Source organism: Schistosoma haematobium, chromosome 1 (genome assembly GCF_000699445.3).
Source record: "Schistosoma haematobium chromosome 1, whole genome shotgun sequence".
NCBI lineage: Eukaryota > Metazoa > Platyhelminthes > Trematoda > Strigeidida > Schistosomatidae > Schistosoma > Schistosoma haematobium.
This window is the reverse complement of record NC_067196.1, coordinates 12,775,046-12,847,134: the sequence shown is the minus strand read 5'-3', so window position 1 is coordinate 12,847,134 and position 72,089 is coordinate 12,775,046. Positions and strand designations below refer to the sequence as shown.

The 72,089-nt window shown below is 33.6% G+C and overlaps 1 protein-coding gene across 1 annotated transcript; it reads right to left on the bottom strand.

The window, feature by feature from the left end:
• Nucleotides 1–52,604: 52,604 nt before the first annotated feature.
• On the bottom strand, nt 52,605–71,867 carry MS3_00002832 (uncharacterized protein; the record flags this gene model as incomplete). The annotated part of the gene is made up of 8 exons (XM_012937169.3): nt 52,605–53,093; nt 54,656–54,790; nt 56,369–56,461; nt 59,875–59,961; nt 61,936–62,078; nt 68,031–68,156; nt 71,500–71,641; nt 71,682–71,867. The coding sequence occupies 7 exons, from the start codon at nt 71,865–71,867 to the stop codon at nt 54,692–54,694; spliced, it is 876 nt and encodes a 291-aa protein (XP_012792623.2). The 3' UTR covers nt 52,605–53,093; nt 54,656–54,691.
• Between the last annotated feature and the right edge of the window lie 222 nt (nt 71,868–72,089).

The window sequence follows — 72,089 nt, the reverse complement described above, 5'->3', positions numbered from 1 at the left end:
CAACTCTTATTTATCTTAATCTAAACTAATTTATAACAATTTCAATAGTTGAGATCTCGAGTGAATTGAAGCTAGACCACCATGGAAATCCTGGAAACACTGGACGGCCGTTTCGTCCTATTGGAGTCTAGCTTCAATTGACTTATGATCTCAACTATTGAAATTACTATAATATTTCACAAAAGCTCCTGATACTAATTTCCAACAGCTTTCAGCTATACGTCTGAAGCTTGTAAATATCTGCACTGAGACGTAGTTATTTTCATGTGTTATATAACTAAATGTTTATCTTAGACTTAATTAGTAAATAAAACTATGTTCCTGGTGTGGTGTGTGCTACTGATGTCGATAGATTTAAATAGTATGTTTCATCAATCGAAAGTGAAATGTCTGGAGGTAAAAGGTTAAGAAGATCAAAGAAAAAAGAGAACGAGAACAAAGAATGATTAGTGTGGAAACGAAAGAACAATGAATTCTGAGATGATTGACTGATATTTGCAAAAGGAACAGTCAAATTTGAGATAATTCATTAACATTTTGCAAATCAAGTATTTACTGTATGGTTCTCAAATTTTACTAAGACGTTCTGCAATTTTATATGGAAATACATGCGATTGTCTTCACCTATGTTCTCGTTCACTACACTGGAACTAATAATTCCTTCGAGACAGTTGGTCGTATGAAAGGATAGTTTAAGAATTAATGAATATATACATATATGTAAATATATTGACAGATAGATTAGAGAACAACGCTCTAAACTACTGCATTTAGATCTTTTAGTAAACCAATTTTGATAAGTCCATAGAACCAGTTATTGATTTGTTTAATTATAACATACTCCTGACCGACTCCCCACAATCTCGAATTTTATATAGTTTTACAACACTAAAAACTTCATTTATGGACAGAACTATGAAATATATTTTCCTGAAAGAATGAACTTCAAATAAGGTTTAGTCAATTACAGTAGACTTAGTAAGTTTAAATTAAATGAAAAAGCTATTCATATTTTTTATTTACTATTATTTCTAAACATTTTAAAGGGTATACAGACAGTTTAGAATATTTCTGATTGACTCACCTTTCACTAATATGTATGTTGATTATAAGAGATACCTATCAAACATCAGGATCAAAAACCTGGTTATTAGTAAATTACTTCAGTGATATATATATAACCTTAAAGTGTGATGTTGCACGTAAGATTTTTAGTGGAGTTCAGATAAAAGTATAATTCCATACTTTTTGAAGGTTATCTATATACTACTTAAGTAGCAGTATTTAAATTGATTATTGAAAAATGATGTAATAATTTAGGTTTAAGTGAAGGTTTTCCATAGGCTTGATTGTACTTATTTTTATAAAAAGCAATTCTACCATTCATAAGATTATTCATTTAGCGTAAGAATAACAAATTTAACCGATTCGATAATAATATTATTATTATCATTACTGTTATGATCATTATACTCTGTACTCTGTACAAAATGCATGGAGATTTACGGACATGATAACTCAGGTAAAGTATAAAGGTTACATTATACGAGGTGTAGTTTACAAATTGTGTCAAAACTGCACTTGTCACGAGGATTATGGCAGTTTGAGGGGGCAGTTATGAACTATCAGTTGTTAGCAGAGCGACAAAAATATTTTGTAAATGTACGAATATTTTGTTAAAAATCGTTCCCAGTGTCATGACAAGGAAAGAAAATGGAGTCAGAAAGCACGGAATAACAACAGTAAATATTATTATGATGGATATTCTGTTTTATGATACACTGATTTAAACAGATATTATTTAAAATAATTAAATCAGCCACCATTATTGTAAGTGATAAACTTTGTAAATATGACTGACTGACTGCTTGAATATCTGGGCTACCTGTTCCTGCCATCTAGATATTTCAACAACTTTGCCTGTTTTCGTTAGTTTTAACACATCATTATGTTTATTAATCGCATAACCTATCCAGGCGTGTTTATGAAACGTTTACGACCTTTCGAACTTACAAAAAAGTATAATGAGAAACAACGTGGTAACTGGCAATATGAATTAAAAAGAATGAACATTATTCAGATGTATACTCTTAAACTTCCAACATCTAACTGGCAATCACCAAATGGATTGTTTTCAATTCCTTCTAAATCTGAACATGTATTATAATTGTGGTATAATTATAATTGAAGAATGGTGGTTAAAATGATTTACAAGACGATTACTCAATATCACTACAATATTTCAATATTCATCATCAGAATCAATCAACCAATTAGAAAAGGAAACTTGTTGAAATACTTTGTTCTGGGAATTTTGTATTGTACCTTTTGTAACTTTAAGCCCGGCTTTTTATCATGTGATTTATTCGAAATACGACTTATTCAATCTTGTACTTTGCTAAACCAAAAACATTCAACCTGTATGAACAGCCTAGCGTCCTTATAGGTCCTTTGTTCGCCTAGTCCGTCCAGTTGAGTCCAGAACACCAATAACAGCTTCTACTATACGAATCATTCATTTCAAACATACTTGGTTTATATACCAACCAAACAGACAGCATCACACCATAAAATAGGAAATAACATTTTTACGAAATCATACCAAAAAGTGGCTGTGAACGTGGGAGACAATAGTCGTCAATAAACAGAACATAATTTAGGAACAGTAGGTCGTATAATAATAATCTATAAATCAAAATGAAGCTTATAACAAGATGAATATAAATATACACAATCTAGTTACTGAATAGTTATACTACTAATAGTCTACTCATAGTTCTCTAAAGTTACTCATAATTTATTCTACGCTAAGATATAACAGTATCAAATATATATAATATTGAATAAAGCTATTAATAATAAAAAACTATCATCAAACATTTAATATCCCTATAATTGTCTATATGGATTGAGCTATAGTTACAAATATAAGCATTTATAAGAGTATCATTTTAAGAAGATGTGACCATCAATATCATAAACAAATGAGACGGTAATATTTTTTATTTCTCTGACAGACTATAATAAATAATTTTTGAAGTCTTTCTATTGAATAATCATTATTTTTTTAATAAAAAAATCAGATAATACCACTTATAACAAAAAAAATCAATTACAAATGGTTTAACTAAATATTCCTCTACAATGAATAAAAGCCATGGATACAAAATAATCATCTATCTTTCATTGATTATTAGTCATGAATATTATTCAATTAAGCGTTTAAAATGATTTCAATAAAATAAATTTTAAAAAGATTTTTTTATTTTATTAAAAGGTTTTGAGTAAAAAAAATTTGTTTCTATGGTTAGTAGAATTGATTTATCGAAAAATTTAAAAAATAAAAAAAAATAAAAAAATAAAAATTTTTTTTTGGAATTTTTATTCTTGATAATGATATATACATTTAGATATTAATTGAGAAAATGAATTTTTCAGTTTGGATAAATTAAAGTTCCGCTTAAATTTTTTTCTCTCATAGTATATTATATTGATAAAAATTAAAATGTGTAATATGTAAAATATTTAAAATTGGCTCATTTATTATTTTTTCGAGGGGGGGGGGTATGATTATTTTTTAATGTTTCATATCAGTAATTATATTTAACGTAATATTTAAGATTTCGTCTTAAATCAAAATCGTGTGTACTTTGTTGGAATGTAAGATAGATGTTGGAGAGAGTTAACAGGATATCCTGAACCTAGATTTTGTGTCATTTGTTATTACTTATCAATAAGGCATAACTGTAATCTTAAGAGAATCCTTGATTTCTGACGGGTTTAATATTGTACCAACCAGATTCATAGTCAAGGACATTGGTATGAAGAAGGATTAGATATTTATGATATTGATTATTTCTCAGTGACTATTCAGTTGTAACTACATCTCAGTTTTATAGGAGGTTAGTTGCTACTCATATAGCTAATTTGTAACGTTTGAGACTATCTAGTTGGGTACCATAACACTGAATTAATCAAGAAGCATGATTTTTTTCAAGTTTACAGATAACTCCTTCTGATGAGTCCTAAGTAGCATGAAGCATGTTTTCAGGGTTTTCTGAAGACTGTCTCCAAACAGCGCCGTAATTTGAGTATACACATCAAATATCATTCAACACTTATAGAATAGGCCGTAATGAAAAATATTATGATGAACTCATTTTAGCAGAACTTGATTCAGATGACAATCAATATTTCAAACGATCTAATTTGTAATGAAGGTCTCTGGCTTTACTTAACGTTGTGCTAGTCATTCTTGCTATAAATGTCAACAAGAATTTATTTAGGATAAATTTGATATATTAATCAATTAGGCATGTTATAATGAACTCATGTGTTTCATACATTAACAGATACAAATCTGAGACTAATATTATTCAAAGTAATTATTTCTATGTATATCAATTTTGTATATAATTACCTCTTATGAGATTGAGTACAACAAAATACCTAAATAAAATTGAGACACGCATAAAATTCATTGAAAATTAGTTTTATGCTGTTCTTCTAAGTCCAAAAAACCTTCTATAATAAAAGTATTTATAGGTGGCTACCTAACAAATGAAATTCTACATTCAAGTTCACACTACTAGTGTCTATGAAACGTGCAATTGACAGAAATCGAATTGATAAATTCTGCTATCATTATCTTGTCAGTAATGATACAATATCACTGACTAGCGCATATCAGTTAAAAAAGTATTGACAACCAATAGACTGAAGGATATGCTCCCTGGTATAGCCTTGATTTGTGTTGCGATAAAACTTTCCAATAGCTGTCAACGTATACTATGTTTGTAGTGTGTGCTACTGATGTCGACAGATATAAGTAGTATATATCACCAACCGAAATTGAAATGCCTTGTGGCAGAAGGTTAAGAAGACTAAAGTCTGAAACAATTGATTGATATTTGTAAATGAAGTATTTACTGTATGGTTCTCAGATTTTACGAAGATATTCTGTAATTTTGTATTCAAATACATCTGGTTGTCCCCGCCTATGTTCTCGTTCACAACACATTTATTGTCATCCAGTAAACGTAGCGATTATATTGCTTTGATGTTAATATATCTACTTATTAGGCCTACATTCCAAATTAAATAAAGACTTAAACAATCTTAGTAATATAATAAAAAATTAAGATTCTCTCTTACTTTAAATAACTCAAAGCAAAATACCATAAAATTAATTATCTGTAGATTTAAAAACATCTCAAGAAATTACGTCTTTGAACATTTTTAAGAACTGTAATGACAGCATAGAATTAATACCATTTGTTTTCACCATATTTTTTAAATACCACAAACTAACTGAATAGAAATATAAATTCAAACCTCTGTATAGTAAAATTTAAATAATTATGATATGAAGGGAATAAAAGTCAAAATTCGATTGATTTACTCATTATGTGTTTTGTCGACCAGATATAACAATTAGCGTTCAATCGTCAAGATATACCAGTGGTGCCAGGGATTTTAAGAAAAAATCGAGAAGACATATCAAATTAGTATTTCATCTTGCTTTAAGCTGTCTGAATATTACATCAAACTAAACATTTGCTGTTAACTACTATTGTTCAGCTTGTGTGGCGCATATATATTTGGCACACTCCTGTACCAATAAATATGTGTTGAAATAAATAATAAAAATTGTTCAGCTAAATAACGTTTTTTAAGTAAGGAGAACAATTATAAGCGGAGATGGATGATGGCTAGTAGTGGTATCTAGGACGCTCATTTCATCCTAATATGGACTTGTCAGCCTGATGTACTTGAATTTCAGAGTTGATGTTCATACCTGGACTCAAACCGAATACTGTTTGCTTTGAATTCCACCACGTTATCCACTAAGTTACTAAACAAAGATAGCCACTAGCTTGTGAAATGAAATGGAGTTTTATTTCGTATTGTATTACTTGTTAGAACCATCCGATTAATGTTTCGGACTGTAATTGATCAGTCTTTTATTGGCATATGTGCATATTGTACAGATTGCCTCGACATTGCCTCAAATAACAAGCATTATAAGCGGAAATGGATGATGGCTAACAGTCCTTAACATAAATGAGAACATTCAAACAACCAATACAAAATAAATTAAAGAGAACAATTTTCTTACGCACACAAAACTTTAAAGAAGATGACCTATTGAACTAACAATAGAGTGAATTTAACTACTAAACAAATTCTAGTTTAAGATAATTTGACTTAAGTATCATTTCATTATCAATTGATTTGAATTTCTTTAATTGTAGCATCTATTCAATTTGTCGTTCGATATAATCATTCATGAGATCAATTTGAACTCCGTCATTTCCAAATGATATAACACCCGGTAACAATATATATCCAAAGTAGTTGTTTGCTCAAGAAAACTATTTTTTTCTATATAATTTTTTAACAAGTATAAAGGTAAACTGACATTTGTATAACGAAAGTAAACATAATATTATTACTATTATTATTGTTCTATGTAAAGTACAAGTTTCCGGTACAATAAATTCAACTTCTCATTATGTAATGTAATGAAATAATCTATCAATCATTTAATTATTTATGTCAGTTTTTTTGTTTCCAGACAAAAATTGTTTCTGGTAAATTTGTGGAGAAATAATCAAATTTCATAATACTATTGAAAATGTCATTTTTTTTCTAATTTTTTGTGCGCATATTTTTAAACACTTAGAAAATTTCAATGGTTAAGATCATGAGTCGGTTGAAGCTAGAGCACCATGGAAAACCTGGAAGCACTGGATGGCCGTTTCGTCCTATTGTGGGACTCTTCAGCAGTGCGTATCCACGACCTCGCCCCCTGCGAAAATCGTATGCATTGGAATAGATAACAGTTATAACTGCTAGTATTTTTTTGAAAAATATCTTTAAATTACTTCATAATAATAATTGTGTACATTTTAGTGACCCTTCATTTAGATGTTATTGAGATCGGACGATGTTGTCGACGGGTTCGTCCGATTTCTAACTCCAGTTTGATCGTATGAATGATTGATGTTGAAATATACATCCTCATTAGTCTCATATGTCTTTATCGACTTAATCTACGTTAGTGAATAATAGAATTAAATAATTCAAATATGAGAATGGATTTTGAAAACATATTTTGTACAATCATAGATCCGAACAGTTAATTAGAGGAATGTAGCGAAGGAAGCGAAGAAGAGAGAGCGAAACGACGCGCGGTGGAGAAGACATGTGAGCCAACTCCATTTAACCAAGCGCTAATCAATATTTATAGCCACACAAAAATAAGCTACAGACTTGTAATGAATAGGATAAAAAATGTACACACACACATATGCGCTCATATAAAAACAATCAAGATTGATAAGCGAATAGTTAACAAGGTCAAAATGTGACTCAAGTAGAATGAATAGATTGGTCTGTTCAAAATCTAGAATAAGTTATATTGGCTTAACATAATAGCCAACACTACAAAATAGATATTAGCAATTATGTCATGACATTTACTAAAAGTGGATAATAGTCTGGAGGGAAATAACCGGCGAACGTTTCATCCTATTTACGATTCATCAAGAGAAAATATCTTTACTCCAGTGTTCATGTCCACGTTAGAAATCGACTTCAGTATCTTTCATTAGAAATATCAGAGTAATATCTATTGAGTTACTGAACACGGATAATCACTGACCTGTGGGAGGTACTTGAATTTTATATGTAAGTACTTGTACTCACCCAATGTTGACGTTGAGAACTGCAAGCACGACTTTGGAACTAGAATAGCAATTTCTTGTTGTAGAATAAATAAACAGATTAAAAATTTTTGTCGGTAGTAAATTATAACTAAATGCCTAAGATTTGTCATTTCTAATTGATTTTATTCGACATGAATTTTATGACATAATTTATATTCCATAATTCAAATGTGTACAAACCATTTTGGATGTCAGAATTCTCTTACAACTAGCTAAAAGCAAGGAGTTTCAATAAAACCATTCACAACACAATGATATTACAGCAATACAAATGTTTAGAGTTTTTGTAATCCATAATAAAAAGTCGTAAATGTATGTTCTACCCACCGCCTTGAACCCCTTACTAGCCAATCAGAACACAGGGTTCAGTTATGGGATAACTAACAATAAAAGTTACAGTGGAATAATATCTTTGATATCAATAATTAACTCTTTCATGTTATTCTTTACAGCAACCAAAATTTTTTAATTCGGGCTAGTGTTGTGAATTACAGTTATGATTGTATGTGGTTTTCGTGACCGATTGACATCACCTATAATGCAATAATGATTGGTCAACTTCAAGATACTTATGGTTAAGATTTTGTGTTAGGTATTAGAGTTTCAGGATGCTATCTAACCACACAAATACTATTTGCTATGCATTGAATCAAATCAAGCACTCTAATACACGATCTGCATTGGTAGCATTTATTTCACTCAATTTTCCTTAAGCATGATGCCATATTCACCATTTAGTTGCATATTAGACATCTTTTTATCTATTTCAACTATTTTAAGAACAAGACATTGAAAATTTCCACTTTGTTGATTATAACATACAAATCATCTATATGAGGATAACTATCAATTTTTTAATGTTCAGTAAAAGTGTTCTATTCAGCATTTTTTAGTTCACTCGATGGTTACGTGTCGTATTGAAGACCGTGATTTTCAGTAGGGATTTCATTTCAATCACTTAAAGCTATATACACACATTTTCTTTGAACGCATCACTATAACGCATTCCAACTTACCGGATGAGAGTAGCAGATGTAGAGAAAGTTCAAGCATAACATCACTCATTGAACGAAAGAAAAAAATATTAGATATTGCATATGTATTAAACAGTATGTAACAGATACGCTAAAAATTCAATATATATGAATAATTGTTCTAAAAGGTGATATGTTAAGCTTTATCATTTCAGTTGCTATCTTATAGTACACGTGAGTAGTTGATTTTCAAAATAGAGATGAAATGCATTGAGTATAATAAGTGTAAGCATTTAAATTATTGAACACGAATAAATTGTACAGTTATCAATAAACAAACATACTAAAAGATTAAAAAGATTATGTAGATTGGAATCTTTCTTCATCATGAATGGGTTGATTCAACAGATCACGAGCTCACAATCATGCTAGATTACAAGGGATGAATGTGTAGAGTGACAGATACAGACCTGCAAACAATCGTACACATAAGGGCATATGTAATATAATCAATAAAGTTAGAACCAAACATTTATAGGTCGAAAATAGTGTCACATGACCATTTGTATCTGCCGGCGTTCTAATACAGAAGTAACTGTTGATTTGAATAAGGGTTTATGATACATGTATATGAGTCACTACAAATTCATGTTATTTCTTAATTTCATATTATCTCACAATTTTTTTCGTATCGATAGATAGCGAAATATCAAATAATATGCATTAGAGATTGAGTACCTAAAGCGACAAGGGTTATTGATAGAAGTACATATCATAGAAAATTCTAATTCATTTCAAGATGGATGCGGAAATCAATTGAAAATTGACATTTATTCTAAATACGTAACCTATACAAAATATAAAGAGGAAATTTTAAAACTTTATTGCTTAAATGTCTTGTTCGAAGTTTGGCAGAACAGCATTTCATATATTACTGAAGTATCCCAAATCTGGGGATGTTTGAACTAGAACCACACGCAAAATAAGATATAAAGATTATAGTGTAAACAGTTCAGTTAGTGATGAATAATAAATTCAGCCCAGAATACAAAAATATTGAACTACTATTGGATGTCGGCTCAGTGGTCTATAGGTTAAGCGCTCACGTATGAGACCGATAGGTCCTGAGTTCGAATCCCACGGGGTGGAATCATGGATGCTCACTGCCGAGGAGTCCCACAGTACGCGAAACGGCCATCCAGTGCTCCCAGGTTCTCCATGGTGGTCTAACTTAGGTTGACTCGTGAACTCAACTAAACTATCTACAAAACACCTGATAAATATTGTTGTGACATGTGGTGTACGAAATCCGATGTTGATAAACGGTTTGTTATGTGCTAATCTCAACTCAACTGACTACTTGAGAGAGAATTCAAGAGCGAACGAAATAGTGTATTGAACTACCAAATGAAATGCACAAATACTCATTTATATATAAACCATTCTGTCCTTAAGAAATTGACCCATTGACTCAAATGAAATTCACTTGTCCTTTGTGTCACTTCTGATTCGTCATCAATTGATCTTCTGATTGACACTTTACATCAATTACTTACGAAATAATCGATTTATCAACCTACTCTAAAATAAGTTCACTTAATTCTTTATGGTTACTCCAAGCAACCGGACGACAACAGCATATCAAAATATGTATAACCCTACAGCGTAATAATTCAGTTTTATCCGAGGATCCCACAAAACGTAGGTCAGTTTACAGTAAAAAAGACACTATAATCAATCTATCTAAATAAAGCAGAAGACTTACGCCTAGAAAACACAGTATAGTTTGCACATAGTAACAACGACGGGAATTATACGACTAACATGACAAGTAATATATTGTACAAATCATGCATATAAATAATATAACCGATATAACTACATATTCATTGTTACAGAACTAATGCAAGATACATCGTTTTAGTAAGATTATGAAACTCAAGAGTAATTATCTGTCATTATATTATGAATGGAAATCTTGATTATTATCATAATGATCCATTTCTTTGTTGAATATTACATATTTTTTCCTTTTGTAATGTTTACTGAAGTAAATTCCAATTTAACGTAATTATCACAATCCTAAGATTCAAATGATATTTATACAATTTATCATATCCACAAAAAATGAAAATCAGTGCACTCCGCCATCAACTAGCATCAATAAAAAACATTGTAAATTTTTAATGAGAAGTTATGAACACATGACATGGAAATCAGCTGAAATATCTTGAGATTAACAGTCTTGTTTTTTATTATACATACTCTTATTTTAATTGGGTTTTTTTATTGGATTTTGAATCTTCTCATTACTGTAATCGATCAATCTCTTATTAGCATATGTACATCATGTCTGGATGGCTTCGACATTGACCTAAGTTATAAGCATTATAAGCAGAAATGGATGGTGGCCAGTAGTGGAATCCTGGACGTGCGTTTCGTCCTATTTGGGTCTCGTCAGCCTGATGTACATGAGTCTCAGAGTTGTTGTTCACCTCCGTACTCAAACACAGTACTGTTTGCTTCAAACTCCATCAAGTTATCCACTAAGGTACTGAGCAAAGATAGGATTAATATATGTATTTCTGTATAAAAATCAGGCTTAAACCACTGTGTCGCTGAAGACCCTGGAATGTAGTGACCAATATTGATTAGATGTTTACAGACTAAGCTGATGTTTGGCTTGGATTCTTCTCCTATTAATAATGTAGGATATATAAAGATGTGTTAAGAAAGCATCTCTATTATTCACAAAAACTTGGAATATTTTATATTTGGCAAAAATTTTTATCTGGTCGTGTTACTTCGTAGGAGTTTTACTAATTGATGGGTTCTGGAAAGTTATATCACTTCATCAATGTGAATTTTCACAGGTAAATAAGTAATTAGCATAATCAGAAACTAAATATATTTTTAAACTACCTACTATAAACCATACTTTCTGTAAGTCTCCATTACTTACTATTTTTTCTGACTACCTCATATGGTAATTCACCCAAAAAAATTATTATTCAGCAATTAGAATTAAATAAATTACTGGAACTGTTTGTTAGTGTGCATTGAATATTTTCGACTGCGCTATAATTTTCTAGGAAAGTTATCAACATATAAATATAATGGGACGTGCAGTGTGCAGGTTTAACTCGTAGGACTATTATTTGAAGGATTATTATTGACATTTTTGTTGCATAATTAGTAGTTCTATAATTTCCTGTTTCCGAGCCTTTGTTAGAACTATAAATCGTTGTCATATGTCTTTTTGTTCCAGATTTATCATTAATTAATTATTCATTTATTACACTGGTTTTGCATCATTTTCGCACGGTTATTGCCGGATTGCGTTGCCTTATTGTCAGATACCTATGGTATATCTCTGCATGAGTTTTGAGTCACGTTTGAATTGTCCAAGATAGAGAGCTGCTCTTCTGTCTCTCATCATCTTCTAATTAGTTACTGGATTAGAAGGGTTTTGGGGACCAATAAATGTTGAGGTTTGATAGTTGTTCATTCGTCGATATGTCGATTGTCAAACAGAAGGTTACGGAACCTGGCAGCATAGGTCAACTTATCAATAGTTGAACTAGAGCGAGAGAAACACGGATCATACAATTGTTCTCCCGTCATACAACCCAAGCGAACAGTCTTTTTCTCATGACATAACACATGAATGAGTGTGACATTTTCCTTATCCCATACATTTTTGTACTACCATAAGTAACCTGGACACACGAAAAAATAGCTCTTTCGTTCTATCATTGACAAAGCATAGAGAATATACACACTGTATTAAAAGCTTTTTATTTAATGTTGCATAAGTGATTTTAAATAATGCATATTAGTAGAGAAAGGAAAAGTTCTAAATAACTATTGTAATTATTTATCATCCGTTTATTTATCAACCATTGACAATGCACAATTTATGGATATGACATTTATACATGATTTTATAAACAATGAATAAAAACATACATTAAAACGTTTTTTTCTATTAAATGCATGCTATTATAAACATTATAGTCAGTGCAAGCTAATAACTAGCTTCGAAATGTAACTCCTAGAGTTCTAATGGGAAGCCGTAACTAGTAGAGTCCAACTCTGTCGGGTGTGAGACAGTTATACACCACAGACAATAAAAGATGGTCAAGCAATCTCGTGGATCAATTGAGGTATGACACTGACCTCGCTAGATGTTGACTCCGTGGTCTAGAAGCTAAGCGCACGAGACCTGGGTTCGATTCCCGTCCGTGGGATCGTGGATGAGCACTGCTGAGGAATCTCATAATAGGAAGAAGTAGCCGTCCAGTGCTTCCAGGTTCACTTTCGGACCGGAACCCAGCATTTTTTTTTACTTCAGACACACAATGTGATTTCTACCAAGCTACTGACATGAAATAGCCATTAGCTTGTGCAACGTGAATAATTTTTATTTCTTACAAGTGTATACAAAAAGTGGCATCTACAATCTAACTTTACTTGACAACTTGTAAAATAATGAAAATATCGAGGCAGTGCACTGAGGATGCACATATTCCATGAAAAATTGGTCAAAATTTAGAACTTAACATCACTAACAGGAAGGTTAAAACACAAATAAAAATTGTGTTATGAAGATTCTCAATAAACGCTAGAAAGACGAAAATTTCAAACATAATGAGTTCGTTTACAAAGTTGATTGTTATATATCGAATTCTCCGTGTAATCATTTGTAATATTTGTTTAAGAGTGAAACTTTATTTTCCCGCTTACAATATAATTTAATGTAATGTAACATAATAGTTATTGTGTTTTAGAGATGCCTCAGTTTGCATACAAACAGCACTGACAGATATGAACGATAGCTGCGAATTAAATGAAGTTTACGATGTAGATCTTTGGTTTGAATAAGATAAAGTCAGAGTTTACCCTAGAGACCAGTGATATAATTCCTGGGAAAACAAGAGTTTACTTACTTAGGAAGTAACAAAATCAAATAAAGTAACTGTTTAGTGCCTATTGATCTTCAAAATATGTCTTTGTTACTTTTAATACTTGGATTCATGAGTCAATTTAAGCTAGACCATCATTGAAAACCTAAAAACACTAACAATAATCATCATGTGCTCACTAGTGACTGGCTCCAAGATAATTTCTTTGAGTTCTAATGAGAAGCTGTAACTAGTGGAGTTCAATCCATGTCGGATAGAGATAGATATCTACCTCACACAATCGATGTGTGGCTGCGCAAGACCATGGATTGATTGAAGTTAGACATTAACACCATTGGATGCCAGCTCAGTAATCTAGAGGCTAGGTGTTTGCACGCGGAATCGAAGGCCCTAAGTTCAAGTTTCGTATGAGGGATCCATAGATGTGCACTGTTGTGTAGTCCTATACTAGGACAGAACGGTCGTTCAATGCTTCCAGGTTTTCGATGATGGTCTAGCTTGGATTGACTCATGAATTCAACTATCAAAAATTACTACAATCTCCATAAATCCCCATTCTCATTATCAGTCAGTCAGTCAGTCAGTAACAACGTAGGACTTCGTACGTACGTACATCAGTTCGAGTTGCCATACCACATTAGCACAGAGATGCGGATGTCGATTCAAATCCCGTAATGGTAGAGGTAGTAAGAGTATAAGCAGTAATCGGAAAGATTAGGGTTTGGAGATGTTATTTAAAGAGTATAATACAGTGAAATAAATTTAGGAAGAGAAAAAAGAGGAGGAATCAGGAGATTAAAATTTGGGAGAACACAAAGAGTGGATGCACCTGCGCCATTTCAAACGATTTTGAACCATGTCGTTCAGGGTCTCTAACCATCGGTTGTTATTATCTCGCGGTCCCCAACCAGGTAGTCTACACCTACCAACAAGACTCAGTGCACTTGTCGGTGACTTCATGGATTTGTGACATGTTTTGGTCTGGCCGCCTCTAACTTTCTTCTAACCTACTCCTACACCATAAAAAATTGAACGTCGAGGTAGTCGGTGGTTGGGCATACGTAACACGTGTCCCAGCCATCTCAACTGATGAAGTTTCACTACTTCATCAATTGATTTACCATTCTTAACTGGTACTCGGTTCCTAACAACTGCATTACTTACTCGATGGTCCTAGGATATACGAGCAATGTTTCGAAGACACCTGTGATCGAATCCTAGTAACCTACGAATATCCTCTACTCTTAGCGGCCATGTTTCACTGCCATAAAGTAGGACGGAACGGACTGCTGCACAGTAAACCCGTCCTTTGTTTGGTAGACGGATATCTCGCCTATGCCATTCTCATTATATCTTGAGTAATAACATGTCATTCATATATATGTAACGAAAGAAGTCCTTTAATATATTCTACAAACATAAAAGGACTTGAATTAGAATATTTATGTGGAAATAAAATTTCTTCCTTAGAATGAATGGTACTATTTCCTGTTTATAAAGAATTAAGTAAATTAAAAATCTATTCATTTGTAAACGAGACAAAATTGAATCGTTATAGTCTGTATACTTTTTTTCTTTCTATAGTAACTAAGTGTATTAAGCATACATTTAATCAAGTATTCAGTCATTTTAACTAAATATTGGACATTTAATTCGTTAAAATGAATACAATTCTAGGTTATTTTTCACTTCAATGCTCATCATTTTGTGTTTATATTATTTATTCAATAATAAAACAATTAGGTATTCGTTTCAAGAGTGAAATGAATAACAATATTAACAAATATAAAAAGGATAAAGCATAGAAAATACAATGAACATAGAAATTATACAATAGTCAAATAAGAAATTTGGCATGACTATAATTCATGAACAAACCAATTAGATTTATGAAAATAGGTCTTGGATTTTGTGATGTGAAATTTATTCATCCATTTAGCTAAATAGATTTTTTGGCATTTTACCTGATGATGTTAGTTCTTGATGAAAACCTCAAATCTAATTCTTAACTCTAACCATTCAATTTAAATCATAATCCTTATTCTTCATAATGGTTTAAAACAATCATTTAGCCATGGCATGTAGGTGGACATTCTCAAGGCCACTACAGCGTCACTTAAAGGTTGTTCATAAATTATGATCTCACCAGAAATTTTTATAAGGTAATTTTGGAACTCATGATCTAAGGAAAGATAAAGATTAATGAAACCTGTGCAAATGAAAGTGATTCTGAGCCATGTTACCCATGGTCTTCAACTATTGAATGACATAATTCGTAAGGGTCAAATGTAGGGTTTGTGTTAGGATATCAATGTAACAGATCGGGATTAAAGCTAAAGAACCCCTCATTAGCTTCCAGAAATCGACATGGCCTTAGCAAAATTTTCCCACCTTCTATTGGAGAACGTATACATTTATTTTTGTTGTCCATTGATTAGCTAAGCCAATTCATAACCTCAGTATCCTATAGATTTACCGGTATACACTTATTTAATGTTGTGCATAATTATATGTAAAATCATGTTTCTTTTGATGAATTCATTTTAACTAGGAAAATTTGCCACATATTTGATTCTTCTTTCTGAATATATACACATTAAATAAATTTCTTTTACACTATTAAGAACAGCTGATAAAAACAGCTTGGTAGTAAGAACAATAGTTATTGTAACAATAATAATTTTTCTCCACTTCGATCTAAGTCAGTTTGTCATCATGTACTTTGTGTTGAGTCGGCTTTCGCAGAACTTCAACGGAGCCTCCAGAGGTCCAAAAGGAGCCGAAGAGTCCTAGCCAATCAAAGCATGATGGACCACTCTAGAATTCCAACGTGGCGGGCTACTATTGGTCAGTAGCATAATATGTCGTTAACGGATTGGCCGAAAAATGATGTTGATTTAACAAACGTTAACATCTATAAATACCCATGTTTTCTGTACAAAAACCAACCTTGGAGTAAAATGTTTCTCTCTTACTTCACGTCTTCTTTCTGATGTTCAGGTCACTGTATAGTTCTAGCGTGCGGGTTATCAGAATAGCTTAGGAACGAATATAGCGTCTAAATCAGCAATACTTAACACCTTTTTAGTTATTTTAAACGTTTTTTTTAATAAAGTCAAAACATCAATTAAAGTAGAAGGATATGAATTTATTAAAACTCATAATTTCTTATCAGGTGCTTACAACCATGTATGTATTGAAATGTAGCATTAAAGGATGATATCATGTGAAACAGTTGGTAATAGTGACGGGAAGAATTAGAACGAGACGTAATGTCAATAATAACTATATATATACCAGATTAAGCGCTTATTTATTAAATCAATAAGTGGATTTGAGTAATACAGCCACTTCATTAATGACCAAAACATAAACACGTTTGCAATGACAACATGACACAATTTTTATTACAAAAAGTATGTTTACGTATTTGCTATTTAGTAAATTTGTGTATTGTATGGTAACATTCCCTAAGGAAATCGGTTGGTGAGATAATTATATAAAGGAGTATTTTAATTCCAAACAGTGATATCATTGATCATAGTGTCTAAAAATAGTACTACTGAGCTTCAAAATAAAGTCAACTCTAAAACATATGTATCGTAGCCATTATTACAAATCAAATAATCTCTTGAGAATTCTGTAGTTTGAAAAATCCGTTATTTAACTGAATGTAATTACTTCTTGAAAATACAAATGTGTTCAAGGTAATTCATTAGTGAACAAAGTAAATTTTTCGAATATTATCCGATATCACTAATGATATCCTTACCGCTGTTGATGTGATTTGGGTCACAGATTGACTATAGATATCATCTCAAAGCAGGAGAGCTAATGGCATCAATAATATTGGTGTAAAAGATATTGCAGTGGTAAGTGAAACCCCACAACAAATGGCTCCTTGGATTCCTTAGAGGAGGAAAAGACAACCAAATGCGGCTCAGTGTAGGAAGTTGCCAGAAGAGTATTAATTAACGGTAATCTCGTTGAGTTTGAACTACTCACTAGTCCCGTCTAACGATCCTCACTACCTCAATATTAGGTAGGTGTGTGGTAATGACAAATGAACCCCTTGAATAGTTTTTTAAATCTTTAACATTGATGCTGATACTATTTTTCCTGAACTTTTGGGTAACTGAAGGTGGTCAATCAGGCGTCCACGATATATCACATTTTTGCCATCACGATACACATCTGCGATAACTGGTCAGCTTAAATTGTATACAGTATAGTATATTGACGTTTGATCCAAGTATACTCTCAACTTCTGATTTTATTAGCTCTGGGGTCACTGAATCAGAAGAAATTTTGGCCAGTATTGTCAACTTTTGTGTGTCCATGACGTCTTCAGATTGATTCAAGCAGTCCTCTGGAGTCTCTGGTGTTATTCAAATAAAACTAGTTGGTGTCTGAAAGTGCCCGAAACTCTATTTACGACCACAGATTCATAATAGAACCTGTTAGTTTGTCTAACATACAAAATGATATCCGATTATCTAGTCTATCAATTTATCACTTATTAACTTGAACATATTCAAATAAACTATTTCCCAATTAATTCATACTTAGAATACATTTACTACATGTTTTTGCTATTCTCAATAAATTCAATAATAGAATGAACAAAATCGAAGTTTTATTTACGCAAATAATGAAATCCCCTTAGTTTTGTGGATATAATTATAGTAAACAAACTTATAAATTTAGTACAATTTTTTTTCTAAATAGCCTCAGTTTCTTAAATCAAAATTAAGATTTTTAGTCATTTTTGTGACCAATGGAGCTAATCCGTGTCGGGTAGAAACAGGTGTCTACCTCACTACAATGGAAGATGGTCGCACAACTTCGTGGATTGGTTGAGGTTAGACATTAACACTATGCCGCAAGTGGGATCGTCGATGCGCACTTCTGAGGAGTCCCACAATAGGACGAAACGGCCGTCGAGTGCTTCCAGGTTTTCAATGTTGGTCTAACATCAATCGGTTCATAATCTCAATCAAAAATTAAACAATCTCCACAACCCCTAAACTGATAATTTTTGTCATTGTTTGTCTGAAATGAATTACATGTATGAATCTGATGACAACTAAAAAGATGGCAGAAAAATTAAGTAGAGTTGGATAGTGGATAATTTTGAGACTCGCCTTCAGGATTTACACCATCCGTAATGGTGTTCACAGTGGGGCTCAAACAAAACAGATTTGCTACAAATACTTAATGCTTTACTCAGCTGCCAAGTCCTGGTGGTCACTAGCTAGTGCAATGGGGTGAATATTAATTTACTTGTAAAGGTAGTTTGAATGTTGATGTAAAGAACCGCAAAAAGACGGTAGATTCAATTTAATCAGTACTCATAATTAAACTAATGTGACATTTATTACAACTCAGCAATCAATCAGCATCAATATCGGAACTGCTTAAAGTCATTCGCCGTATAAATAACTTAATGGTACCATTTCTAGTTGTCATACTCAGATATGAGGATCCAAAACTCATGGAAAATGTCAATTTCCCAGAAATCCCAGATATATGTTGATGATGTGTATCAATTAAATAAAAATCTAGACCCAGAGCTTCCTATAGATAACTCCATACGAATTATTATGATAGTTAATAATGCTTTAGTGTACAACATATACAACCAAGAAGTCATAACAAAGATCTCAATTAAAGATTTAAATGAATCTAATGAAGAAAACTGTTTCTTAGATAATTTATAAGAGAAAATACGATAATTTCTAAATCTATAACAAGTGTAATGTGAAATACAAAGTTTATTGTCAATCAATAGTTTTATATACTGACAAAATGATCTTATAAATAACCTATTTATGGTTTTAACCCATATTTACCATCAGTCTTGATCCCTATACAGATCATTTCAGTATGATTGAAATATTCATGCATGAAATTTTCTTCATTAAGCTCCTTTTTCATACACATAGATCCCTTTATTATTTTAAACAGAGTAAGAACAAAGATTGGTGCAATGAAATTTAAATCCAAGCAACAAGGCTTCTATCTGTATTTGATTTAACTTCACTGTGGATAGATTGTGGGGCCATTTATTTTGTCGTCATTTAGATCGGACGGTGTTTTTTGACGGGCTCTTCACTTTAATGGCCCGAGATCTGATTCCAGTTTGTGATCGTATGAATGATCGTTGTCTAAATATATACCTCGTATATAATCATCGACTTAAATCGCGTTAGTCAATAACGGAATTAAATAAGTCAAATAACGAGAATAAAATTTTGAGAACATATATTTTGTATATGAAGCGAACTGAATAGAGCGAGGAGAAACGACGCGCAGAGGAGATGGCGGATAAGCCAACCCCCTCTAACCAGGCGTTAATCAATATTTTTAGTCACATAAAAATACGTTACAGACATGTGCTGAATAATGGGACAAGAAATCTACACACACATATGCGCTCATATAAAAACAGTCAGAATTAATAAGCGAATACTTAACAAGGTCAAAATGTGACTCAACTGAAATGAATGGATTAGCCTGTCCGGAAGTGAGAATAAGATAATATGGGCCCAACATATTAACCGACACTACAAGATTATAAAGCGGATTTTCAAAGTTTTCCGGAAAGCCAAAGCATAGTTGTGTCTTTGACAGAGTCTGACAAAATTACGTGGAAATTCTTGCATGTTTTGCTTTGCAGACTTGCATCAATCTTTGTTCTTGCTCTATTTAAGTTCCTTATTCATTAATTTTGGTTTCAGCTATTTGTTAAATCATTTAATTTTTAAATTATCTAAGCAACATCAAATATACTGGCAAAGTCTTTTTTGTCATTATGAATGTGTCGAATTTAATCAGTCTAGTTCTTTGAAAAAATGAAAAAAAACAAAGAAAAAAACGTGAATTCGGTAATAAAAACATGTTTGATAAATTGAAGAAAAGAAATTTATGTAATCTCTATGGTATTTTGATATAAATATTAACTTATTACTCGATCATATTTCATTCATTGTTTTAGATTGAAGTTGAAATTGATCATTTGTTCAACTAATTTTATGTCATGAATTGAGTGGACTTAAAAATATCGATTGCTAGAAATGAATTCAGTGAACTAAAGTTAATATGCTCCGCCTTAATCTTTGAATGAAAACAAAAAAAGGAGAATGAAAATATGGGTTTTAAGAAGCACGATTGAGTATTTTGGGTTAGTCTTATGTTAACATTAACGTTTTGTAAATGATTCATTATCTTAGAAGTTTGGCATTATGAAGCCTTAGATAATTTCAAATTCTTTGCAGATCTACTAATAACTAGAGGAGATTTTTTGTAATGTAGAAGTCAAAAACAATAATGTCAGATTCCTTACATAATTTACGGTATATTAGTTAATTATTTTCATGACTCAAAATAAATGTAAGTAACCACTGGTGCCTAAAATGTTTATTACAGTATACATTCCATGTATTACAGTCAATCCGTCATAAATGAGCAGTCAGTAAATAAATCCTTTGTATTTTTGTCCCATAAAAATAAATCACAACTAATGAGTATCCGGTGACCAAGAATAGGTTCATACGCTATCTGTGCGCTCATGATTCTGAAATTCATGTGCACTATTGGTTTTGAACCAGAATTTTCTGTCTCCTATAAATAGATTCTCCGTACCCACTTAACCGATCTAGGCACTGGACACTCATTTTCCGTCCTATGGATTTGGTAAACAACAACCCTGCGACGAAAAGGCAGTGAGTAGGACTTCCGTGGGAGTGTTTATATGATAGCATTTAAATAGAGAGTGCCGACTGTCCCCAATTTCTGCTCTAACAGGGCATTCGGAGGCTAAACCTACTCACTAACGTCAAGCAAAATATAAACTTGTATCAGTCTTGAGGCTAAATTTTACTTTCTGTAAGTAGGAAAGTCATGTGTATGTCTTCGAAATAATCCTCCTGAGGTCAGTATTTTGTATAGAAAGAGTTGGGTAGGTTTCGAACATACAGTTTGCTCACATAATCGATAGATTAATGGATACCTTTTAGGAAGTAATAGAAGAGGAGTTAGTTTTTACTTTTTGATGGATATTAACCATGGCAGGTGTGACACAGTTATCCACCCCGGGCAATGGATGGAGAGTTGAGTAAGATCATGGATTGATTGAAGTTAGACATTACTACAACTGGGTGCCAACTCAATGGTCTGGAGGGTAAGCGTTCGCTTGCGGAACTGTGGATGCGCACTGGTGAGGAGTTCCATTCTGGGACAAAACGGCCGTCCAATGCTTCCGGGTTCTCGATGGTGATTCGTCCTAGATCGACTCGCGATTTCAAACATGGGAATAGTTTCACCAATGAGGTTACATAATGTGCACCGAATACAAAGACATTTCAAAAGGTAATTTGACAGTGACTTTATACGACTGTAAATACTCGAATAGCTGGAAATCATAACTATGGCAAGCGTATTAGCCAACTCAACAAGCAACTCATTATGAATAAATTAAAATGCTCACATCTCTGAATTATTTTTAATACGCGAAATATACGAACATAATTAAAAACCTCATTATTTCTTTGAAACATTTTTATTACTGATATACAGTTCTATAAGCCAGTTTTGATAAACATCCTGCCTCACCAAAATTCATGCCCGCTTATATAATTCAATCTCATTCACTAAAACAAATATTTATGTCCATACTTATAAAACAAACCTTCAGTACAAAAAAGGAACCATTATCTCATTAAACTGTTGAAATCATAAGTCAATTGAAGCTAGATCACCATGGAAAACCTGAAAGCACTGGACGGCCGTTTCGTCGTGATATGATACTTCTCAGCAGTGCAAATCCACGACCACACCTCTTAAGATTCAAACCCAGGACCTGTCAGTCTCGCGCCATGCGCTTAACCAACTAGACCACTGAGCCGGCATCCAACGGTGTTAATGTCTAACTTCAAATAATCCACGAAATTGAGCGACACATACACCATTGTCTTCAGTGAGTTACTACCTCACAACGGACCAGGTTTAACTCCACTGGTCACTGCTTCTCACTAGAATTCCAGAATATATATCTTGAAGCCAGTCACCTGGAAGAACCCACTAATGACAATGGTAGATGTGTCGCTAAATTTCGTGGATTAGTTGAAGTTAGACATTAACACCGTTGGATGCCGGCTCAGTGGTCTAGTTGGTTAGGTGCATGGCGCGAGACCGACAGGCCCTGGGTTCGAGTCCCGCGGGGTAGGGTCGTGGATCCGCACTGCTGAGAAGTACCATACTGAGACGAAATGGCCGTCCAGTGTTTATAGGTTTTCCATGGTGATCTAGCTTCAAGTGACTCATGATCTCAACTGTTTAAATTACTACAATCTCCACAAAACCCCTTCTGATACATTATCTCATTAGTATAATCCAGGAAGTGACTTGGTTATTTTTTAATAATATTCAAATCTAAATGTTATGGAGATCACCAAATGTTCAAAGATACAAAACCATAAAAAACCTGGAAGTACTAGATAACTGTTTCGTCCTAATATGAGACTCTTTAGCATTACGCATCATCGACTCAGACACCGGTAATCGAAACCAGTACATTCAATCTCGTACATTAACACTCAACCTAAAAGCCAATAAACTGGGATCCTGTAGATGGTTAGTCAATATCATAGATTAACTGAAGTTATACTTGGATACTGTTTTATTTTAAATATTATTTGGTGAGTATAAAGTAAGATGCTATAAAAAAGATATTCATCTATACTACAAATATAACAGATAACAATCAACTAATGTTTATTTGAGACATAATTTTTTTTTAATTTAATACTTTTCTTATATATATAAATCAATCATATTTCACATCATTTAATTTCTTCAATAAGAATCTCGAAATTTTTGAACTTCACATATAGAATACATAGTATTCTGTTACTTATTAGTAGTGTAGTGAACAAGAACACCAGTGAAGACAATCGAATGTATTTGACGCAAAATTACATGACTTGTTAATAAAATCTAATAATCAAATATTAAATGCTTGGTTTGCAAAATGTCCATCAATTGTCTCATAACGACTCAGACTTCATTGTTCCTACATTTTCATACAAATTGCATTCTGATTCGAATCTTTACTGTTCGATCCTCATGTCACTCTGCTGCCAGACCTTCTGTTCACGACTAACATCATATACTACTTATGTTAATATAGGTAGCACACACCACAGTAGTATTTGCATTATAAAGAGAGCAAGAACAAAGATTAGTGCAGAATAATATGAATTCATTTTATTTATGACCTTATTGAACGCTATCGGAATCATCGCTACATCACGATACATATATTCATCTCTAATCACCAATGGTTGGAGACTCTTGGTGACATGGCTCAGAATCGATCACAATGGCGTCGATGTACACACTCTCTGTCTTCCCTTAAACTAAGAGATTAAAATCGCTTCATATCCTTCTCTCTACGAACTAATTCTTTCTTCCTCTACTAGATCCTTATTGCAATCTTTCTTTCATATATTACCACCTCTGAAATAACTACTTTTATGAATCCGGTGTCCATCTTGTTGTGTTAATGAGGTATGGCAACTTGGACTGATGCATATATGTGCCTGGTCCTACATTGTAGCTGACTGACTGATTGAATCACCCTCTTATGTCAATATCTGTAATAATGTTGAGTTTCAAATCATTTAGGTTGTAAACAGTTGATGAGAACCTAACGAAATAACATAAAATTCATATTATTCTGCACTAATCTTTATTTTTGCTCTCTTTAAAATAATAAAAAGGAACTATGTGTATGGTATTTACATTTTGTTTTATCATAAAAATATCATAATTCAATTTTTGTCAATGTTCAAATAAAAAGTAAATCCTTACAAATTTTTCATGAAGTAAATTATGAAAGTTGTTTTCTTCGTTTTTTTTTTTAACAAATAAAAACTACTAATTGAAATTGGCTTTAATCTAACCGATTATTTATAAATCAAAAGAATTGATATTTAACATAAGATTTCCGAACAATTTCTTTAAGAAAGATCAATTATCCCAGGGTTAATTTATGGTTTCCGATTAATATTTATTACTGATAGAATGAATGATAATTATACAACGAAAAGTATTAATCGTTTCTATGATCATTGAAAGAAAAAAACAAAAAAAATAAACAAAACATAATATTTCATCCTTAATTATATATTTAACCGAATAGAAAACAAAACTTGTGTATTCGATTAAATCAAGTAGCCAATTTTATTTATTGATGTCAAAATGAATGTAATTCTTATTTATAATAATTAAAATAACCCATAGTATCATTAAATAAGAAAAAGAGAATTCACCGAAGAGAATTTTCTTTTCGACGAAATCATTTACTTAAGCTGTACATTCGTGTATATAGATATATGGAAAATGTAGGTGTATCGGAGGATACAAATAATTGCATCACCTAAATGAATTTGAGGATAAATAACAAATGAGGTTACATGCTAATCAAAGGGTAAGGAAGAAAATAATTTATGGATCAGATAATAGTTCAATTGACAAATATGAAGAAGAGCGACAAACACAAAAGTCATAATAATAGACTGATTGTGGATGCGCACTGCTTAGGAGTCCCATACTAGGATGAAACGGCCTTCCAGTGCTTCCAAGTTTTCCATGGTGATCTAGATTCAATTGACTCATGATTTCAATCTGTGAGACTGAATAATAGTCAAGAAAACTTGTATGAGTTAATAATAATAATAATAATAATAATAATAATAATAATAGTAACTGATTAGACTTTAAAATGCAAAATAGTGATTTTAAAAATTCGATAATAATCAAATAAAAATTCAGAAAAAAAAACAGAAACATACTCATTAAGGGAATTAGGTCCAAGGAAGGATGAGAAGCTGGATAAATTGTTTCTGAATGCAAAGTTCTGGCTTGAGTTCGTGAATCGCCACTGCCTCAGCAGTTCTTTTGTGAGTAATCGATTAATTGCAGGTGTTTTACTTACATATTGCTTACAGCAGTCTACAAGAGTTGTTTTGAAATGTTTATTTTCTTCCTTACCTCTTGATTAGTACGTAACCTTATTTGTTATTTATCCTCGAATCCATTTAAGTGATGCAATTTTTCCTATCCTCCTATAGATATCCATTTTCCAGATAACTATATATACGAATGTACAGCTTAAGTAAATGATTTCCTCGAAAAGAAAAATTTCTTTGCTGAATTCTCTTTTTCTTATTTAAATAATATGAATGTATTTACAAGAAATGTATTTTCACTACTCAAATTCAGAGATAGTAGCTGTTTTAGTTTTACGTTTGATGTTTTAGTGATGTTCAATTGATTACTAAAATAATCACCTAGATTACATAACTACTGAAATCACCTTCTTCCCACCAAAAAACTCAGTCATTAACTTTTTGTAAAGTTGAAACCACCGTTTCTTATTTGTATAATGTTTGCCAATATTTATTTGACAATTCCAGAAAATATATGATTAACTAGTTTGATGGTTATTAAAGGCACTACAGTTTATGAATTCTTTTCAGAAAACAAATTTAGCACACTAAAATTTTATAGTATCTTAGTGATTAAATCAGTATATTTTCAAACAGATGATCTCATATTTGCACCATTTGACAGATTACTATTTCAATGGTTGAGATCATGAATCAATTGAAGCTAGATCACCATGGAAAACTTGGAAGCACTGGACGGCCTTTTCTTCGTAGTATGGTACTTCTCAGCAGTGTAAATCCACGACCCCGCCTCTCGAGATCCAAACCCAGGACCTGTCAGTCTCACGCGCGAATGTTTAACCTTTAGACCACTAAGCCTGAATCTAACGGTGTTAGTGTCTAACTTCAACCAATCCACAAAATTAAGATACACATCCACCAATGTCTTCAATGAGTTACTATCTTACAACAGACCGGGTTTAACTCCACTGGTCACTGCTTCTCATCACTGAGGAGCCCCACAATTGGGGTTAAACAGCCGTCCAGTGCTTTCAGGTTTTCCATGGTGGTCTAGCTTCAATTGACTCATGATCCCAACCATTGAAATCACTGTGATATCCTTAAAAGCCCTTCAGATTACTATTTAAATAACTATGAGTGAAATTGACCTTATAACTTCATGTATATTCTCAGGTTAATTTTCAGAATTCAAATAAGTTTATTTCCACTTGAGAAGTTACGGAGCCAAACACGAGTTGGGTTGGAATTGATTTTTACCAAGAGTCACTTGACTCAACAGATCACCATACGCTAGCTATAAGGCCGGACATATGAAAATACTGTGCAGAAAGTGCTTTGAGTGTATATATATTTGAGTACATGAAAGAGTAACACAGTCTACAATCAATAAGAAATCAATTAGTTAAAAATAGATAACAAACAGATAACTAGTTACACACACGCATGGACATAAAGACAAATCATAACATAACTGAAGTGCAGTAAAGGACATACAATGACCTTTGTATGATCTAGTTTTATGTTATCGGTGTCAAGATAAGTTGTGTATAGAAAGTTGAAAGACGAACTACTAAAAACCCAGTCCACGTTAGCTGCTGACCACCATCACTACCTTTGTTGACTACATAGGTCATGTATCCTTACTTAAATCCCTCGATATTGGTTGAGAAGTGTATCACAAATGAATAACAATAGAGATAAATTAGCGCAACATGATTTTCCAACATTAGCATTACTATTCTATAAATGTAACAAACGAAGACTTCGGCAGTGTAAGCCAATTTATCGTATTGTGCAAAATCACGCTTAGTATTTGTAAAATGTAAAAAAAAAAACATTGAATACACCATTTACACATCTTCCTTGATTTGTCTCTTACAAGCTCTATCATTCTTTCATTCCTGTTGTTACTTGAACTGCTTCCGCTTTTACTTTTTCTCCTTACTCTCTCGCTCTCTCTCATGTCAGTAAGACTCCTATTTCTAATCCTAGTTCATACTACTTATATCTGTCCGTATACGTAATGTACACATATAGACACTGTACTTAGGTGATTTGCGATAACCTAACAGATAGTTAACAAATAAAGAAAATTATATGAGCATGAAGACATAATACATTTTATTACTTTTAATAATGAAAAAATAATTGAAATAACTGAAAGTGTGTTGTATGTTAGTGATGACTTAATTACTATCAGTTTATTCATTCTGTAATACAATTTTCGGTAGTTTAACGTACTAAAACTAATAAGATCGACATCAGACTTAAAGATTTGTTGATTGTTACACTATAAGAAAAATTGTTTGCTTCCACAACAGTTCAGTATCTTTAGTGATTATTTTCAAATAATTCAGTTAAATGATAATTTCGATCACAGTTTAACATTAACTTAAAAATTATTGAAACTAAATTAGGACTGAATAATTATGACATTCTGTAATCATTCAAAGAGAATATTGGACAAAAAAACACTACTTAATCTCTGTTAAAAATAAAATATTGTTTATAGGATTTATGATTATTTTTTTAAAATAAAAACAGTTTGTTGCGACAAGAATATGTTGTTATATCCCGGTGAGAATTATGTAGGGTAACTTTCGAGAAGTTTTTGTGGACGAATATTATACGTATATTCTTAATGTATAAATATTCAGTAGCTAGATTATGTTTATCTATACTCCTCTTAGTACAAGCTTTACTTTGACCTATAGACTATTATTATACGATTTACCATTCTTCAGTTATCTCCAGTCTATTAGTTACAGTTTCCCACATTCACAACCACTTTTGGTTAGATCTTGTACAAATGTTCTTTTCTATTTTATGATACAATGTAGTCTCTTTGGTTTGTATATAAACCCAGTATGTTTGAAATACATTATTCATATCGTAGAAGCTGAGATTCTGGACTTAACAGACAAGGCTAGACAGGAAGAAGGACCGATAAGGACTCTAGACTGTTCGTACGGGTTTAGACGTCATTGAAATGGTCAATAACTTACTGTTCTCCAATTGGTAGTATCATTACATTATATATTAATAGGGCGAAAAGCCACAAGTTATAACATATACTTATCTTCAATAATATTATCATTACACTTACGTTTAAACAATAATAAAAGGTTTTGTTTTGTTTTATAAGTAAGTAGAACTTGTCTACAAAGGATTATAGTTATCCGACTATTTTTCATAAACATTTACCATCTATATACATACATAAATACAAAATAGATGTGGATAATGTCATTTGTATATTTCGTGACAATAAAATATTCAAAATTATAATATACTGTATTGTATATCATATTTATTATATAGAATTATTCAAATCTCTCATAAAATGTTGAAAGATTTGCAATGTATTTTTCTTCACATCTAACTGACTGTTTTATCGGTTCAACTAAGAAATCCTTTAGAATGAGTTCATTTTCAATACTGTACAATCATATATATAGATTATAACATAAATTTATGAGTCTGTAAATATGTTTGAATGTTTGTTTTACTAAATTTATGATAAGTTTATAACAAAAAAACTTATTGTATAGTTTTAATTAAAAATTTATTAAGATATAAACTTAAGTCAGTATAGGGTAATGGAAATTATTATGTTATTGAATGAGAATACGAACCGATTGATGTTAGACTACCATTGAAAACCTAGAAACACTGGACGGCCTATTCGTCCTATTGTGGGAATCCTCAGCAGTGTGCATCCATGATCCCGCTCGCGGGATTCGAACCCAGGGTCTCCAGTCTCGTGCACGAACTCTCAACCTACTTGACCACTGAGCCGGCATCCAACGGTTTTAATGTCAAAAATCAATCGGTTAATAATCTCAGTCAAAAACTTAATAATCTCCACAACCCTATACTAATAATAACCATGTGCTCACAAGTGACCAGCTTCTCGGAGTTCGAGTGAGAAGCCGTGACCAGTGGAGCTAATCTGTGTCAGGTAGAGATAGGTATCTACCTCAGAACAATAGCAGATGGTCGAGCAATTTCGTGGATTGGTTGAGGTTAGACATTAACACCGCTGGATTCCGGCTCAATGGGTAACAGGTTAAGCATTCACGCGCAAGACCAAAGGCCCTGGATTCGAACCCCGTGATCTGGATCTTGGATGCGCACTGTTGAGTAGTTCAATGCTAAGACGAATCAACCGTCCAGTGCTTCCAGATTTTCAATGGTAATCTAACATCAATCGGTTCTTGATCTCGATCAATAATATAAACTTATTTTTCATTGCGGTTACTACAAAGATTATTTTATTATATCAAAATAGGATAAAAATTGAGACTTTATAGAAAAAGAAATTTACACATCCTAGATAGAATTCATAATTAAATCTATCTAAATGTTTAAATCTATTTTGTAAATTATTTCATAAACAAAATCTAAAGTTGAATACTTTACATTTAGTTGTATTATAGATTAAAAAGATCTACTTATATTTTTGTATATTTTATTTAGCGATAATGACAGTATCCATCATTAATTATTGCTACTGATAAGACTATTTACTATGATATCAGAGTAATTAATAGCCGCTACTTATTACAATGGAACAAAACTATGATACCGACGTAAGAAAGAAAATAAAACTATAAAAGAAGGTTAATTTATTGACTAACCACTAATGAAGTGATATTCATAATAATGATAATGATGTATTACGTAATTAATATATTTGGCTAATGAGTTAATCAATAATCTATTGTGTGCATATATAAAAAATTGTAAAATCAATAAATTAATCAACTTCATTAAGAAATAGGATTCATCTCTGAATTCTGTATTTGTTTTCTTTATAACATTATTGAGAGTATGTTCAAGAAGAAAATGACCATTTTTTATCAAAACACTTAAAAATAGAACCTTGTTTATTATATATATATATATATATATATATATATATATATATATATATATATATGGACACATATATACATGAATCAGTAATCATGATTTACAAGTTCTTCCAGTTTGACGTTTGAAGCTAGACATTATCACTATTGGATACTGTCTTAGTGGTCTAAAGGTTAAGCACTCACACGAAACTGGTATATCCAGGGTTCGAATCTCGCGAGGCGGGATCGTGGATGCGCACTGCTGAGAAGTCCCATACTAGGAAAAATCTGCCGTCCAGTGTTTCCAGGTTTTCGATGGTGATCTAGCTTCCAATAACTCATGAATTCAACTATTAAATTGTTAAGTATCTAGTTGAAATAAATTATAAAACTGATCTCAACTCAGATTTTTTTTACTTTTTGTATAAAAGTTACCTAAGATAATTACTTAGGTTTAATGAAACCTTACATATTACAAAAGTCCAACTTCCACCTATTGTATATTCAAATATAGCTTTTACTTACTCTAAACTAACCCCAATAATATTGAATTAATATTTATTGTGGTGTAATTTAGGTAATTTTTGATTCATTATCTTTGCTATTTCTTATATATTCCACTTGGTCTAATCTGACCTTTATAAACTACGCTAATACATTACATAGTTCTAATGAAATTCTATATATTTTTTTCTTGTTTCATCACCTAAATGTTTATCTAATCTGCACATGATATAAAATTACAGTGTACTGTAATAATAAAAATAATTACCCCGTAATACAATGTTTTACAAATATTAGGCGCCTAGCTACTGTGGAAAAAAAATTAAATTAAAAAAATCCTATAAGATACAATGTAGTTCACCTGAAATTTTACCAAAAAAATAAATTTTTCTGCTATATACTGACTAGTATTAAAAAAAACTAACTACACATGAAATAGTGTCAGTTATACCTGATGAAATATTCGTCAATATTTGAAGTCTGTTTCCCATATTTTGTTGAAATTATGATTATTCACTTGGTATTGTTTGGCTTGTATCTTCCTATTGAGGTTTAAGACTGCAATTGATCAGTCTGTTATTGGCATATGTGCATACTGTGCGTATGCCTCGATATTGCCTTAATTCATAAGCTTTTTGTAAGCAATGATAGATAGTGGCTAGCTGTGGAATCCAGGATGAGCGTTTTGTCCTATTTCGAACTCGTCAGTTGAATATACCTGCATCTCAGAGTTGACATTTGAACCGAACAGTACTGAGTTTGAGTCCCAGAGTGAACATCAACTTTGAGATGCAGGTACATCCAACTGACGAGTCCAATGTGGGACGAAACGCACGTCCTGAATTCCACTGCTAGCCACTATCCATCACTGCTTACAAAAAATATGATTATTGTTTTAAAAGAATTTATTGTTAGTATATGAATATAAAGTTTCCAGTGTTCGCATTTGTAAGTGCTATCAATGAACAGACATAATAGTATTAGTAACGATAATACCAATAATAATATTGATATCTAGTTACAAATGCAATAACGAAAATAATTGATTTGGATTGTAATCATACAGAATGAATGGATAGAAACGATATTTAAAAGAAAAAAAACAGGACAATTATTAAACGAAAGAATTTCACTACGAATCATTCCACTAGGATTGATATATTGTTTGATTTCAGATAACATTTCAGTCGAAAAATATCAGTCGATTAAATTAATTCATGTAGATGAAAACAAACAATATACTTACACAAATTTTCAATGAAGTACAATATGGAATCGATTGGCTCTAATACTTTCTTGAATACAAGTACCATTCAAAATTTACCTGTTATATACTGTAGTGTCGGCTATTATGTTAAGCCCATATACCTTATTCTAGCTTTCGTACAGCCCATTCTATTCATTGTACTTGAGTCACGTTTTGACCATGTTAATTATTCGCTAATCAATCTTGACTGTTTTTATATGAGCGCGTAAGTGCGTATAGATTTCTTATCCCATTACTCATCACATGTCTGTAACTTATTTTTATATGCCTATAAATATTGATTAACGCTTGACTAAAGGGAGTTGGCTTACCCGCCATCTCCACTGCTAGTCGGTTCGCTTCTTTCTATTCTATTCGTTTAATATGCAAAACATATGTCTTCAAAAGTCCATTCTCGTTATCTAACTTATCTAAATCCGTTATTGACTAATGCGACTAAAGTCGATGATTATATACGAGGATAGGCGACATATATATTTCAACAACAATCATCATTACAATCTCCTTGGAGTCAGATCTCGAGCCATTAAAGTGGAGAGCCCTTTTGACAGCACCGTCCGATTTAAAGTGACGACAAAATAAAGGGCCACACAATACATTTTTTTATATTGACATTAAAGCAAAAGACTTTACAAACACAGTTTTGTAACATTTGTGTTACCTGCGTTCATTACTATACATTAATCAATTAAGCAACTATGGTAGAGTTATTTTATGCATCCATAAAAAGATTTATTCAATCTACAACACTAATTATTCTTAGACAGTTACATAAAAGTAAATGAGATTCTATTTTCTTTTGATAAAAATTGAATATTTAACGTTCGCTAACAACTCACAATAATCAAATATTTTATGTATTTATCCTCAAAGAAAAATCTCTTCTTACAGCTTGGTATAAAAATTAGAAAAATAACTACGAAAGCCATCATTCAGAAGATACAGGTGTTTATTAACAGTTGTCTACGCAAAATACTTCGGATCCGTTGGCCGGACACTATTAGCAACAACCTACTGTCGGAGAGAACAAACCAGATCCCAGCGGAGGAAGAAGTTCTGGAAGTGGATAGGACATACACTAAGGAAAGCACCCGACTGCATCACAAAACAAGCCCTCACATGGAATCCTCAAGGCCAAAGGAAAAGAGGAAGATCAAATAACATAATACGCCGGGGAATGAAGATAGACATGAGATAAATGAACAAGAATTGAATGGAACAAGAAAAGAAGGCTCAGGACGGAGTGGGTTGGAGAATACTGGTCGGCGGCCTATGCTCCATCAAGAGTAACAGGTGTAAGTAAGTAAAGGAAGTTCTAGTTATATTTTAAAGTCAGCTGATAAATTTGTTTGTAAAGCAGGAGCGGCTATAACAATATATTTCAGAAGACAAAGGTTTACTTCCTGTCTCTTCTGTATAAAACCAAACTGTTCTACATATTGAAGTTGATTCAATATCTTTAGACTTGTCTACAAAGTAGCATGCTAGCAACTTAGATAATGAGTATTTTCATGTAAGAGCTGTATTGTTTCAACAGTATATGTAACAAACTTGGTAATTGAAAAGTTGATATCGAAATCATGTTATTATTGTTTCCAGATACCTAACAAAGGTTTTCCAAAATATATTACTTAAAAGTGCTTAAAACACAGTTAATATGCATGCTAGTGCCCAATGGCAAACATAGATTTCTTCTGTACTTGGTCCTCAATAAGGAAGTAATAAAAAATGGTTGTTGTGTTTTCTGCTCTTTTAATTCAAAAACCCATAAGATCATATACATGAAATGAAGAACTATAATGCATATTAAGTAAAAAAAATCGCTACCTGTTCATAATAAGGACGTATGTTGTTTAAAATCAAGTAACAGGTACACAATTAAAATCATAAACGGACACGAGTTAGATAACCATTGAATACCAGGAAACACTGGATAGCTGTTCCGTCCCAATATGCGATCCGCCGGGAATAGACATCCACAAATTCACAGAGGGTCGAAACCAGTTACTTCATCCAGTGGTTTACATGTTTAACTCCAGTTAAGTTGCTATATTGTTCGACCGTCTCCCATTGTTGCTTGTGACTAACCGTCTTGGTTCCATTCCCGATGAAGTGATGAAAGTTTATCGACGATTATTTGCATACTTGGATGAAAGCTCTATCCGGCACTTCCTGCTATTCATTGGTTATCTAACTAAAAGAGATTCTTAACCTCGATGGTATTCGACAATCTCCACGATATACACACCAATATGTACATAATTAACTAGCTGCAATTTATGAACTACGAAAGATAAATTAACAATTATTATTTTAAATAAAGGCTTACAATTATCAGCGTCCAGAAATCTAGTAAGCCAGATATTAAATAAATCCACAGATGAATAATTTTGGTACCGACAGTTTTATTATTCATTCTCTCATCTCTAACACAAAGTATGACAGTTCAACAAATGTGTGCCTGAGAATAAAGAAAAGTAGTCAGAAAGCATTTTTTTCATGAAATCAACAAATAATTATTTTCAGCATAGGGGTTTCTGAAATTGTTATTTCTTATTATGATCACAAACAAATCTAAGTAAGGTAACTATATAAAATCGTGGACCACTGGACACCTATTTCACCCTGGTATGGTTCTTCTCAGATGTGTGTATCAACCACCCCACAACCCATGATCAAGTTCAAACATTTCAGTCTCCTTAACGAATCAACTAACTTCTAGACCAGTGATGCCGGATCCGGAATATAGTCGCTAATTGTCGTGGATTAATTGAATTTAAACTTGTACAGAATTCAATCCTGAATCAATGGTTTAGAGGTTAAGAGTTTGAGTGCAATTATTAAAAGCCTTAGGTTGACCCACGATAGTGTGGTTGTGGACACAAACTACAGAGTAGTCCTATACTAAGACGAAACAATCGTCCAGCACTTCTAGGTTTTCAACAGTTATCTAATTTCAAACGTTTCATGACCCTAATAAAATAATTATTTATTCATACACATACAAAATGGATTATTTATATGAACCAAATAAAACACAAAAATCATTTGCTTAATAAGTCATGACAACAATGATTTTAAATATTACAAAAAAACTTAATTCACTTTGAATTTTTTTTTGGTTGCTATGTGTACTATCTAAAAAGAGTAATTACTTTTAACCTTTATTAGTGTGTACAAACATTTTGTTTGTTTTAAAGAGAACAAGAACGAAGATTGGTGCAGAATAATCTGAATTAATTGTATGTTGTTAGGTTCTCATCAGCTGTTTACAACCTAAATGATTTGAAAATCAATGTTATTACAGATATTGACATACTTATACATAAGAGGGTGATTAGAGATGAATATATGTATCATGATGTAGCGAAGATAAGATGGCGTTCAATAAGGTCATAAAAAATTTTGTTTCGTATAAATGTTGTCAGGGAAAGTTCCAGAACATTGAAATAGTGATTAGAACTCATGAAGTTAACGAATATTTGATGATTATGTAATGATGTAACCGAAAATAGATTAATAGTAATAAATAAAGAAATCAATTGAAATCAGTCATTTTGATTGAGATCATGAACCGATTAATGTTAGATCACCATTGAAAACCTGGAAGCACTGGACGGCTGTTTCGTCCTATTGTGGGACTCCTCGGCAGTGCGCATCCACGATCTCTATCACGAGGTTTGAATCCAGGGCCTTTGGTCTTGCGCGTGAACACTTGACCTGTTAACCACTGAGCCGGAATCCAACGGTGTTCATATCTAACCTCAACCAATCCACGAAACTGCTCGACCATATGCCATTGTACTGAGGTAGATACCTATCTCTACCTGACACAGATTAGCTCCATTGGTCATGGCTTCTCACTCGGATTCCGAGAATTTTCTCACGAAGCTAGTCACTTGTGAGCACATGGTAGTCAGTTATGAATTAAATAAAAATGACAATAATGTAATTTAAACTTCAGAAAAAGTTGAAATAATGTATGACGTGATAAATACAAATAGAAAAGGGGGGTAATGTTACCAATCAGTCAGAATCAATCAGAATAATTGTATTAATGATATTAAAGAAAGAAATAATAAAGTATTTTTTTGACGGTACATTTTATTTTTATTATCTAAAGTGAAACTTGACAAATTCAATTATTAATCAATCATTTTCCCCCTTTCAATTTAATTTGTTTTATTCTTTTAATAATAAAATATTTTCTTTTTTACTTTTAGAATTAACAGTGTTGTTTAATTACTAAAATTATCAACAACAAATCGAATCCCACGAGTGGGATCGTGGATGCGAACTGATGAGGAGTCCCACAATAGGACGAAACGGCCGTCCAGTGTTTCCAGGTTTTCAATAGTGGTCTAACATCAATCGGTTCATGATCTCAATCAAAAACAAAATAAATATGATAAGTAAGGAAAAATAAATCAGTGAACGTATGAAGCATTATACAATTCAAATTGATGCGAGTAGGTAGGCAAATTAAAAAATATACATATATAACCATATAATTTTTGTGATGTTTTTTTATGTAAATATGTGGGCGATTGTTACTAAGCAGACAATTGTCAAGATAGAAAATACAAATGAAAAACTATAAGAAGATATAAATGAATTTATGTCTAAATTTGTTTGAATGTTTTTTTAATATATGGGCACTGAGTTGATGTAAGACATTAAAGCGGAAGAATGTAGTTGTAAAATCTCAGTCAATGAATTTGAAGTAAATCCAAGATTTCGTCTGATAATATGGTCAAAGCTTTTTCAAAGAAATATAATCAAATATCAAAATGATCGAATATAAATAGAAACATAGTTCTTCAGTTAACTGTATACTGAATAGATCATCCAATCATGTTAACAATATTGAAAGTAATTATTTGATATAGTGTGTATGAGACTTGTGATCTGTTACGAAATGTATGTTAAGATAACAGATTGTAAATCAATCTGAAGTGTGAGAAGAAATTTCATTCACTATTTATCGCCACTGATAGGTGAATTCTTAAAAAAAAAACATACTATTTGAATGTATTATATGAATTAAATATGCCCCAACATGCATAAAATGGAGATAAATAAACAAAATAAAAATGACGGAATGAATATTTGTGTTATTTCTATAAGATGGTTACGATATGTATTGAATAGCTAGTTGTATGTTGAAAAACAAAATGAGACATACCAAATGTTAATTTCAACATCAACTTTATTCTCTTTGTTTAATGACAAATTTTATCTACCAGTTTATCTGGAAATGTGAATTACAAAGCTTTAAAGGTATGTCTGGTGATAGGATATATGCTTATGAACTTGTAGCTCATCTGTTTTGGATCTGCTTGATGTAAATAACCCTAATATGTGATAGAAGGGAAAATATTCCTATCAGTCGGCCTAGTAGTAAACTACAATGACTGAATAGAAGTGGACGATATTGAAAGTTCAAGGCAACTTTAAAGTATGTTTTGAATAACTTCAATTTAACTACATATCCACTTATCCACTGCAGGTAATGGAAGATGGCCTCTCAGGAACGCTACAAAAAATTTCTTACCAAACCCATTTTTATTAATATTTGAAAGGCACGATATATATTTAGATAAATTATTCAAAACCGCTGAAAAATTGATAAAATTCACAAGCATTTTACATGGTAATGCCACATTATGTGAACTGGCTTCATAGTTTATCTTCCATTGAAAAGCCTGATGTGTCAGACACAGATGATAAGTGTAAGAAATTAATTAATGATTTCAAATGAATAGATTAGTAAGTCTATAGATCACCAACAGTAATGTTTTTGAGAATCTCTATTTTCATCCAAAATACGCAAACAATGAAGGATGGTCACGCGCTATCGTAGACTGATTGAAATTTATCATTTATCTAGAAGTCAAACGTTCTCGCGTGTGACCCCACATGTCCGGGGTTCGATCCTTGAGGGTGAGATGATGGGTGCGCACTAACGAGTAGTCTCATTAAAGAAAGAAATGACCGTCCAGTGCTTCCAGGCTTTCCATGATTGTCTAAATCTTACGGTTCGTGACTTGAATGAAATTAAATAAACTTCACAGCCCTATACTGACAAAATTTATTATTGAAGCATCGGCTTATTCGGATGGTCTCTCTAATTTTAGATTAACTATTTATCCAATGTTTACTACTTGTTTATCAGTAGGCAAATCATTTTTTTTCAAAAATGTCAAATAAACGATTTAAATAGAAAGAACATCTAAATATAATTTTCTGAGTGATTATCATTATCATAGTTATTTTTTTCAACCCTATTTGGAATTTTCTTATTAAATTTGCCAAGCACAATTCTATCAGCAGTAATCTTAAATACAAATATTGAATTAATGCAGCTAAATATCTCAAGTCTATGACTTTGATGAAATTGTATGTGACAAGTGGAGTTTTATCGAGCGAGAACTGGAATAGTGGATTCTTTTGCTAGCCAATGTCCAACTCTGCTAAAAAAGTTTTAGAAAATCATTCGCAGAAAATCCCCATGGAATGGCCAACTATCGTCCTTCTACAGCTGGATCCTTATTAGTAGGAACAATAATTTAATTATACCTCTTAATACACGAATACGAATTTACATTCTGGATGTCACAGATGATGAACTATTATTGAAAATGAGTATTCATCAAGATTTTTTGATAGGAATATGAAATAAAATCCTTCAAAAGCACAAATATCTCCCACATCAGATAAAATCATTGATATGGACAACGATTTCAAAGGTGATAAGGCTGCAAACAATATGAAGAGAGTAATTCCAGGCTCTTTCAAAATAAAATCATCATAGCAACCTTTCGATTGGTGTGTTCCAACCAACTAGTATTCAGGAACAATTGAAATAATAATCTCTCGCATTTGACCAATTGTGCGTCGTTTGATGTAAATTGTATCCAAGAGAATCCAAGAGTATTATCTAGCTTGCTTGAAAACAGACATAAATAGCCCAGTAAGAAGTTCTAATCAAACAGTTTTTAAACACTGGACATTTGACAAAAATAGACTCAAGGTTCAAAGTCGTCTCTACTAGGGATACACTTGAGCAAACCAAAATTATGTATACAAATAGAAAAATTATCTTATTCTACTATGATCTCAATTTATTAGTCCTATTCTCAAAACCATTAGCTTCTATTCTATCTCCTTCTCTATTGATCTTTCATTCCTGACTGAACTCTTTCTGTTAGCATGATCTTCCTGATTACAGCTTATCTCAACTTTAGACTGTTATCTTATCACGCTACACAATCCATTTTCACAAGTGATAACCTTGATCTATCTCTTATTATCGTTACCATTATTAGTGTTATTTTTATCATGATCAACAGATAAACTACTGACTATCACTTTTGAAAAAAGTACGTGCATTTTATTTGCGATTGTACAGATTTAAAAAAGAGTTCACCGAAAAAACGACTCTTTGTTGAATCAGTCTTTTTCATTTTGAAAACATATTGAATTTATCTCTATAAACTCTCAACAAATGTATTAAAGAGACAAAATACACCCATTGAGATAAATATAACACTTAATATTAATTCAATAAAGAGCTCTATTTTCAGTAGACTCCACTTTCTTTCTTTTATTTTCAACATATTTAATTGTGTATACAAAGCGTTAATAAAAATTAATTAAAAGATATTTTTATTAGAAAGATTTTTGTAGAGATTTTAGTAATTTTATAGTTAAAGTCATGAGACCGCCGTGCAAAACCTGGGGGCACTGAACGGCTGTTTCGTCCTAGTATGGTACTCCTCATCAGTGCAGGCCCACGATCCTGCCGCGTGAGATTCAAACGAAGGACCTATCTGTCGCGCAAGTGAATGCTTAACATCTAGACCACTGAGCCGGCGTCCAACGGTGTTAATGTCTAACTTCAACCAACCCACGAAATTGAGCCAGCAGTGAACGAACTACAATGTTTGGAGAATAAAATGATATCATTCTGTTTCACGGTTTCGTATCAGTCGAATACGACATAGAATTGCAATTGTTATTACATATATATGATTGAATTTCTGTCATATATTTTCTATAATATTAGGCCTAGAAAATTTTATATTAAAGCTTTTTTTCAGATATTTATTATATTACTCATTTTCCATTGATTGTTTGAATCTTCCCGTTGATGTTTAGGACTGAAATTGATTAGTCTCTTATTGGTATACGTATATCCTGTACGGATTGCCTCGATATTTCCTTGCCACAAACAATGAAAACAGAGATGTGTGTTGGTTAGTAGAGGAATTCAGAATGCGCATTTCGTCGTGTTTTGAACTTGCGGGTACATAGAGCTGACGAGTCCCAAATGAAACGAAACTCACGTCCTGAATTTCAATGTTAGCCACTATCCATTTCTGTATATTTATTATATAAGTTTGGTATAATTACAGAACAGATTTTAAGAGTGAATAAAAACAAAAGTCTTTCATACAAAAGCATTTCATAGAACTGAATATTCCTTCAATATTTACGGTAGTTAATCTTATAAATTAAAGAAAAGTAAATATATTGTATCATATGACGATAATATTGTCACTTCACAAAAAACTTCAGTGTGTCCAAAAAATGATGATAAAGTATTATTGTAAATAGTAACGTGAAAGAATAATTGTAACCTAATTCCTGCTCTTGGGAAGCCATCAATACCCCTAGTTACATGAATCATAAGTAAGTATTTATTCAGTTTTCTTAAATAAACCAATAAAGATTTTTTGAATTTCATTTGCAGAACAAAAAGATATTGTATTGAAGTATACTTGAATTTGGACAATCAATTCGCAGAATGATCTTGTCTAGACATTTTTGACAACATGAAAACATCGTGGCGACCACTTTTACAGGATGTATAATTTGATGACAACAGTACTGTGAAGTCCATTTAGACTGTCTTGATTGTCATCTCATCTAACTCTTTTTTTGTGTATTAACTTATACTACTTTTTAATATTCAATAACCAGTTAAGTACCAACAATATTTTGAAATTAAGTGCAATGTGATGGTTTCATAATGTTTTCGACTATCTACATAATCAAATAACATTCGCTTTATTTATTATTGTAACTACATTCCGTCAACATCTGTAACATTTCCTTCCAGTTGGATCATGGAAGCCAGTCAATGATGAAATTTCGCACTATAGTTATAAATACAATTTCTAAGACTTTTGTAAAGCTATAACGTATATAATAGCTTTAAAAATCTCCACCTCATTAATGTACAGTAAATAAATTCACATTCATATAATCCTTTTTTATTGAATAGCTTTACAGAGACATTCATGAAGATTACTCTCGACGATGAAATAATGGCAAATGTCTTTCGGTATTAAAATAAAATACATCCTGCGATTAATTGGTTTTCCTAAGAGTTTTATTAGAAACTTACTAAAATTAGAAATACAATAAGAAAATCATGGATCGGTACCGTAGTTTAATCTTATCACCGCAATAATACAGAAGAATTCTAATGTGTTTTAAAACCAGACAGAATTATAACTTTCTAAAAACAACTAACACTCTTCAATAAGCCTTTAGTTTGAATTAAGAATATCCTTTTTATATTCAAACAGAATCAGATCTTAAGATAAGTTTGTGCCGATTATGGCTCATTCTACATTGAAGAGTTTTATGAAATCTCCACTTGTGACAAAGAACACATGAACTAGACTAGAATACCTCCTAATAATCTTGTAAAAATCAAAATTCTACAAATCAAACCGGCAATATCATTGCATAAAACTTTTAACTTTTAATTCAGTAAGGTTTTTTTCAATTATAAAGTAGGGCAAATAGCTGAGGTATTTCATATAATCCTGATTTCTTCTACCCTCAAATGAATAAAAAACCATAACTATTCTTCCAACTTAGATCGTTTATTCGAACAACCTACTACTTATTTCTCACGAAATTAGCACACATAAATATTAAAATATCAACTCTACTCCTTCATATCACAAATTTCACATTTATCAAATTAAAAATGATCTAAACACGAAAATGCACAAGATGATTTCTTATACAGAATTTCCTTGACCGAAAAGATCAAATGACATAGACATAATCAGATCTATTTTGATTGGATTAAATATTCTTTCTGTTTCTCTGCACTATTTAATTTTGTATTAATTCAGCTCAATTATTTATTTATTTACTCTGAATAAGTGACTTACAATGAGTTATGAAACGTCTAAAACTCTAATTTCTACTCACTGTAATCCCATAAATGTATCATTAGTTCGTTACATTATTCATTGCTGAATAAAAGGAAACATGGTTTTTTTTAATACTCTCCATTGCTTATATCAGTGTTGAACAGAACGACTATTTTAAAATCTGAAAACAATTGATTCGGTTGTTATGATCGATCGAAATTGCGATGTTTATTTGAAGGATGATCTGCTTGAAGTCTGCTTACATTTATTAAAAAAATTCACTTATGCAAAAGTTTCAGTTTTAATTTGTATTAGGACTAACTGTATACTAAAATTTTGTCTGGATTGTTTTTACTGGAAACATAATGAAATCTCTTGGCTTTGATTAACGTTATGAAACATAAAGATGAACAAAATGATATAATCAGTTGTTAAGAGATCATTGAAGAAAGATTCCAATCATTAAAGAGGAAGATTGTAGTTGTTACATCTCAGCGAATGAATTTGAAGTAAATGCAATGTTTCGTCTGGCAATTTGGTCCAAGCTTTTACAAGGAAATATAATCAAATATCAAAATTATCGAATATAAATAGGTAGATGGTTCTCTGGTTTACTGTATATTGAATAGACCATCCAATAAACGTTAACAATGTTTAAAGTAGGTATTTACATTAGTGTGTAAGAGACATGTGGTGTGAAACGAAAAGTATTAAGATAACAGATTGTGTGTATACGTAAGTGAGAAGAAATTTCACTCATTATATATTGTCTTCCATCGGTGAATGTTAAGAAAAACATATAATTTTTATGTATGATATGAATTAGAAATGTCACAGCGCGCATAAAATGAAAATAAATAAACAAGTTAAAAGAATGAATTCAAAGAGGAAGAATGTATTTGTAATTGAAAGATTGTTTTATTTTAATGTTCCAGTCAATTTTACCAGTTGAAATCATGAGTCAATTGAAGCTAGACCACCATGGGAAACCTGGAAGCACTGGATGGCCGTTTCGTCTTAGTATGGGACTCCTCAGCAGTGCGTATCCACGATCCCGCTCCCCGTGAGACTAGAACCCAAGATCTATCAGTCTCGTGCGCGAGCGCCTAACCAGTATACCACTGAGCTTTAATTGACTCATGATTTCAACTAGTGAAATTTCTATAATCTCCACACAACCCCTTCCAGTCAATTGTTTAACATATTCAGACAAGATAACAGATTTGAAACGTTGAATGTAATATCTGTTAATAAGTTAATACGAAATAGACAGAATATAATAAGGAGTTCAAGTTTACTCATTAGTTATTAATTGCCATGGTACAGCTAGTTGTATTCTGTTTCTCCTATTAATACCGTTTGGACTAGCCCATACATTTAGGGCTTCGGCTGCTAGCCCTTCTTTGTAGAAATTAAAGCGTTTTTGAAGGAATCGGGTCATACAATTCATTTCAATGTTTCAAATTCTCTCTGTGTATAGAAGTTGAGTTCCGGTTTTACCCGAAATATAAATAAATATAAACCGAATGATGTACATCAGAGTTCAAGTTGTATAAAATCTAATCAAGCGGTTTTGTTTTGATCCAGCGTGTTACAATTTGTTTAGTCTAAAAGTCTTTTGATTAGTTTCTCAACGAAATTTTGGCGAAATAAGTTTTGTTTATTCATCTTAAAAGAAAATTGACAGTGATTGTAAAAACAACCCATTTAATATTGAAATTTCAAATGATAACAATCAAACGGCTTAATGTAAATTGTTTTTAGTTTCAACAGTGGGGTTATAGGCATAAACCTTTGATGAGTTCCCGGTTAAGGTGATATAACTCCTCAGCGCTGGTTAATTCCAATGATTATTCAGTTTGTGTTAGTCTGAAACAAGGATGGAATTTCTACAAAATACAGCTTAGTTGGCATTACAAAACGCGTTAGAACTGAAAATCTAATAGTCCAGACAATTTCTTCATTCTTATTGTTAGGATTGAATGTTATGCGGTATCTAGGGTCTGAGGTCATCAAATAACATGTAGTTGCAGCTTGATCAATAGAATTCAGTCAAGATTAAAGGACCAGAAAAACATGTTGTTGTTTAATACTCGAAGATCAATTAATGTAAATATCTGATTTATACAATCGCCTCCTAAATAGCCTTTTAGTAATGTTTCAGACTGTGAATCAATACTTCGGAGATTGTAGATACGCATTTCTGATTACCATCGGCTAGGACGAAAACTCAGGTTTAAGATTTCCAACAAAAGACCATTTAACATCGAAACATATGTCAATAACCTTTATTAACATTCGTAAATATATAAAAAAAAATAAACTAAAATATTGTATTCATTTGTAGAGAGTAATCTTTACGAAATAACTTACTTACTTACTTACGCCTGTTACTCCCAATGGAGCATAGGCCGCTGACCAGCATTCTCCAACCCACTCTGTCCTGGGCCTTCTTTTCTAGTTCCATCCAATTCTTGTTCATTTTTCTCATGTCTATCTCCATTTCTCGGCGTAATGTGTTCTTTGGTCTTCCTCTTTTCCTTTGGCCTTGAGGATTCCATGTGAGGGCTTGTCTTGTGACGCAGTTGGGTTTTACGAAATAAAACTTTCACAAATATTATTATTCAGATCAAGAGTAATTAGATTGAAGATAATGAAATCTATGCTCATGAAAAGTTAGAACATTATTTTCTTATGTTTTTGGTCATATATGACGATTTCAATTAATTGATTAAATATTCATTTCAATTTACAAATAATAATTCTTTCTTTTTTTTCTTAAATGTGTATATAATTGTGTCAAACATTTTGGCAATAAATGAGTTAACTAATGAATCATGCCTGGAACACTTTCATGTATACAGCATAAATAGTATCTAATTGAACAATAAAGTTGAGAACCTGTAATTTTTATTGATCTCTATTAGATGTAAATTATATGATCTTTTCTTTTATAAAGTTTTTTTTTTGGATTGATGTTGTATATCATTGTTAATTTAGATGTATTAACTCTAAATAGTAAATAATAATATACATGAAATATACTGAATAAAACATGAACTACTACCAAATACAACGATAAGGTGTATAGTTTGAATATGATTTCAAATAAAGAATACAAACTTACAGATGATTTAATTAAACTGTTCAAATAAAATTTGAAAAAAATAAGTAAATAAACAAATTTCCTGGGTTCGAATCTCGCGGGAGGCGGGATCGTGGATGCGCACTGCTGAGGAGTCCCATGCTAGGACGAAATGGCCATCCAGTGCTTCCAGGTTATCCATGGTTGTCTAGCTTCAATTGACTCATGATTTCAACCAGTGAAATGTAGAATGAACTATGCTTTCAGTGATAAACTGACGACATTTTCAAGAATAATGTAGAACCACTTTGAACAATTCGGCTAGATAGTGTTTTATTCAAAGTGACTAAAAGGACTTAAACAGTACTTGTAAATTTTAATTTTAACTTATAGTTACCTTTAATGACAATAAAATCATGATTTCAACTTGTTAAATAAAATCAGTACTTTATAGTAAATATTGGAATTCTCTTCTGGAAATTTTACGTAGATACGATAAATAATACCATGGGACTGCATATGCTTACGATGCTCCACTGCCTTGGGGGTTAGACTTTTAGGTCAAAGGCTCGGGGTGTGGCCCCCTAAGATAACCACCTGCTTCGGTCTGGGCACCCGGGCAGTATCACAGCCCACACACAAATGATGAACTGCCTATAATTATGGAAACTACTTTACTTGCTTCAACTAACAATCAAATTATTATTATTATTATTATTATTATTATTTACCACATTATTCACCCTCTTTTATACCTATTCAGCGGCTCGTCTTTGGTGGAAATTCGACTCTATCTAGACGTTCTCGAGTCACTGTCCGGTTGAAAATTCTATGTTACCACTGAATATGAGTACTGAAGCAGTTTTTCTGAAACCACGTGCACCATTCAAACTGTCTGCCTTCAACGTTCACACACTTATGCAGGTTGGACAACAGATAGGGCTGGCTATGTCTTTAGAAAGTTTTAATATTGATGTCTGCTGTCTATCCGAGACCCGTATTCAAGACTCTGGTGAAGTACTACAAATTCGCTCTCCATCTGTCGCTTCGAAAAGCTTGTTTTACGCGCGCTTATCCGGGGACCCTGTGGCATCTTCGTCTGGTCTTGCTGACGTTGGTGTCGCACTAAGCGCTAGAGCTGAGGCAGCACTAGTCGATTGGATCCCCATTAACAGTCGGTTATGTGCTGTTAGGTTAGAAAGTTCCATCAAAGTGAGAAGAAATCGGCGTGAGAAATGATGTCTTTTCGTCATCTCCGCCTATGCTCCGACAGATTGCAGCCCGGATGCAATCAAGGATGAATTTTATCACCAGTTATCTGTTCTTCTCCAGAAAGTGCGTTCGACAGATATTGTAGTACTAGCCGGAGACTTGAATGCTCAGGTCGGGCGTCTAGGCACAGAAGAGAGTCGTTTAGGTGGCCGATGGGGACTCGTTGGTCGCAGGTCAGATAACGGGGACCGTCTACTGCAACTGTGCACAAAACACAACCTGTTTCTGGCTAGCACTAACTTTCGGCACAGTCATCGCCGATGTGCCACCTGGCGTCCTCCCTCTGCATCCCAAGCCTGAACTCAGACTGATCACATCGCGATGAGCTACCGCTGCCGTGGTTGTGTACAAGACTGCCGCTCCTTTTGGAGTACCTATCTGGACTCTGACCATGCCTTGGTCTGCGCCAATCTTGCCTTACTTTTCAGTGGACAACGGAGTGACCACCACCAAAAGATTGATGTTAGCAAGCTGGTTGCAACTTCTGTTGCAAGTAAGTATCGAACCGAGCCAGCCTCTAAGCTAGCTACCACTCCACCGAAAAGTATAGATGAGCATTGGTTGCAATTGCATGACGCCATGAAAATGGCGGGAACAGTCAGTTGTGGGTTCGCGAAACGTCCTGCTTATAAGCACTGGGTTTCTTCAGGTTCCTTACAACTCATTAAAGCCCGTCGGTCTACTCCGGGTGACCGTGAGTTTGACCATAAACGAAGGATGTTACGTAAGGAAATTGGGCAAAGCTTGCGTAAGGACCGAGAAGCCTGGTGGTCGAAGCGCGCTAATGACCTGGAAGCATCAGCTGCATCTGGTAACTACCGGAAGCTCTTCCAACTCATCCGAGCCACTGGCAGCAAGAAGTCTGGTGTGAGCGAAACAATCTGCGAAGATGACGGGATACCAATCACTAACATCCATCGACGTCTTGGACGATGGGCAGAATTTTTCGAAGGGCAGTTCAACTGGCCTGCTGCTCCGGCAACATCGGTCAGACTGTCCTGCCCTCCATGGCCGGTGACGACTGATCCACCAAACGAGGAGGAAGTCCGCAAGGAACTCCAACTCTTGAAGCGTTACAAATCACCTGGCCCAGATAACTTACTTCTGGCTCTTTTTAAAGATGGTGGTGACTTTCTGACTAAGGAATTGACGACGTTGTTTACAAAGGTTTGGGAACTAGAGAGTGTACCAACGTCATGGAATGAGTCGATAGTTGCCCCTATCTTTAAAAAAGGTTCACGTCGTTCCTATAACAACTATCGGGGGATAAGTCTACTTCCGATTGCGTCCAATCTGTTGGCTTCCATAATACTTCGTAGGTTGTTCAAAACCCGATAAACATTAACTCGCGAGGAGCAGGCTGGGTTTCGTTCTGGTCGAGGATGTATTGATCATATCTCCGCCCTCCGCCAAATGTTGGAACACCGTCATACTTATCAAAGGCCAACAATCGTAGTGTTTCTTGACATCGGGGTTGCCTTCGATTCATTGGATAGGACTGTTCTCTGGGATTGTCTATTGAAGAAGGGTGTACCTCAGAAGTTTATTAACATCCTAAAAGCCCTATATACAAACACCCCAGGCAGAGTGAGGGCATACAACCACCTTTCTCCATTGTTCTATTCGAGCAGTGGGGTTAGGCATGGTTGCCCAATCTCACTATTCCTCTTCAACTTTGCCATCGATGACATTCTGGAAACAGCTCTGATGAACGTAAGTAATGGTGGTGTGGATCTGTTGCCTGGAGAAAGGCTTCCCAACCTTGAGTATTGTCTTACTGTGCGATAATGCTCAAGGCATGCAATCCGCACTTAATCAGTTGGCAATCAGTGTTCGTAGGTATGGTATGTGCTTTGCACCTTCGAAGTGCAAAGTACTTCTACAAGACTGGCAGGATTCCAATCCTGTACTCACCCTGTATGGCGAGCAGATAGAAGTAGTCGAGAAGTTCGTGTATCTCGGTAGCTGAATAAGTGCTGGTGGGGGTGTGAGTAATTAGATCAATGCACGTATAGTGAAAGCCAGAGCGGCTTATGCCAGTCTGGGCCATCTTTGGCGCCTTCGTGATGTTAGTCTGGCTGTAAAAGGTCGGATCTACAACGCGTCGGTGAGAGCAGTTCTGCTCTATGCTTGTGAAACCTGGCCTCTCCGAGTTGAGGACGTTAGAAGACTCCCTGTGTTCAATCATCGTTGTCTCCGAATGATTGCTGACATCCAGTGGTAACACCATGTTAGTAATGCAGAGGTTCGGCATCGTGTGTTCGGGCACAGAGATGATAATTCAATTGGTGTCACCATCTTGAAACACCGACTTCGATGGCTTGGACATGTTCTACGAGTGTCGTCCCAAAGAATTCCACGTCGTGCATTATTTGCCGACTCTGGGACTGGTTGGAAGGAGCGGAGAGGTGGTCAGTGCATGGCATGGTGTCGTGGTATGAAAGAAAGCTGCAAAGGACTGGCTTCTGTTGATCCTTCACGACTCCCTGGTTGGGGTCCGAGAGATGGTGGCTAGAGACGTTGTCAGATATGGCTCAGAATAGGAGCCAGTGGCGATCCTGCTGTAACCTTCTTTTACTTTCTTCGTAAAAAGTGGTTGTGTCTCCCTTAACTGAAAGATCTCTTCTGATTGTACCTTTCCGCTCCCTTATTAATACTACACTACCTTACACCAATCTCTTCGTTATTGTTCTCTTCTTTTTATGCTCCTTATCTTTTTTTCTCTTCGAATTCTCATTGTTTTGTGTGGCGCATATATATTGGCGCTCTCTTGTACCAATATTTATGTGTTCAAATAAATAAAATAAATAATACCAATTTACTCTAATAGTATGGATCTTAAATTTTCGGAGAATAGATGAATGCTTTATATAAAACTGAAATGATTGCATTAATTCTGAAGATAAAGCTGATGTAGCTTAAGTAATCTGAAATCAAATGTATATTAACCTCATTCTAAGCAAAGATGGATAATAGCTAGTAGTGGAATCCAGGATGTGCGTTTTGTTCTATTTGAAACTCGTCAGCTGGATGTAGATGAATCTCAGAGTTGATGTTCATTCTGGATCTCGAACACAGTACCTCAGTTTGTTTATTTGTTAATCATAGTATTTTAATAGTTAGTAAGAAACTTATTTAGTTAACTTATTCTGTCCAAATAAACATTTTTTCTTGATCTATAATGATATGAATTTAATTTAAATGTCTTGGATCTTTCTTACGGATACACATAAACACAAAGATCTATAAAAAACGACTGATAATTGATTAAATCACATAACAATTCCATTCTTCTTCTTCTTCTTCTCGAATTCACCTACCATTATGTGCCAATATTATAAGCGATTCATTAAACATATGACAGAAATTCATCACCATAGTTTTAAGATTTATTCTAATCAACATGATCTAAACACCAATTAATATTATTATTTCATAAATTTTTGTTGTTGTTGAAGTATTGATCGATTCAGTGCAATGATTAAAAATGGTTCTTGTTAAAGAAAATATGCCATATAAAAATGATTAATCTCTTATAAGTTATGAATGAGAAAATAACGGATCTTTTCTACTGATACATCAATACTGATATAATTTGTAATGGTTTGGATTATCTTATTATCGCGATTTTGTTATGTTCCTTAATTTGAATGCTACTACTGATTCGTCTTACTCGGAACGGAACGAAGAATCAAGGATCCAGAGACTGGATAGGCTTGCTAGGTTTGAAGCTATCACGAGTTCACTTAATCGGCGAACGAGAACAAGACTCGATGACCAAGGACCAATAAGCTAGCTATTGATGCGTCCCAGCCCCGTTAACTAGAGGGAGAAGTCCAAGCTTGGAATGGGAAGTATATTCTACAAATCAGCCAGAAACGAGCGATAACAACAAATACAATACAAAACGTATATATATACAGTGCAAAAGCGTCCTTGGGGAGAGTTACCAAATAGCATACTAAAAGAAGTAACGGACCAATAGCATTTAAGATATTTCCCAGTGGGAAATACGATATGGTGACAAGAGCGCCTTCGGCGCGAAAACAAAGAAATTCAAGTTTTCTAAATAAATTACAAAATTAGGTCCTTTCCCAAGTGAGTTCTGGGGATCTAACGTCCCCAACAGATTTTGAATATTCTTAGTATATATACATGCTGTGCGAATCGCCTCCATGTAGCCATTACAACATATGTTTATATTGAGTGGGTGGAATGTGACTAGCAGTGAAATCTAGAAAGTGAGTTTCACCTGTTGATATATTATCTCAATTTTGATATTGGTATTTGAAGTAAAAGGTACTGGGATTGAACCCCTGGATGAATATCAACTCTGGGATCCAAGCACATATGACTAACGAATCCTAGATGAGACGAAGCGTACACCCTGAATTTACTTGCTAACCACATTTCACCTGTTCTTTACGATCAATACTGACCATTATTTTTTAGAATTTCCCAATAAATATTTGAATAACTTCTAATTCGATTTCATGGTTGAGAAAAGGCCAAAACTTTAATTCCAAGTAAACCTATGACGTTAAGGAAATCAAGATAAAATAAATGATTTTCCCCGTTTATAGTCATTTTGTCAACTTATTTACATGAGATGTAAACTATAGACAGTAGTCAGTATCACAGCTTGTTGGTGAAAGACTTCAGCGGAATAAATCAATTCATTATTTTCTTAATGGTGGTCTATAGGAATCGCTTTTCAGTCAAATGACTTCACGCTTATGCAATATAATTAAGAAACTATTTCCGATTCCAAAAAAACAATTGATTTTAAACTGATCCCACCTTAACTATTCTATTTATTAATTTAAACATAAACATCGGTACAAAGGGTGCCAAAATATTTATTCGCCACACAATCCGTGTGCAGGCCGGGATACTGCCTGGTTCCCGGACCGAAGGAGATAGTTTTCTTAGAAAGTCACTTCGCGAGCCTTTGACCGAGAGGTCTAATCCACAAGGCAGTGGAACATTAGATGAGGTCGCATGGTAGCCAGTGACTAGAAATGGGTTCATACACCATTTTTTATTCCAGAATTCTGGAGTTCATATACACCACTGGTTTCTAATCAGGATTTTTCATCTCCTCTATATAGATATTCGGTACCTACCAAACCTGTTTAGGCACCGAAGACCCGATTTTCGTCCACTTAACTTCGTAATGAAATGATCCTTTAGTACTAGCTCTTTAAATCTTGTCATTGATGTTTGGGACTGTGACTGGTGGGTCTCTTTTGGCATATGTGCATTCTATGCGGACTACCTCGATATTACCATGATAAACAGAGATGGATGGTGCCTATCAATGGAATCTAGTATGCTCATTCCGTCCCATTTGGTACTTTTCAACAGGATTTACTTGAACCCTATAGTTAGTGTTTACTCCAGGACTCCAATCTACTACCGTTCGCTTCAAACGCCATCACGTCAGCCAAAAGCAGACTGATGAGTTACAGTCCTAAGCATCAATAGGAATATACAAAAATCCAATGCAAATGAATTAAACTTCACCCCATGTCACGAGCGAGTATCTACTTGGACATACATAATTATCAGGTAGAAAATGCAATGCCGTTTGAAGCGAATGGTACTAGGTTCCAGTCCCAGAGTGAACACCAACTCTGGGATGCAAGCAAACCCAGCTGACGAGTCCCAAATGGAACGAAACGCAAGTCCTGGATTCCACTAATAGCCACCATGTATCTCTGCTTATAATAATTTGTAAATTACTGTTTACGTCAAAACCAAGGTATATACATTTCAGAATCGCTGTACAATAGCTGATGTTGGTCCTTGAGAAAAACTAACCAACACTTTATCTTGACTCCCAGTATTAATTCCAAACCCTATTTTGTTGAATGCATTGTGACCCTAAGGCGATTAGTATCCTCGTCACTGACTCAGTGGTTCATCTTAGTTTTTATTGGAAAACGGTTTTCTGTCACGGAAGGAAACAACCGTTGAAGTAGAATTTCACGTGATGTTATTTGCTATAAAAATAATAAATGATTTTCTTCTGCAAAACAATGTATAACAATAAGACGCGGAAGAAATCAACATTTGTTCTGCATTTATTTCCTTTTATACGTGTGAAATCGTTATGAAACAACACAAGTAATTGTTAAAGAAAAAATTTGTATGAAAAAGTGACATTCAAAAAAATTCTAAATGTATCACAGATATTTAAGTAGAAATATAAGTAGTTTGTAAATATGAAATGATAAAATGATGTAAATGTTGAGGAACATTATCAGAAATCCATTCGTTTTATTACTATTAATATTATTATTAAAGAAGGACCCTCGTGTCTTCATTCTGTAATTATAATTAAATAGAAAAGGTTATAAGAAAATTAAATGTTTAAAGATATACAGTTGAGATTTGAATGGACTTGAAAAGTGTTTCCTAATCATCAGGCAGTATATAATAGTGTAACTTCACTTGTTCTGTAGCATAAATGATTTAATTATGTAGATCTACCCCAAAGTTTTAATAACTTATTGCTTTTTTACCAGGATTAAAAAGTGAGCTTTTGTTTGAACAAGCAAAATCAACCGGTCAAACAGACAGCATTTGAATTACTAGTACAACTAATTTGATAAATCATTTTCAACGAAGTACGTCGATGTATATTGGGTTTGTTTGGATTCTCAGTATAATGGAAGTACAACAATGGTAAGACACTAGTAAAAGAGATTAGATGTGATCAAACCTCGAAAATTAATGACAAATGTAGCTAAAATAATTAGCATATGTACAAATCAGTTGGGTCGTATATTTTTGATTTCGTTTAGCGTATGATTATTGACGACCTTTTAACAACGCTAAAATGATCTTGAAATGTCTACTTAACTACTAAGATTAAATGAGGGTTATATATTAGTGCGGTTGACCTATTAATGTTTTCATCACGAACCGGCATCAGCTATAACACCACAATGGTATATAGCCAAATGAGTGAAAGAATTTTGCGCCAAAATCCAAGACTTGTGATCTGAAATCTGATTGGTTCATCCCTAAATTATAGTCTTGCCGATAGTTCTGTACCTAAAATAACCCCCCTACCAGTGTTCAGTTTCAAGTTCCAAAACCATTTTAATCGCTAACCGAAAACAAAGTCTCTCCGTCAACCAGATCGTACGTATTGGGCTATATTCAACAAGCTGAAAAATACGAATTACTAACTCTCATACCTTTGTTATGTACAAACATTGCTTCGGCCACATTGATTTTCTATAATATCAACAAAAAATGACTCAAGCTCCTTCATTTTCATCCTGATAAATTTCTCGTTCTGTTCTGATACTAATTATAGAAACGTCGGATATTCCATATTTGTGTTCATATGATTTATGACTAACAAGCTAACCCTATGTGTTACGTACGAATAGTCAAAAAAAGTATACTTCTTAAAAAGTTGCATAATAATGAATACAAATGTGTAAACTATTTTATATCAGAAGTTTAAACACAGTAAACATAGAAGTTTTCTAGAAAAACAGTATCAGTAAGAAGTGTTTGAATAATAAGTAAAAAAATGTACAATCAAGTTAAGGTGCACGTTAAAGTGGTTTTTCATAAAATTGCATAAATAACCTTTATCATATAGATGACTAAAATTTGCATAGAATCAATTTATGTGATCTAAGAAATATGGTTCTGTTGTTATCTAGTTTTTAATGATACACACTGACTGACGCAATTTTTTGCTTAAAAAAAGAAAATAAACAACAATGTACTACTGAAAACCAACACAGGCAATTTATTTGCATTAAAAAATGTTTTCAGAGAAAACAATCATTTAGACGGCATCATTTACAATGATAAATATGTATGTGTGTGTATTATACAAATGTAAATTGGCAATAAAATCTTACCTTCTTTTTGAATTAGTCTGAGTTCCCGGATTTTTTTTAGATCGCACGTAATGCCGATTCCACTGCATCTGAACACACTCTAAAGTGTTCCGATTGAGCTTTTAAAAGTTTTTTCAACTCTTCTTTTTGTGAGTCCTAATTATTGTAAATAGTAGTAGTGTGAGTAGTATTGTTTTTCAATAAATAAGGAAATAAAAAATAAACTAAATAGTTAAGTTTTTATAAAACCGATAATCAGAAAAATAATTTTGTTTAGAAATGTATCCAATAAAGTAAGCTAACAAAACTAAAACTACTTTGAAGGTATAAAACACATCTATTTAGATGAAAAAAGAGAAAAACAATAGCCAGACATTTGTAGTGATTTTATTTGATTCAATACACAGAATACTTGAATTGTTTTCTATGGTCGAATTCACTTTTGTAAAAAGCGTCAATCGTGCTTTACGTAACGTAGCTTCAATTGACTCATGATCTCAACCATTGAAAATAAATATGTGTTACATAAGCTTATATCAAAACACTACCTGAAAAAATAACAATGTCTCAGGGGTTTTCGTTATTCATATTTAGAGGATTTGAAATGAATTCTGGGATGGTGGAAAAGATTAATAGCTCAGATGGGTGATTTTTGATGGGTTTTCGTTATCCGAGCTGGATGGATTAATTGTGAAGCTTCCGTTGTACTTCTGAACGTCATCATCGACACAAAGTTCAAATAGAAGTGAGATAGTCGAAATCTTCCCCATAGGACTGGTAGCTTGTCCTCACAACCTTGATTTTGACAGGTCATCGTTGATCTTTAACTCGTTGTTGTCTGCATATTTATTTTGAATGTTTCTCCCTTTAACCTGATTCTCGACCCCCTAAATGTCCATCCTTTTTCTGATAAGTTGATAAACTGGTTTGATTTAGGAGTTTTTATTGATTATTGATTAACTTAAGAGCTAAAATGGTGAAACTTTTTTGGTCTTAATTATTTCCCCCTACCAAATATCTCGAGACTTTCCCGGTCGAATATGTGCCCGCAATTTTTCATGCGCATTGATACAAGCAAAAATACATCATAGCATTTGACGGCTAATTGTTTTTCATGAAGACGACGACAAGCTACCAGTCATATATGAAGAAACCTAAATACCTTATTCTTACCTGAAGTTTAAGCTGATGATGTTGTTCAGAAGAACAATAAGAACTTCTCGATCAAACCATTCAACTCAGAGAACAAAGGATCAGCGAAAAAGTGTATTCCTGTCCTTTTTATGATGCAGTAGATTTTTTATTTTGATTTAGAATTTATTCGACGAATAATTTTAAGCAACAGATCCTAATTATTAAATTCTACATGAATAATATCTTAAACAAGTATGGTTGACTAACTAACTTTCCTATTTTAATATTACACATTAAACTGGATAATAGTGCACAGATGCAATAATACATGATTATTAGAAAGCAAGAAGGTTGGGCGGGGTACTCTATCAGTGACAGCAAGCAATACATTTTGAATAATAGTCACAACTGTTCAAATCAACTACATCTTAATTACGGTTATGGTTTATTTATTGTCATGGTTTTCAACAATTTCACCCCACGGAAATGGTCAATGGCAGGAAAAATTCTTAACTACTTCAGAATCCTCAAATCCATGTATGGTAATAATGATAACATTAATAATAGCCAACAATTTTAAAATGACTGCGTATAACTTACAAATTTGTCTATGCTTTCTTGTAAACAACGTCTAGTGGTTTCACACTGAATATTGAATGCTGATTCGGCATCTTTCAACGATTGATCAAATGTCTTCAGCAGGAAAAGAATGCATAGTCATATGTATAAATTTATGTAGATGAAATAATTTTAAAGATTTGGCATGAAGACTTTAATATCCAAAAAGTTTGTGGAGATTTCGGAAAAGTATACAGTCAACACCATAGATTGGTGCTGGATATCAACCTAATGGTTCAACTGTTAAATAATTGTTGTGTTATCTGAAAGCCCTGGGTCTAATGAGTCTCATACTAGGATGAAACAGCTATTCAATAAATTCTGATTTTTAATAGTTATTCGATTAAGAACAGTCAGTGATGTAAGCTATGCAGTTAAAGATTTGTTAAACTCTCTGAGCTAGAAGTGTATTGAATTACCAGTTGACATACATCTTCAGATGAACACATCGAAAAGTCCACAGTATCGAAACTAAAACAGGACACTTAGCCGTAAAGCCGATTAATAAGGATGTATGAACGGTTCTAATGTCAATAAATCTAAGAATTGAAACTTTATACATGTATCTATTTTCTCACAATTAATTGCCAGTAATTTTATGTATAACAAAGTAAACTAATTGATGATTAGCTCTTACGATGTTTTGAATTGTAATAAAGATAATTGGTAGTATATCGCTGTGAAATTTTCTGAAATGAGAGCCTATGACAGTCACTAAATTCATTAAGCGAAAATAGTGGCTGTCTTTTAAATGATTCGTAATCAAAAAAATTATGATCAATCGTAACCTTTCCTACTTACCCTAATTAATTCAAAACATTTCTTTGGACTGGTAATTTAAACTTATTAGAAAAAAAATGATGAAAAATACGATCATTTTATCAGTCAGTCAGTCAGCTACAATGTAGGACCAGGCAAATATGTACATCGGTCCAAGTTGCTATACCTAATTAACACAATAAGATGAACGCCAAGTTCATAGAAGTAGTTATTTCAATGGTAGTAATATATAAAAGAAAGATTGTATAAGGATATAGTACAGGAAGAAAGAATCAGTTCGTAGAAAGAAATGTATGAAGTAATTTTAATCTCGCGGTTTGGGAGAAGACAAAGAGTGTATACATCTACGCCATTATGATCGATTCTGAGCAATGTCACCCAAGTCTCCAACCATTGGTTACAATAGTTGCGCGGACCCCAACCAAGTAGTCTGCATCTACCAACATGGCTCAGACCAGAAGTTAGTGACTTCAAGGACTAGTACCACGTCTTGGTTTGGCCGTCCCTAACTCCAAACGTCTGCAACACTAGTCAGCATTGCGCGTCGTGGTAATCGATGTCCAGGCATACATAACACGTGGCCCAACCATTTCAGTCAATGACGATTTACAACCCCATTAACTGACTTACCATCATCCACTAATACCCTGTGTCTAAACTCACTATTATTTACCCGGTGATCCCAACAGATGCTGGCAATACTTCTAAGACATCTATGATCAAATACAAGTAACTTATGAGTATCTTCGACTCTTAATGGTCACGTTTCACAGCCGTGAAGTAGAACAAAACGAACTGCTGCACAATATACTCGTCCTTTAATTTATAGACAGATGTTTCGCCTCCACCACAGGTGAAGTAAGTTGGCAAAAGCCAAACGACCTTTCTGAATCTGTGTTCAGATTTCGTCAGACACCAACCCATTAGGGCTGATCAAACTCCTAAGATAAGTGAAGTTGTCGGCGCGATTGACTATTTCACTCCATATATCTAGTTCAGGTGCTGACGCAGACCAGTCCTGAAGCAACAACTTGCATTTAGAGGAGAAGAGCATCCCAAACATTCTGGCACTGTTGCTCAGTGCTACCAAAAGACTCTGCATTTGATAAACGTCTTCACCAAACAGGACTATATCATCTGCGTATTCTAAGTCGATAAGTGGACCTCCTGGTAGGACATCAATGCCCGAAAATTCAGTCGATGAGAACGTTATTTCCATCAGTAGGTCTATGATGAAGTTAAACAAAAATGGAGAAAGTGGACAGCCTTGACGGACACCACTTGAGGTTGCAAGAGCAAATGACAGTTCGCCATAAGCCCTGACTCGACTAGTAGTGTTCGAGTAAAGAGCCCTCATAAGGTTTATGTACTTCTGTGGTACGCCTTTCAATGACAGACACTACCACAGAATCTCGCGGTCTACGGAGTCAAATGCTGCTTTTAAGTCAACAAAGACCACCGTTGTCGGATGCCAATAAGCATCCTTGTGTTCTAGAACCTGACAAATGGTGAATATATGGTCGATGCAGCCACGACCAAATCTGAAGCCGGCCTGATTTTCTCGTGTTTGCAGTTCACGAGTCTTAGTTATTGATGCTAGCATTTTAGATGCAATTTTAGTCAAACTAATCCCTCTATGGTTGTCACAAAATGATTTTGACCCTTTCTTATATATTGGGACAATCAATGATTGTGACCAGTCAGATGGGATTACGTCCAACTCCCAACAGCACTCAAGACCACTGGTCATTTTATATGTACGTACGTTTCCAAAGTTTACATCATGAGCTGGTCCTAGCTGAACAACCATTGAAAACCAGGCAACACTGAGCAGCTGTTTCGTCTCATTATGGAACTCCACAACAAAGCTCATCTATGCCCCTACTACAGGGGATCGAACCTAGGACCTTCGGATTCCGCGGCGATCGATTAACTTATGGAAAACCGAGCCTGTATCCAATGGTGTGCGTTTATAACTTTGATCAATTCACGATATTTCTCTACCACCTTTCGTTGCCTGAGATGAATAAATAACTTGCACACGACAAGGCCGAGCTCCACTAGACAGAGCATCCCACTATAACTCCCGGGATCGCTCGGTAGTAAGCACATAAGCATCATTGGTATAAAGCATTAGTTCGTGAAGCAATCTATAAAAATTCAATAATTTCTATAAACCCCCAGCAATGTTAAGTACACCTTACCAAACATTCGTTGCTACGATCAGATAATAGTCATATTGTGGTGTACACTACTTATGTTGACAGATATAAGTAGTATGTAGCCTCAATCGGAAGTGAAATGCCTGTCGACAGAAGATTGAATTGAAGAGAACAGGAAGGAAAACAAAGTACAATTGTAATAACAACAGAATTGAAGGAATCATAAAGCATGTAAAGGATAACTGAAGGAAGGTGTGCAAGTAATGTATTTAATGTATGGTTTGCATATTTTAGTGAAGCAGTTTGATTTCCCTATCTCACTTCAACATCACAAAACCTAACCAATAAAAATCATTGTAAACATTATGTTCTTTTTAACATTTCCCCAGTACTACATCTAACTTAATACGATTACTTGTTTACTTACATTCCTTATTATTTATTTTAGCTAGATGAGCGAAATAAACTATTTGTTTAAAAAATGGTACACTAGTAGACAAATTAAATTCACAACACAAAAACTTTAAAGAAAGACACAAGCCTTACATGCTGTTTGTTATCTTTTGCACGTTTCTTTGATGTTTTAATACGATCTAAATCCAATCGAGCATTTTCCAATTTGTCTCGTTCTTGCTGCAAATATCCACCAAAAAGAAAACAAATCTAGTCATATACAGGAACAAAGCATCGAAAATAAAGAACTCTTTAAAGCGAAATAGAAAAACTATGGATTTACCAATTGACCCTCTTCTAATGTGTTTTTTTATGGTCACTGTTGAGCATACCGTACTTCAACCAAATACGAATGGCTTTCATCTACACAAAAGATATATAGATGACACTTTGCTCATTTGTGATGAAAATGGTGACCTAATTGTCATCTTGGATAAGTAAAACAGCTGTCATCAGTTAATTAAATTTACATTTGGCTTAGACGAATTTAGAATTTCACTTCTTTGATTTCTTATTGAGAAGAAAATCAGATGGCATAGTGCAACCTGAAATGGCTAATATATGAATTTTCATGGCTGGGCTCCATTAAAAAGGAAGAGAAATTTATTTCAATGTTTATCCTTAAAAGCTTGGCAAATATGTTCCGAAAACATATGGCTATCCATCTAGATCCATCGAAAAAAAAACATGAAACCAAAATTAGTCTAGAAAACCTGCAACAGTTCATAAAAGTATTCTTTCCATGAGCATTGAGTTTAAGGGGAATACTACTGCAAAATTTTGAAGAGCTATTATCACTTTCACGTTCTATCGAATTTAATCATCACCTTTCTCATATTCGACAAGTGAAAAGTTATCTTCCATAAATTCGGATTCATCTTAATACCATTCTTTAAATTGTCTGTTGTTATACAATTTTCTTTCGACGCCTGAAACTACGTAATCCTCTATTTTTTAAAAGACTATTTATTAATTAACTGTAAATACAACTGTATAGCCTGCGTACACGATATGATCGAGAAAAAAAATTTTCTTTTCTGAATTGACTTTAATTTTTGTTTGACAGAAAAACCAATGATGATTTGGACATACAGTGTATTTTCTCCTAACAAATCTAATCACAAAATTTATGGACAAAAGTAACAAGTGTATTTGCAGTATAAATTCTCCAGAAAATAAATCTTTAAAAGTACATCAACTGATATAGTACATGAAGTGTATCCATATGGTACCAAAACCTGTGATTATTAGGAATGAAGTGCATCAAATTCAGAATTTTCAGTTGAAACCACAAGTCGATCTAAGCTAGACAACCATTGGAAACCTGGAAGCACTGGATAGCCGTTTCATCCTAGCACAGGACTCCTCAGCAGTGTGTTTATACGACTCCACACCAGGAACTCGGACCCAGGACCTTCGGCCTCGAGCACGAACCCCTAACCTCTAAACTACTGAGCCAACGTTCGACGGTGTTAATATCTACCTTCAATTAATCTGTGACCTTGTGCAACGCTTCATCCATTGTCTAAGGTGGATATCCGTTTTGTAGCCGATATAGATTGAACTTCATTGGTCACGGCCTCTCACTAGAACTCTAGGAGTTACATCTTGGAACTAATAACTAATGAGAACATGATTGTCATCAGTATTTGAAATTCAACAATCTTCACAAACTCATTGTGATAGTACAGTGTTAAATGCTAGGTTGTTATTAACTAATTGTGTTCAGTGTTCCATTCTAACTACTTTTCGGCTTTCGACTTAAGAGTAATTATACGATCACGTCAAATATTATTTGTGAATAGACAGTAGAATATTATTCAATAGTTTTGCTGAAATTCAACGAATGCTTTTCACAAATAGGAACATAAATTATTATGCAACCAAACATTACATGTTAGTCATCCAATTAAATATACACAAATAGAGTGAAATGAGTGTTAAATTTAAAAACAGAAAGCATGTTTATACAGGTAAGTGCATTAAAGAAACAACTTGATATTAATGCCAATTATAAGAAAAGTACTTGTTTGAACATGAATTTATAATGTAGAAAAAAGTAAGAGAAAGCAGCAAAAGATAAAAAACAGTTGACTTACTTATCAAAATATTGATAATCAGAAAAAATTAACATGATATTTAAAAAAAAGTTACTTTTGCTAATTTGGCTTCAGACGCTATGTAAGAGCGTAACCATTTAATGTATTCCGAAGTGACAGTTTCTTGCAATTTTCTTTCAGATTGTCCAATTTCCATTTGAGCCATTGCACATTTCTTAAGTGCATCACCCGATGAACCTAGAAACAAAATTTTATTCCAATCATTTTATATAATATAATTGCATATTTGTATCTCTTCTATGTTGTCTAAGATTGATCGAAAAAAAACTGTCCTGTTATGGCTTATTCCTAAAAATTTAACATTTTCTCATACAGTATGAAATGAAATTAAGTGAAAAATCATTAGAAATCCAACAAAGTTAAATGACCATTGATGTTCATAACTTAGAATAGATTCTATTATTGGTGAACACTGTTTTACGAAAAGTGAACTTAAATTGATTCCAATTATCATGATGATTGCAAGTTTTAATTTCAACTGAGAACTTTAAGCTCTACGTATGGTGGTTCTTTAGTATTTATCTTCTTGATGATCATCATCCAGATATTTGTTTCTTACTGTATTGTTACCAAATATATCGGTATAGATTTCAAGATAATATTGTTATGTAAAATGTAATTGCACATCGGAAGTTATTTTACGTCGATATACATATATATTGTCATTAGATCATGTTTTCTGGCTGCCAACAAATACACTTTATTTCGAGAATTGTCTTAATGAATACTAAAAAGTCGGACAGAAGTATAACTGATTCAAACAAATGCACATGAACAATTATTTCCTACCTTGTTTTGACCTTGTTCATTTAGTTCGTTCCGTTTGAAAGAGTAAGATTGGTAATGTACAAATAATATGATAACGACTAATCAAAGACAGACTTGCAAACCACTGGATATCTACTCAGTGGTCTACAGTTTAGGCGTTCACGCGCGAAACCGATAGCCTTGAATTCGATTCCTGGTTATGAGGTTATGGATGTGCACTGCTGGCGAGTCATATACTACGCCCAAACAGCCGTTGAACGCCTCCAAGTTTTTAATAGTTGTCTAACTTAGAGTGGTTAGTGATTTCAACAAAAAAACATTACGAATTCTACGTCTTACCTGACAATGTAAAGGTGTGCCTTACAACTGAGAAACATATGTTTGAATTTTTTACACAGATAACAAAGAAAACAAGATTTCCTGTATGTACTGGTATTCATCCAACTAGTGATTTATTGAGTTCATGTCTTATTCACAAGAACAAACCCGGTAAACTTTCAACTATTTGTTATACTCGTGACCGCCGATTAGAGAGCAGTGACTTATCGATCGGATCAATGACGCGAAAACCCGTATGAGCAGCCAAGAGTCCTGATTGGTCCCGATTTCTACCTAGCCCAGCCAGCTAAGTCCAGAACACCAATCCGAGCCTCTGCGATATGAATCATGTATTTCAAACATACTCGGTTTATATACCAATCAGACAGACCACATCATACCAATAAAATATGAAACAACATTTGTACAAGAATTAGCCAGATGTGGTTGTGAATGACGGAGGTAGTAATTAATATACTGGGTATAACTCAAGAAAGTATCAAAGAATTATAAAGTAGTGAAGTAAATGAATATTTGTATGTCATCAGATGTGAAAATTCCAGACAGAGATGCTTCTAGAGAATACAAACTAATGTCGAAGTTACTTTTCAGCAGCCATAAAACTGATTATATTAACAGAGTAACATAAGTAAAGATAAAAAAATAGCCCATGATTGAAAGAAAGTAATTTTTATAGGATAAAAATGCTGAGCAGTTGAATGTTGAAAACTAAAAGTTACCACGGTTGTTAGAGACTAAGTAGTTATCTTCTTTCGAATACATAGGCTCAACTTCAAATTTTTAGCAGCGATGGCATTAACGGAACGTAGTAAACTACAATTTGTTTGAGTATTGGTTATTTTAAACGATTTTAAAGTACCGAACTTGTTTCCATTATCGAGCAGATGGTGAACAATAACATTGTTGAAAATACGTTGGCTTTTTCATCCTTTATGGAATGTGCTTCGAGATACAAACAAGAAGCCTCCTTTCCGTTCCTCCAATAAAAATGTTTTGGCATGAACATGTAAACTGATAAATACAATTGGAGGTAATATGGGGTGCAAATTTGCCTACTGTTTCTATTTTAATGAGCAACACAACAAAATTAGTTTAGCGAATGGATACGTCGTTTTCGGTGCAACATTTTGTCAAGAATAAATCATGCTAATTATTTCATCAACTTTGATGCTGTCTTTCTCCCAACATTAGCGAATTCTATCCACTTACTTCTTGTTTTACCGAACTTATAACTCCTCCATAACTATTGTCGTCATTATACTAATCTTTATTATTATGATTGTTATTGGTGTTTCTAGATTATAAGGAGCTGACGAAAACTCCACGAAATAAATAAATTCATCTTATTCAGTTTCACTTGCTTGAGTTGGTTAACTAATGAACAATGTAATCTAAGATCTTTTCATCTACTTTACAGTTATTTATGTAAAGAAGTAAACAACATATTTTTTAACATAGATGCGACACTATGGTCAGCACGAAGACCTCATTTGAAACAAATTTATAAATTCTACCGTGTAGCTAATTAAGAAGAAATAACAAACTATGAAAACTACTTTTTGGGACATTGTATGTTTAATTATTAGACTATAACTATTAACATCCATTTTATGTAACTGAGATGGTGGAGAAAATTTGTAGCTCATGTGGATGATTTTATGTTTATGTAACTCCCCTACTCCCTTAATTATAAGCTTTCATTTAATCTATAAACTATAGTCATATATTTTATCCGAAATTTATTGTAATTTGAACACGCGTCCTATGTCTATTTTTATACTCCAAATACCTTAATTTGACATATATTGTATTTTCTCATTTATAGTGAGTTCTGGTCCCATTGTTTATTTATTTATTTATGTACCCTTATGTTAAAAAGAATATGTGTGTTGATGTTTCTGTCAGTCAGTTTTTCTCAAGTCCTGATAAACAGTCACTGCCCGCATAGCAGAGCAATCGTCAGTGAATAGGATAGTTCTCTGTCCTCAAGGCTAATTAGTCACAAATCGAGCCCACACATTCTCAGTCTCAAGGTTATATTGAATAGCCTAGACCATCAAGACCGTTAACTAGCTCCGCGACTAACTTCCCCGCATATTTAACTACAAGAACAGTTGGTAGATCAGATCCATAAGTATATATATATATATCATGTTGATTCCGATTTTATAATTAACCAATACTTTGTTCGTTATGCTGACTGTAGTTTAGGTTCTTTGTCGTTAGTGGGAATATTAACTCAATACTTACAAGAATACTTACAAACTTAATGGCCAGCGTAAACGGGAACTGAACGGACTTGACCATTCGGAAAATATAAATTATTACATTAAATGTCTTTTCAGTTTATCTTAAGTTGCATAAAATAGGAGATACCATTGCTGAAGAGTAATAAATATGATTTTAGAGTTTTGTATGTGAATATCTGATTTTAGATAATGGTGTGAAGCTGTGCCATCAGAATTATTAATAATAGGGTCAAAAAGTAAGATTACATTTAACGAAATATACTCATTAGACTAAATCTCACCTGCAACGATAGATACTTAGGTATATAGCCGATTCCAGTGAATGTGATACCATAAACACTGGGGTGACATTATATTCAATAAATATATACCTAGCAGAAAACGGTTTAGACTCTAGATTGATTACAGAAACTAGAAAAGTCTATCTTATGCACACAAGCCTTGTACTGGACTAAGAAATGTAGTTCACAGATTATAATTTCTACAGAATAATCATCACTGAACCAGAGGTAAGGGAACTATAGAAATGCTCAACAATAAGCAGAAAAATGGACTTAAGGGTACATTATACCTAAGTAACGGATAAAATAGCTTGCGATAAGGACTTTCACATATACTAAGTACTCTTACTCGGCCCGAACGTTGCTGTTATCTTGACATGGTGGCCGGGATGACCTATCGTAATGAACCAGTCGAGCTATACAGACTGGAACAATCGTTCCTCAAGGTCCTACCATGCCAGACAGGTCGGTTGAAGATCAGCAAGACCAAAAGCGGCAAACTCAAGGTCTGAGGTGGAAGTCGTACTGCTGACTGTACAGAGGTGTGACAGCAGTAAGGTATTTCCTTCAGACAACTAACATAACAGCGATGCTGCCTTCACGCAAAAAAAAATGAGTTAAAAAATGTCGACCCTTAAAATGCACACCTCACCTTATCCTATGGGTTTCCGTCTCCGGCGGTAAGGTCTCAGCAAGTATGGAGCTAACACGAAAACTACTCACAAAAAGGCCGTGTGTGACCGACCTCAGACAGTTGCCCCTTGGGCACTGCGGTCAAGCTCTCGGGTCACAAAGACCACCCCTGACCCCATTTCCTTTCCAGGTACCTCCACAACAACCCCTCCATGGTGAGGTCAACCAGAAATTGAAAACGTCCTCATACCTCTAACAGCACTCAAGATCACTGCATTCATAATCAATCTCCCCTTGAATCCCTAAATATTCCTCCCATCTCGACTTTCAACTCTAAATTTCCTCTTTCAAATTTCTCCTCAAGTGTTACCACAGCCAACGATTCTGGTGCGCAAAACACTGTCCTAGATCTACTGAAACCTCGCTCCAAACTACACATTGGAGACTTTAACGTACTCACCCTATGCCAAATCGGCCAGCGGGAATTCCTGGCTAAGACCCTGGAATCTCGTACCATTGATGTATGTTGTGTCTCTGAAACACGCATACAGGATCCTAGTGTAGTCATTCACTTGACCTCACCTCGGAAAAACGGAGAGCCGACGAGATACACCCTCTGTTTATTTGACGACCTGATGGTTAGTTCTTGCGGACTGGCGATTGTAGGTATGGCACTAAGTACGAGGGCAGAACAAGCTCTATCAGAATGGATCCTCGTTAACAGTCGTCTATGTGCTGTTTGGCTAAATGGCTCCATAAGAACTCGAAAGGATAGGGACACACATCGTTGCCTTTTCGTCGTCTCTGCCTACGCTCCCGCTGACTGCAGCCCGGATGAAGTGAAAGATGACTTTTATTGAAAGCTTTCTGAACTTCTGCAAAAAGTTAAACGCACAGACATAGTACTCGTAGCAGGTGACTTTAAAGCCTAGGTGGGTAGCTTAAACCAAACAGAAAGATATTTAGGTAGATATTTTAGTATTCCAGCTCATTAAACAGATGATGGTGACTGTCTATTGCAACTGTGTTCGAACAATCGTTTATTTTTAGCAAGCATTAATTTTAAACATAAGGAGAGACATCGTCTAACATGGCGACCGCCTGCATCAAACCGATCATAGACTCAAAAAGACCATATTGCCATCAGTCATCGTTAGAGAGGCTCGATAGAAGACTGTCGCTCGTTCTGGAATGCCTGTTTGCAATCCGATCATGCTCTAATACGGACACGCGTTTGCTTGAACCTCACTGAACACAGGAAAACCACATTAAGAAGACCCATTAGAGTTGAACTCGGTGACGAGAAAACCAAAAGTAGATTCCAGGAAAACCTGAGGTCACACTTAGGTAGTTCTGAAAAAGAGGCTGACCCAGATGTTGCTTGGAAACATATACAAACAGTAGAGAACTGTCATCTGATTTTGCAACCTCAAGTGGTGGCCGTCAAGGCTGTTCACTATCTGCATTTCTGTTTAGTTTCACCATAGACCTACTGCTGGAAATAACGTCCTCGTCGACTGAATTTTCAGGAATTGATCACCTTTCAGAGTTTTGGTAGCACTGAGCAACCATAACCGGATGTTTGGGATGCGTTTCTCTTTTGACATGATTATTGAAATGTCTAGATGAATAATTGTGCATTATATCGTATCAATCCAAATTATATAAAAATATACTAACATACGTATTAACCTATGACTTTCAAATAAGATTTATTTTCTCGACAATGAGATCTCTCTGGTACACCAAAAACAATACTAGGCCATCGTTTAAGTTATATTTTGAAATCAAACAAGTTTGGTTTGGATACCTTAATACCATAATCATTGAAGGGCTAATTACGTCATTTATCGACTTACCATATTGTGAGTTTTTATTAATTAGGCTACTAATACGATCCATACTTTCACCTAACTGTTCATTAGCACTCAGGCGAACTTTCTCCCTATTCATTCCTCTAAGTATAAGATCTTCAATTCGTAGGGCTATGGAAAAAGTTAGGAAAATCAACTGCTGAATAGATATCCTATTTTAAAAAGAATTAAGATTACTGTATTTTAGGCATTCTCAATTACAGTAAATAACTTAGCTGACCAATGGAAAACAGAATGTAAATAGTTATCAAGTTTGTGTATTATGTGAATAATTTTTGTAAAGAATAACGTGCTTGAATCAAGAAACATTCACTCAACTTCATAAGGTATTTCATTTATTTTTTTGTTTTAAAGATACACTAATACTTTACTTTTGTTGTAATTATAATGAAACTCCTCATATATTAATTATTTTTGATTGTTTTCATTGAAAAATAACTTAAAGCTTTTTTCGCGTTTCTGATACCGATTCAATTTAGAACGTTCTCTCCTTTAAAATCAACGCTTTTTAGCAACTAGATTTGAGATAGCATTTTGGAAAAAGACCTAAACATAGACTATAGCTAACCAAAGGATAAATATTTTGATGAAAGAGTACTACACAAAACTAATTTTAACTTTGTAAAAGTAGAATAATAATGATAACACAAGTCAGAACAGTACACGTTTCAGTAAATATATTTTTAAGCTTGTATATTATCAATTATACGATTATACTTGTAATACTTTGATAAGATTGGAAGAATATTTTTCCAAACAGCATAATTTAAAGCCAGAGAGATATGCTATTGTTTTACCTGAATACATTATTTAAGAGTCTTACAATAAATCACCATCTTTTACACGAAATTATGCTATTGTAGTAATTATTCTATTCACTGATGACCTCGATAGCAACGAAATATTGTCTTTATTGGTGTTACCGTTGTAAAAAAAAGAGTTCTGATAATAAAAGTGTCTCACACGTCAGGAAAAATTAAGCTAAATTTATTATTATATTATTGTTCTACAAGTGTTCTGTTTTAATGAACCTTTTAGAACAATTCAGGATAATTTTTTGATAAAACTTTGTTTGTTTAACAAAGTAAAACACATAGTTTCTAGAAATTGGGTGTGTCGAGCCCATATTAATTTCTTGAAGACTTTTTAATAATCTATCAAGTTGAACTTGACATGTGTTTTTATTTTCAGACAACAGTCTATCGGACACTTCCATACATAATTTTCTTCCCAGATATTATCTCTAAAAGATAAATTCTTAATCTAGTGACCTTGACTTGTAATTCAAAAGCTGAGAAAAAATTTTAAAAGCCATTTTTATGCCTTTTAAGGAGAATGTCTAAGGACACTTCTTGTTTCATAACTGCTTGAATATCAAGCCAGACGACCTGAGGTTTGGGGGCAATCTACATCTTGCCACAAATAAACTAACAAACAGTTGACGGTCTTTTCTTCTTCCAAAATTATTTTCGACAATTCCACAACTTAAGGAATTACACCACTTTAGCTCTCACTCGCCTTACTTTTTCATAAATGCTACTGTCAACAATTACGTAATATGTAATTATTTTAACCAAACGTAGATTTAAAACATTCTACCAGAAGCTAAGCGACCAATGAGATCAGTATAGCCCCCAACTGGATGCCTTCTAGGTAAATTATTATCACTAGATATAGATATTTGGATGCGTACTCTCTACCCTACTATCTTGCATTTAGTTCACAAGTGGTTAGGGAAGATTCTCGATATCTAGCGATATTATATATCCATTTTGATGTATTTGATTTCAGACCAAAGTGATTGCTATAACCCTTGAGTTTTTTGTGAAATTCTGATCAGTTTTACTTGAAAAAGGCTGACCTTATTGGTGGAAAATGTGGAAACTAAGAACTTAAAATTATATATATATACAGTGATATATGTTCTGAAACAACCAACGATGGTTCAGTTAGTAAATAACCAGTATTTATTTATTTATTTCAACACATAAATATCGGTACAAGAGGGCACCAAATATATATGCGCCACACCATACTTGTGTGTGTGTGGGCTGTGATACTGCCCGGGTGCCCAAACCGAAGCAGGTGGTTTTCTTAGGGGGCCACACCCCTAGCCTTTGACCTAAAGGTCTGGCCCACAAGGCAGTGGAGCATCGTAAGGAGATGCAGTCCCATGGTAGCCGGTGACCAACGATTGGTTCATACGCCATATGTTCCCGCAGGATACTGGAGCCTATGTGCTCCATTGGTTTGGGATCCGGTTAAAGCGCCGGACATTCGCTTTTCGTCCCCTCAATTTCGTAAACAACAGTAATGCCACGAGAAGGCAGCGAGTAGGACTTCCCTGGCTGAGGCTGTATACGCGTGGCCGTATGAGAGTATTTCGAGAGGGAGGGCGAACCCACCCCACTCTCGGCCATACCAGGGCATTTGGGGGCAATAAGATTAAATCATTTTATTCAAATATATTTGTGGCAAAGTTTTCTAGTTTCATATAGCAACCAGATGGTGTAAATCACTAAAAACCGTTGACAAACTTGTAAAATCCCTCATTTCGAGAGATATTTTAATGTCCTAGGACAGATGTGTTTTGTGAAAGTAACTTTAAATTTTTTGAAAATTATACAACAATGTAAATTTACGATCCACGGATAAACTTGAGTGATGTTTGGGTTTTCATGTCTCTTATCGCACTCAAAATCAAAAGCAAGATCCCGTCCCTATAAACGGTCATGATGTTTAAAATTATGTGTTGGTTTTACATAGCTTGTGTATTCTAAATATTTAATCAGTATCTTAATCTTAAAACAGACTTTGAAGGAAATAAGACCCTCTGTCCCCAAATCTTATTAATTTTAAGAAGTATAATATATTTCTGGCTTATGAATACGTTCCTAAACATTTTCTGTAGCCTTTACAATATTACTGTAGAGACTTCTCGATAGAATGAAATTACGAGACGATGATCTAAATGACATATGGTTCTTATTTGAATGGATGTGGACATTTTTTAGGGAAGCTATACAAGGAAAAATATCTTACATTCGCCTCGTTAGTGATGACACGATTTACTTGAGTTTACGTTGAAGAAAGGAACAATTGAGGAATTCTGAATTTATCGTACTTTGCGTGAAATCTGCACAAAAAATGTACAGTTTTGGCACTTTAACCTAGATGAATGGAGTTTTTAGTTCTAACACTGGCATGTGTCCATTATATAAATAACAATAAAAGTTTGCATGTAAATACTAGGCAGTCAGTGAGAAATCACGCTATGTAGGGGCATGTGGGTCAGATGCACTGTGTGCTCGAACAAACAATAAAATTGTGAAATGAATTTCGGAGAAAACTAGCGGTTTTCTCCCACGTTTTACATACTGTTTGGCCACAAATATATGTTCTCTCCGAGTTTTCACAAGCAGTAATGAAATCCTAATATCTCTGAAAACAATACCTGGATTCGGTTGAATCACATTTTCAAGTTGTTCCAAAATGCTCACTGCCCAGTTTCTCCGTTTTTCACCTTCTTTCATCAACTCAGCTAGATCAGGACTGTAAGTTGTTCGTTCAGTAGTACCAAATGCCTCTTCAACAATCTATCATCAGACTTTGATAACCAACTAGAAAACTTTGAACCTGCGAAAATCGGCCAAAAAATGTGTTTGTATCATTCTGTATTTTCTTAGTATCCATGACCACCAAACAGTGATTACAAAGTAAACTTTTGATTAGTGCGCTTTGCAAGTTAAAAATGTGCAGATAGACTAAAAAAACATTTTTCAATCTAGAACACTCATCTAATGGGAATAACGGACAAATCATTCATCTTCTCGAGCCACTTTATAGGAATAAGATATTATGTTTCAGACTGATAGAGTTTCAAGTCGCAAAGGGGGAGGTATAATATTATACGTTAGGGATCACTTTCGTATACAATCCACCATATCGGAGGCTCATATCAGTGGCACATGTGAGGTTGCATGTTGTAAGATTAAATCTAGAAATGGGTTAGTGACTATAGGGGGAATATACCGTAGTCCGTCT